Source organism: Drosophila nasuta, chromosome X (assembly GCF_023558535.2).
Source record: "Drosophila nasuta strain 15112-1781.00 chromosome X, ASM2355853v1, whole genome shotgun sequence".
Lineage (NCBI taxonomy): Eukaryota > Metazoa > Arthropoda > Insecta > Diptera > Drosophilidae > Drosophila > Drosophila nasuta.
The window spans coordinates 31978310-32039257 of NC_083459.1; the positions used below are offsets into that span (position 1 = coordinate 31978310).

At 38.2% G+C, this 60948-nt stretch overlaps 8 protein-coding genes across 19 annotated transcripts; 3 read left to right on the top strand and 5 right to left on the bottom strand.

Moving 5' to 3' along the window:
* Window positions 1-15828: 15828 nt before the first annotated feature.
* On the bottom strand, window positions 15829-17570 carry LOC132795996 (N-glycosylase/DNA lyase). Its single transcript, XM_060806993.1, has 4 exons — window positions 17406-17570; window positions 17038-17346; window positions 16493-16979; window positions 15829-16419 (listed from the first exon to the last, which is right to left on the bottom strand). The coding sequence occupies exons 1-4, from the start codon at window positions 17495-17497 to the stop codon at window positions 16306-16308; spliced, it is 1002 nt and encodes a 333-aa protein (XP_060662976.1). The 5' UTR covers window positions 17498-17570; the 3' UTR covers window positions 15829-16305.
* A 303-nt stretch (window positions 17571-17873) lies between these two features.
* On the top strand, window positions 17874-20758 carry LOC132795995 (mitochondrial outer membrane protein SLC25A46). Of its 2 annotated transcripts, none has more exons than XM_060806992.1 (5): window positions 17874-18166; window positions 18236-18349; window positions 18857-19008; window positions 19076-19415; window positions 19470-20758. In XM_060806992.1, the coding sequence occupies exons 1-5, from the start codon at window positions 18132-18134 to the stop codon at window positions 20239-20241; spliced, it is 1413 nt and encodes a 470-aa protein (XP_060662975.1). In that variant the 5' UTR covers window positions 17874-18131; the 3' UTR covers window positions 20242-20758. The 2 variants fall into 2 exon arrangements, with proteins under 2 accessions (XP_060662975.1, XP_060662974.1); XM_060806991.1 differs by having other exon boundaries at window positions 17877-18166; window positions 19073-19415; window positions 19470-20756.
* A 485-nt stretch (window positions 20759-21243) lies between these two features.
* LOC132796579 (large ribosomal subunit protein uL3m) lies at window positions 21244-23112 on the bottom strand. The gene is made up of 4 exons (XM_060807798.1): window positions 22965-23112; window positions 22775-22892; window positions 22163-22713; window positions 21244-21791 (listed from the first exon to the last, which is right to left on the bottom strand). Exons 1-4 carry the CDS (start codon window positions 23000-23002, stop codon window positions 21365-21367), a joined length of 1134 nt encoding a protein of 377 aa, XP_060663781.1. The 5' UTR covers window positions 23003-23112; the 3' UTR covers window positions 21244-21364.
* A 286-nt stretch (window positions 23113-23398) lies between these two features.
* Window positions 23399-26589, top strand: LOC132795645 (pre-rRNA 2'-O-ribose RNA methyltransferase FTSJ3). The gene is made up of 2 exons (XM_060806501.1): window positions 23399-25409; window positions 25688-26589. Exons 1-2 carry the CDS (start codon window positions 23519-23521, stop codon window positions 26329-26331), a joined length of 2535 nt encoding a protein of 844 aa, XP_060662484.1. The 5' UTR covers window positions 23399-23518; the 3' UTR covers window positions 26332-26589.
* Window positions 26590-26760: 171 nt separating this feature from the next.
* LOC132795646 (beta-lactamase-like protein 2 homolog) lies at window positions 26761-28185 on the bottom strand. Of its 2 annotated transcripts, none has more exons than XM_060806503.1 (4): window positions 27976-28185; window positions 27732-27901; window positions 27320-27532; window positions 26761-27250 (listed from the first exon to the last, which is right to left on the bottom strand). In XM_060806503.1, exons 1-4 carry the CDS (start codon window positions 28092-28094, stop codon window positions 26868-26870), a joined length of 885 nt encoding a protein of 294 aa, XP_060662486.1. In that variant the 5' UTR covers window positions 28095-28185; the 3' UTR covers window positions 26761-26867. The 2 variants fall into 2 exon arrangements, with proteins under 2 accessions (XP_060662486.1, XP_060662485.1); XM_060806502.1 differs by having other exon boundaries at window positions 27320-27547.
* A 541-nt stretch (window positions 28186-28726) lies between these two features.
* Window positions 28727-39017, bottom strand: LOC132795378 (ras GTPase-activating protein 1). Of its 7 annotated transcripts, none has more exons than XM_060806056.1 (9): window positions 38606-39017; window positions 36720-36923; window positions 35085-35198; window positions 34908-34980; window positions 34421-34830; window positions 32949-33798; window positions 30682-31588; window positions 30473-30623; window positions 28727-30401 (listed from the first exon to the last, which is right to left on the bottom strand). In XM_060806056.1, the coding sequence occupies exons 2-9, from the start codon at window positions 36916-36918 to the stop codon at window positions 30253-30255; spliced, it is 2853 nt and encodes a 950-aa protein (XP_060662039.1). In that variant the 5' UTR covers window positions 36919-36923; window positions 38606-39017; the 3' UTR covers window positions 28727-30252. The 7 variants fall into 7 exon arrangements, with proteins under 7 accessions (XP_060662039.1, XP_060662037.1, XP_060662040.1 ...); XM_060806054.1 differs by having other exon boundaries at window positions 36720-37280; XM_060806057.1 differs by having other exon boundaries at window positions 38901-39016.
* A 752-nt stretch (window positions 39018-39769) lies between these two features.
* On the top strand, window positions 39770-45800 carry LOC132795784 (zinc finger FYVE domain-containing protein 1-like). 3 transcript variants are annotated; one of them, XM_060806671.1, is made up of 8 exons: window positions 39770-40155; window positions 41336-41764; window positions 41826-42027; window positions 42318-42927; window positions 43000-43198; window positions 43396-43588; window positions 44482-44646; window positions 44707-45800. In XM_060806671.1, the coding sequence occupies exons 1-8, from the start codon at window positions 40090-40092 to the stop codon at window positions 45318-45320; spliced, it is 2478 nt and encodes an 825-aa protein (XP_060662654.1). In that variant the 5' UTR covers window positions 39770-40089; the 3' UTR covers window positions 45321-45800. The 3 variants fall into 3 exon arrangements, with proteins under 3 accessions (XP_060662654.1, XP_060662656.1, XP_060662655.1); XM_060806673.1 differs by having other exon boundaries at window positions 39772-40155; window positions 44539-44646; XM_060806672.1 differs by lacking the exon at window positions 39770-40155 and adding an exon at window positions 40757-41247.
* A 989-nt stretch (window positions 45801-46789) lies between these two features.
* On the bottom strand, window positions 46790-57752 carry LOC132797364 (homeobox protein extradenticle). Of its 2 annotated transcripts, XM_060809087.1 has the most exons (6): window positions 57630-57752; window positions 57308-57387; window positions 55112-55432; window positions 48874-49192; window positions 48554-48812; window positions 46790-48471 (listed from the first exon to the last, which is right to left on the bottom strand). In XM_060809087.1, the coding sequence occupies exons 3-6, from the start codon at window positions 55368-55370 to the stop codon at window positions 48184-48186; spliced, it is 1125 nt and encodes a 374-aa protein (XP_060665070.1). In that variant the 5' UTR covers window positions 55371-55432; window positions 57308-57387; window positions 57630-57752; the 3' UTR covers window positions 46790-48183. The 2 variants fall into 2 exon arrangements, with proteins under 2 accessions (XP_060665070.1, XP_060665069.1); XM_060809086.1 differs by lacking the exon at window positions 57630-57752 and having other exon boundaries at window positions 57308-57461.
* Window positions 57753-60948: the final 3196 nt, after the last annotated feature.

Below are 60948 nucleotides of genomic sequence, written 5' to 3' on the forward strand. Positions count from 1 at the left end.
GACAAATGTTAGCCTATGGGCCCCATAAATATGCCCGATTAATTACCATAGTAGCACACTATATACACACTATATACATATATATTCCCCATTCAAGGTGCAACCCCCACACACACACACACGACTTTATTTATGGCTTATGTTTAGGCTTAAGTTGGCGCCATTTTAATCAATAATTGCGACATTATTGGCTACATTAAACTACAATTATAGTATTTGTATTCATTTCCACAGGCTTTCGCTTTACTTCTTCTTCTTCTCCTTAATTTTACCTTGGCAGTCTTTCATTCAATGATTTTCATTTCATGCATTTAAAAGCAAAAACATAAATCATATGATCAATTGTCTAAATTTGAAATCTAAATGTTATGTTCAAACAATTTAGAAAGCTACAATTGAGTGACCTCGACTGTGCGATAACACATTTAAAAATATATACCAAATATACCGCATAAATACTGAAAATATACAGGTGACTCTATAAAGTACTACCAGTTACACATTTTCATGAAACCATGTTCTAATATACCCATTAAATGTTAAAATATACTCATTTTCGATTAAATTATATTTCTATAATATACTAAATTAATATACTGCATATATACTAAAAATAAACCAAAGACTAAATATATATATAGTATATAGTATGATACTATCAGTTACACATTTTCATGAAACCATTTTCGAATAATATACTCATAAAATACTAAAATATACTCAATTGCGATTAAACTATATTCCTATAATATACTAAATTAATATGCTGCATATATACTAAAAATAAACCAAAGACTATATATATATATATAGTATATATATATATATAATACTATCAGCTACACATTTTCATAAAACCATAAATATTAAAATATACACATTTTCTATTAAACTATATGCTTATAATATACCAAATTAATATACTAAGAGTAGGATATATGTATTTTATATAGTACTATATTCAAAATATACCATAGAGTGCAAAATATACCAAATTGTGAACCAAATGCTAAGGATTCAGCTCAAATATTTGATGTTTGAATCATATTTTACACAAAGTGATTCGCTATTCCCCCAACTGTAACTAATAAAGGGAAAATGTAAGACATATCTAATCTAATTCAATCTAGTTTGTTGTAAAAATGAGTCAAGAACTTTGTCAGGCGGGCGACATAAAAGCCCAATAATAGCTGATAAAAGCGAGTGTGTTGTGTGTGGAGTGTGTGTGCGAGAGTATCTGAAAATGTTGCCGTGTGTCGTAAAGAACTTGCTAAACATTATGAGCACATATTTAGTATGTTTAGACTTGTGTGTTACCCCCTCTTGGGGGAGGGGGAAGGGGGGATGAGGAGCAGGCCCTCGGGGGTATAAAAGAAAAGTATAATTAAACGGATTAAGTGAGCGTCAAGCGGGTGGCAACGAGTAGCACTTTTGACGCCAGCGGCCATTTGATGGCTGAGTAGCAACGTTTTTTGCACTGATTACGCAACAGAGTTCCTTACACACACACACACACACACACACACACACACACACACACACAATCACACATTCATAAACGCACCCCTGGGGATAGGCGCCCCTTTGTTTTTATGGGCGAGCGGCTTTCGCCTCAGCTGCTGTCGCTACACAGATAAAAAATACAACAACAACAAATAAAGCAGAATACAAAAAAAAAATGTAATTCTAATTCAACATATTTGAATTTCTCAACTTTTTTCAAAATTATCAATACAAATTTTGAATTGAATTTGTATTTTGCGACATGTACTTTAATAAAGGAAGTTGTAAGGAAATGCACGAAATAGTATAGTATATTTATATATAGTATATTTTGGATATACCAAATATATCAGTCAGTATATTATTACATGTTTTCTACTAATTTTGAATTGAATTTGTGTTTTATGATATTTATTTTGATAAACATGGTAAAGGAATGTACTCTATGGTATATTTTGAATGTAATAGTATATCGATATACCAAATACATTAGTTGGTATATTTTTATATGTTTTCTACTAATTTTGAATAGAATTTGTGTTTTATGATATTTACTTTGATAAACATGGTAAAGGAATGTACTCTATGGTATATTTTTAAAGTAATAGTATATCGATATACCAAATAGAGTAGTTGGTATATTTTTATATGTTTTCTACTAATTTTCAATAGAATTTGTGTTTTATGATATTTATTTTGGTAAACATGGTAAAGGAATGTACTATATATATCGATATGAATGTAATAGTATATCGATATACCAAATACATTAGTTGGTATATTTTTATATGTTTTCTATATATTTATTTGACATGTTTTAAAAATAATACCGCACTGTTTTGCTTTCATTGAAGCGAAAGGTAGCAAATACCAAATATAACCGTTGGTATATTGTTAAATGTTTTCTTTCTATTAATTTGGCATATTTTTAGAAAAAATACCACACGGTTTTGCTTTGATTAAAGCGAAGACTAGCAAATATCTCACAATCGATCATACTCGTCTGTAACTCTTATACTTGTTTTGGTTAAAGATACTAAAAACAATATACAAAATGTTGTTGTTATATATATATATATATATATATATATATATATATATATATAATAATTTTAAGAATTTTGTGGGATTTGCTTGAATATTGTGAAAGAATACTTTTAAGTTTAAATTTTTGAGTATGTATTTTACAAATGAATAATTTTGGATAAGTTTCCTTTGATGATTTGTGTATTCTAAAGTAATAAAAGTTTTATATTTTCATACGCATTTAATGAATTTGTTTTGCTTTGTTGTTACTTTTAGCATTAACTATAGTATTTCTAGCAGTGTATGTAAAGTCGTCTGAAGAGTCGGGTCGAGCTGTTAATTACGTTAGAGCGTGCACACAAAAACTGCGAGAGAGAGAGAGCGACAGAGAGTTAAAGGGAGACACACACATGGAGAACCGCAGGAGCACACACACACACACACACACACACACACATACACTCGCACACACACACACATATGACCGCACAACGCCCGTGGCAAGTGGCGTCTAACAACCGCCTTGTGTCAAAACATTAAAGTGCAAAATGAACTGACATGCGGCGTCCATTTCGTGCCAACGTGCCACCGAAAACACCTCATCATCCGCCTCTTTAGGGGCACCTACTCTCTGCTCGCTCCTCCCCCTTCCCCTCTGCTCCCCTCCGTTGCCATTCAACTGCATTGTGAGTGTATATTTTTTGCTTAATAGTTGTCGCTGCCACTTGTTCCGGTCGAGCCTCGAAATATGTATCTGGCGAATACGAATACGAATATTTTCATACCCGGCCAACGAAACGAGTTAATAGGGTATAACAGACACATGGCAACTGAGAATTTCCCAACACAAGTCACACTTGCTCAAAGGCAACTCTTTTTTTTTTGATTAGAATAATAACGAAATGATAGCAAAGATAGGATGATAGCTGTTACCTAACTGGGCAATTTAAACAATACAGAAATAATAAACAGAAAATTAATTATTTCAGCAGCACATAATAAATATAAAGTAAATAAAGATTGTATAAATTGAACCTAAGGATATACGAGAAATTTATATATAGTATTGCTGGTAAATATTAGGACAAGACTCGAGCCAGCAGGTCTTGAGGATGATAGCGTTTTAATCTTCTCCTGACTGTAGTGCGGAAAGGCAATTCTAACCCGAAATAATTAAGTGAAAGTCAATTTGATTTTCACAGTTTGATTTTCACACTTTTTTCATACAAGTATTTTCAAGTCGAAACTAATTTTGCTTTTGCGTTTTGTGCGTTTCGTGCGTTGCGCCACTTAACGATCATAAATTGTTGGCATTTTAGATATGCGACAAGTGCCAGACGGACCAACCAACCAACCAACCAACCAACCCAAAAATAACCAAATCGACTACATATGGCCCACGTTGCGTATACGTAATGCGAACTGAATCTCTATAATGCCAGTGTTATGACAACAATGCGAACAGCGTTTCAATAAATCCAACGAGTGTCGTGTGTCGACTGTAGAGCTTTACACTCAACGCGTAAAATGCAAATATTGAAATGTATCCAGCGACTTTCAATGGTCACATTTTTTTTCTATACTGAACAATGATATCTTCATAATGTTTTTGTATCACATTTAAATAAACACTTAAATATATACTTACATAGATTCTTAAATACTATATCTTGCATTATTCCAATTACTATTTACAACCAGCTAAACACAATATGAACACATTTGCTCTCGAAAAAAATTAACTTTTTATAGTTATATTTCTTCTGGTTTTAAAAGTTAGATAAACAAAAATATTTAATCACCAACTTTTTGTTACATCTTTATTAGTTTATTTATCAATTTCTTACTATTAATTTTTCTGTATAGTTCAGTTATATCTTCATGTAATACAAGTTAAATTGAAATGTTCATTTTGAGTCGCTTTTTTGTAACATCTTTTGCATAAGTACTCTATGTACTTTTATGGTATATTTTGAATGTAGTGGTATATAGAAATACGATACAGCCTTTGGTATATTTTTGCTATGTCCATTTGGTATATTTTACTTAGTCAAAAAAAAAAGGGATGAACTTTTAAAACATAATCTTACATCCAAAAGTTTAATAAACAAAATTACAATGTTTCTGGTATATTTATTTGGTATATTTTACTTAGTCAATATAATTACTTAGTCCATAAAAATGTGAGTAGTGATTAATCTGATTAATCTACAAAATTACTATATATCCTTTGGTATAATTTCATATTTTTTTTGGTATATTTTTGGTATATTTTACTTATTTAATATAATTACTTAGTCCAAAAGAAATCAACTAACGTGTGAGTAGTGGTTAATCTGATTAATCTACAAAATTACTATATATTCTTTGGTATAATTTCATATTTTTTTTGGTATATTTTTGGTATATTTTACTTATTCAATATAATTACTTAGTCCAAAAAAATCAACTAACGTGTGAGTAGTGATTAATCTGATTAATCTACAAAATTACTATATATTCTTTGGTATAATTTCATATTTTTTTGGTATATTTTTGGTATATTTTACTTATTCAATATAATTACTTAGTCCAAAAAAATTAACTAACGTGTGAGAAGTGATTCATCTGACAATCGCATATTTAATCTACAAAATTACTATATATCCTTTGGTATAATTTCATATTGTTTGGTATATTTTTGGGAAGTTAATTTGGTATATTTTACTTAGTCAATATAATTGAAATTGACTAACTTTGAAATAATCTTATATCGCATTTGAATAATCTCACCTTCAACTTATCGAATGCCAATTTTCACTTTCACTAACTTTAATTGGACTTTGCTTAACTAAAATTATAACTTGGCCTATGCCACTTAAACTTTTGTTAACTTTTATTAAATCCCTCAGCAAAAACACACAGTTTACCACCTTCTGCATATGCCATGTGACGTTGCATTGCGTTTAATCAAATTGTGGCAAGCCAACCAAAAATGAGCCGCAATAAATTTTGAACGCATGCAACATAATCGACACTTAGCAAGTGCAACATAACTAAACTCATAACGCAGCAAAACAAAAACGTAGCTCAATATCGGGGATATTATGCAGAGTACAGTATTAACACGACGATAACAAACTCGATGTAAATTAAAAAAAAAAGGAGAAGGGAGAATGGCTTAACTTTGTGAGCGTAAACAAACGTTGTGGTTGAATAGTTACTTAATTGGATACACGTTAGTTTGCTAGTACGATAAATATATAAAATTTTATCACTCATACGTCATGTGGTGCAGAACGAGAGGGAGAGGGAGTGGGGGAAGGGGGGGAGGCGAAGCACATGAATTTTAATGCCAGCTGAAGCTCAATCGAGCGAAATATTGAAAATTACAAACGGGCTCATGTGCATAAAATTAAATGGCACCACAAACATCGAGTGCGAGTGTGTGTGTGTGTGGCATGCAACATCAGCATGCCACAGCACACCGAGACCACCGCACATTGACAAGCCACGAAGAGCAGCCACTTTTGGGGCAAATTGAGCGCACCACCGCAGTCCGGAGTTGTCTTCGTTTGCTTCTCTTTCTCTTCTCTTTTTACTTTTTTTTTCTTTGCGTTTTTAAACACTCTCAAGTTTACCACTAAGCATGTGTGTATGTGTGTGCGTGCGTGCGTGTATGTGTGTGTGTGTGTGTGTGTGTATGTGTGTTAATATTGACTTGCTACTTTAGCGGAAATTGGGTTAAATGGAGCAAAGCGGAGATTGTCTCCTTGGTGAAATTGCATTTGAATTAAATCAGCAGGCAATCTGCAGTCCATATTGCCTAACACCGCCTCTCCTGCCCCCCTCTCCACCTCCACACCCTCTTAATCCTCAACGAACTCTGCTCAGGGCACAAGTTGCTTTTTTGCAGCCCAATGCTCACTGGGCTACCAATTATGGGTATTAGTGGTTAATAAGTCACAGTGCCCTCAATTTGGATGCAAACTTACTAATTGAACAGCCGTTGGCTCAGAGAGCGAGCGAAAGAGCGAGAGAGTAGTATGAAAAGGATAGAGACAGATGGCGAACAAAGTCTAGTGGGGAAATTGCTGACGACAGCAGACATCACTTCAATTAAATTGAGCCAAATCAAAGAGCAGCTTAAAGCCAAAAGAACAAGACAATGCTTTTTATTGCTCCAACTGACATAGATAAATGAATAGAGAATAAAAAAATAAAACTGCTCCTGCTGCAGTTGTCCAGTTAAATCGCTAAATAGAGCGACAGATAATTTAATAGTTAATTGTTGCAAAGGGTTAAGTGAACAACTATTACAAAATAACCAAGTGATAAAGAATGTAACAGCCTGATGGCCAACTATAAAAATGTAATTGAAACTAAGTTAGAGAGAGAGAAATGACGAGCCAAGAACATCGATAAATACCACATGACTCGATTACTAAAAGTTTAATATTCAGCTGCCAAACATGAAGCATAAAAATGTTATTGTAATGCATAGAAATGGAAAGCATACAAAACGCAAAAATCGAATTATGCCATTTATAACTAATAACAATAAAAAGAGACTACAAATATAAAGATACAAAAATGGGAATAAAAATACGTTAGTAAATATCAAAATGTGTCACAATAAACTCAAAGTTTAGATAAGAAGAAAACTTAAGACAGCAAAAATACTAAAAATATACCGATGAATATATTTGGCATATCGGCATAGTACTACACTAGATACACATTTTCAATAAAACCATATTCTAATAATATAACAAATTAATATACCGATAAAATACTAAAATATACACTTTTCAAACTAAACTTAAACTATATTGATATAATATACCAAATTATATACAATAATATACCAAAATAATAAGGCTGAAATATACCAAAGGTTATATTTGGTATGTTAATATAATACTGCATTCAAAATATACCAAACTTCAAGTATATTGATATAATATACCGAATTATATACAATAATTTACCCGTTTTTATATAATAATATACCGAAATAATAACGCTTAAATATACCAAAGGTTCTATTTGGTATGTTAATATAATACTGCATTCAAAATATACCGATAAAATACTAAAATATACCCATTTTCAAACTAAACTTAAACTATATTGATATAATATACCAAATTATATACAATAATATACCGAAATAATAATGCTGAAATATACCAAAGGTTATATGTTATTTGGTATGTTAATATAATACTGCATTCAAAATATTCCATAGAGTGCAACATTTTTATCTAATTGCAACAAAATTTTCAGGAATAAGGAATCTAGCTTCAAAATTTGCAGGGGCGAAAGTCAACGTGAAACAAACTTGATCTACGTAAAAATATAATATCTTTATCTCTAATAATCACTGACATCTGAGTGTTGATACGGACGGACGGACAGACGGACAGACAGATGGACAGATGGACATAGCGACAACATCTCGGCTGTTGACTTTATGGAGTCCTTCTGCCTTTTAGATACATTTCGTGGAGGCACAAAGTTAATATTTTAAACATTCTATACATATTATTATTATTTAAAACAAATTCCAACAAAAAAGTAAAATAAACTAAGCAAGTTCAAAGAGAACTAAGTAAACACTTATGTTATTATGTTACACTATATCAACACTTAGTTTGAAGCTGACGAGCAACATTGGAAATCAATTAATTGTCAAACTACGTCACACAATGATATGCCAAGATGCATCCTTAAATATATCCTTGGACTTGGCATTTAATTGGCATTTCCATTAGCCGACTCATCCAAAGCTCCCCTTGAAAGCTGCGTCCAATTCCCATCTTTCTCTCTCTCTCTCTCTCTCTGTCTCACTCTCTTGCTCTGTCTTGCTCGCCTTCTGCGTGCCATTAATTGCTTTTTTGCGTTTTATGCTTAAGATTATTCTCATTTTCACTTTTCACCTGCACCGAGGTCCTCTACCTGGGTCCTCAGCTCGCATTTGGCCCCGACTTTAGCTGCCCATTTAATAAACCCGACGCTTTACAGCACTCGGCCAACTTTTTGGAGCAACAGCGGCAGCAGCAGCAACTTTTTGGCAAGTTAACAACAATTTTTGGTTATGCAAACTTGCAACTTTTTCCCACCAACCTTGCACAGTGGATCACAATGCACAATCAGTGGAAAATAAGGGCCTGTATCACAATTAAATGTTAACTAAGAAGTATACTTTTGTGGGCGACAAACTAAGATAGCTAATTTTCCATTTTTGTAATAATTGTAATATAAAATTTACAAAATATATATACATAATAAAACAAATGAAATAAAAATACTGTAAAATGAAAAAAAAATAAAATAAAAACTAAATAAATAACACAACATAGCAAGGAAAAATAAAATTGTAATAAAATTTAAAATAAAATCAAAATGAGATGAAATGAAATGAAATAATATAAAATTAATAGAAAGGAAGTGAAATGAAATAGAACGGAATGGAACGACGTGAAATGTAAGGAATGGAATGGAATGAAATGAAATGTAAGGAATGGAATGGAATAGAGCATAACAAAATTGAGTGAAACGAAATGAAATGGAATAGAATGAAATCAAATCAAATACTATTAATAGCTAATTTTTCATTTTTGTAATAATTGTAATAGAAAATTTAAAAAATATATATAAATAATAAAACATGAAATGAAATGATTTTAAATATAATGAAATAAAAGAAAATACTGTAAAATGAAAAAATAATATACAACAAACTAAATAAATAAGACAATATAATAAGGAAAAATAGAATAATAAAACAGTAGTAAAATATAAAATAAAATCAAAATAAGATGAAATGAAATGAAATAATATAAAATGAATGGAAAGAAATGAAATGAAAGGAAGTGAAATGAAATTAAAATAAATGAAATTATGTGCAATAACATGAAATAGAACGGAATGGAACGAAGTGAAATGTAAGAAATGGAATGGAATGGAACGCATTGAAAGGTAAGGAATGGAATGGAATAGAATAATAAAATAGAGTGAAACGAATGAAATGGAATAAAATGAAATCAAATCAAATACTATTAAGATAAATGAAAATAATAAAACCGAAATAAAATAAAATAAATAAATAATACTATACTATGTAAAATAAAATGCTAAAAAGAGTTAGCAAGCTTTTATCGTTAATTCATTAGCAAACAAAAAAGAGCACCAATTTTTATTTCTACCTTTTTTGTAGAATATCTAATTTTTGATATATAATTTAGTTATTTTTTAATAGGAAAAAAGTTAAATTGAAATGCTATGTTAAGCAGTTTCTTTTTGTGAATTTTTGTTGGCGAAAGACTTTTTGAAAGTAATGCTTTGTTAATAATGTGAATAATGTCAAAAAACATGAATCAAAACAATGAAATTATTAAAATTGTGTTTAAAATGAATTACAAGAAAACGTTGTAAAATTTTCGAATAAAATCGCTTTTGTGTCACTGTGCGTGCCCACTTGCAACACAGAAAAGTTTTGGCGTTTTACGCGGTTAATGCTGAGAAGCTGAAAACTCGTTGCATGTGACGTAGTAATTTATGTGTAACCTGCACCACCACCAACAACAACAGCAGCAACAACAACAGCAACACCGTCAACAACACCTTGGAAAGAATCGCGTCTGCCTCGAACCTGCAGCTCAATCCGTATCGCAATCGCAATCGAAATCTCAATACCAAATCCCCAACGCAAACGTTCTCAGCTCATACTATTTATGGCCATTATTTGCGTGCCTGTCGAAAAAAGAAAAAAACTTTGCACCCGAAGCAAAGGTCATGCTATTGAATGACTTTCTCTCTCTCTCTCTCTTCTCTGTCTTTCTCTTTCCGTTAATTGGTCGAACAGTCTGTAGAAAGGGTTCAGTTCGATGCATTTGGAAATCTTCTGTTTGCGACATCTTTACGAAAAGAACTCGTCACCTGATTTTGAGTTGCTTTTGATACTTCCCACACATTGTGTCAATCTTATTGACAAGGGTCTCTCTCTTAATTACTCACAGTTACGTTTCATTGGCAGCAACAACTAGCATAGCTTTTATAAATTTAAACAACATTTGCCCTAAGCAACAATTCATTTCAATGTTTTCAAATATTCTAATCGTTGTGGTAAATTGCTTTAACTTTGTTAATAATTAAGTAAATTGTAAGTGCAATTTGCTAATTATGAATTCAATGTTCAGAGTTATTTTAATAATTATAATGTAATTTCAGCCTAATTTGCTAAAAATTTTATCTAAACTTCTTTCTGTATGGCAACTTTTAGAAGATGATTCAATTTTTGTTACTAAAAAACTAACAAGATGATCAAATTTTTGGTACTATACTAAAAAACTAACAATTATGAGTTTGTAATAACATAGAAAATCAGTAAATCAGTAAATAAAACAAGTAAGAAAGCTACAGTCGAGTGTACTCGATTGTGAGATACACGCTACCCATTTTGAATAAAAGAAATATATTTTGTGGTATTTTTCTCAAAAACTCGCAACTCTAGCTTTAAAATTACGCTTGTTATTCGATTTTTTTGATTTGCGGGGGCGGAAGTGGGCGTGGCAAAAATTTGAAACAATCTTGATCTGCGTGCAAACATAACAAATGCTGTCGAAAAAAAATTATAGCTCTATCTCTTATAGTCTTTGCGATCCAGTGTTTCATACGGACGGACGGACAGACGGACAGACACACAGACGGACAGACGGACATGGCTAGATCATTTCCTGCCGGCACAAAGTTATAATACCCTTCTACCCTATGGGTAGCGGGTATAAAAACTGTGCAGAAAATATATTTGCCAACTTTCAGCAAGCTTGCTAGTGAAAAAATGTAATTAACTTACATTTACATTTACTTTTCATTTTTAATTGAATTTGATTCATTTATTTTACAATATGTTAAAACTAATAATTGTCAATTTATTTGACATTATTTATTAATTTGAATATTACCTTACTATATTTATTTCATTTTAAAAATTACAAGCCACAAAAAGTAAATTCAACCTTAATTAGAAAAACATTTTTAAACATGAATTTTCGTTATTTAAAATAAACTTTTCTAGGTTAAACCTTAAATGGAAAATTGAATTCTAAATTTGAATAACTAAGCTCTTTACTAAACCAATATATCATCGAATTCAAGGCTCAAACTACTTTCTTATTGATTTATCGACAAGGACTAAAGAAAAATAAAGATTTCATATCAAAATGCATTGCGAAGTTAACCTATTATTATGGCCAGCACGCTTGCCAAAAGCATAAATTATACAGGACATGAAGTAAGCGCTTAACTATCGCTTCCTCGTTTATGCACACACACAGACACACACACACACATACACACACATGGACACATGGACACTCAAGTCGTATATCTATTAGGTGGAAATTTGATTTGCTGAGCAACGCATTTTGCAAATTTTTGAATTGAAAATTAAACTGTCTAATAAATAATTTAGGTGGAAAAGTCGCCGTTACAGTGACGCCCATTCATAACGAACGCCAACGTCCAAGTCACTCACTCGCCAAGCGTGTGTGTGTGTGTGTGTGTGTGTGTGTGTTTGGGTCTGTCTGCTTCCGGTGTCGAAAGTTTTCCAGTATGTGGGTTGGTTGGCTGCGGTTGGCTGTTGTCTAAATTAAATTATAGCTGACACCACGCGGACCCCGAAAGACCTCCGACTTAGTACAGCAGGAAGTAAACTGGTGTTAGCCAGGATTCCCTCCCTTCCCTTCCCTTCCCTCTCCCTTTCACACTCCCCCTCAGGTGAGTGCGCGGCTTGCATTTGTCTGCCAGAGTTTACTTCTCGTGTGTTTTTTTTTTTTGCTTCTCGTGAAAACCGTAAAATTGTTGTGCAAAATTTATAAGTAAATTGCTTTTTATTTTGTGCCAAAGTAAACCACTGAAAAGCTGTTTAGTCTCGCGAAGTGTTAGCAAAATACTTTCGGCGGCTTGTAGTTGGCTTCGCTTTTTGGGGTTCTCTCTGGCTCTCGTTTTGGGTTTTAGTTGGGTTAGTTACACACAGCTTGCAACGCGGATGTTAAACCCCAAACAACCAACCAGTCAGCCAGTCATCCAGTCAGCCAACAAGGCAAGGATTCCGACAAGGATTCAGTCTTTAGTAGTGATGGTCACCTTATAATCTAACACATCACGAAATAACAATCCAAGTTCTTCTAACTGCTCAGAGAAGCTGGGTCCAGTGATTTGAGATATTCAAAAAAAAATTGGTGCCCATTGCTTTAAATCGCTTAGTTTCAAAATTATAAAAAAAAAACACTTTTTTTACGGAAATCGCTTTAAAATCGTTTGCCCATGTTTGCCCATTTTTTAGTTTTTCGAAAAAATTTTTCGTTTTCGAAATTTTGAATTTTGAAAAATTTTGACATTTTTTCGGCACGAATGACTCAAAATCAATCGCCCACACCACGAAATTATGAAAACTAAAGCTCTACAACGGTAGTCTCAAGTTTTTTCAAGTCTGCCCATATCTCAGAATTTCAAAATTTTGAAAAATATGAAGGTTTTCAACTTTTTTGATTGCCCATACAAATTCATCGTTTGCCCAAGTTTCAAAGTCTCAAATTTTTGCCAAATTTCAAAATTTTTCAAATTTTTTTGACTTTTTTCAGACTGCTCATTCGCTTTTTTTGTTTGCCCACCCTTTAGAATTTCAAAAATTTGCTTTATTTAAAAAATTGTCGTACTTTTTTGATTTCAGCCTATTGCCCATACAAATTCATCGTTTGCCCAAGTTTCAAAGTCTCCAAATTTTGCCAAATTTCAAAATATTTCAAATTTTTTTGACTGCCTATTCATTGTTTTCCATTGCCCACCCTTTAGAATTTCAAAATTTTGGGTTCTATGCGTCACTTGGCTTTATGAGTGTTGCTTGTGCACATTGATTGATCGAATTTATTAGAAATATGACGTGAATCTAAAAAAAAAAATGTGTTATTTTTTTTTTTATAATTACTTAAAAATTCAAAATAATCAAAATATTGGTTTGAAATATGAAAAATTCATTCGAGAGCATGATGATTATCAGAGCGCCTTTATTATTAATAAAACATATCGAGTAGATGATGTCGCTTTTGAATCATCCCCGATGTTTAAATTCAGTACCAAAGATGGAGAAATATCTTATGTGGAATATTATAAGAAACGCTACTATAATATTTCACATAGATATATACCTCTACTAAAGCATCAATCGTGAGAATTAAATCAGTCGTCAAAGGTAGAATAGCAGAAGTTGTAGGGAAGTCAGTCGTTAGCAGTATTATTTAAGTTCAATCAAACTGTTTTACAAATACTATCAAATATCCCACATATTAAATAATCAAAGGTTATATCTATAACCAACATTAAACAAATAAATAAGATAAAGAAAACTTATACAGTACAAAATTATTCCCTCACTTTGCAATTCATTTCAAGTAATGTTCAAACAACTCCTTCATATTTTTATGCATAAATTAATCATGCAACTAATTCACAGCAATAAACTGTTATATGTTTCATTATCGGACAATCAAAACAAAGGCTACTCAAACTTCAAAGAACATGCATTTAAAGGAATTCTCTTAAACATTATTAAACTGTTAATGGTATTCTCAAAATTGTATCATCTAAATAATGTCCAATTCTTGTTTACATTCTTTTAAACATAACTAAACTCTTAATCTTATTCTCCAAACTTCAATATCTAAATAATTTCCATTTCTTTTTTAACATTATTAAACTCTTAAACCAAACTTCGACATCTAAATAATTTCCATTTTTTTTTTTCACACATCTCAAAAATTTTATATTGAACCGAACGAAGATTCAATAAATAAAAATAATTTAATTGAAGACCTTAAAAATAAATACCTAAATTCATTTTCATTCTATAATAAATATATAATATATATTAAACCTTTAAGTTTGTTTGTTTGTTTCTTTCTAATAATAATTTAACTAATGACGTTAATAAAGAATACCTTAACTCATTTCCACTCTATAGCTAATCTTAAACAAAACAAAAATGCTTCAACAGTTTCTCCCACAAGCGATTCATAAACGCGAGCATTATGTTTTGGTTAAATTACGTATTCAGAAAATTGCATAATTATTGCATAACTATTAAATACAATAGTCATGGCAAGTCAAAGTTTAGCGCAGTTTTCGAGTCACGCACTCATCTCTAATGCTTACACCTAACTAACTTTTAAGCTGGAGTTGCAACTGAGATGGAGAGAGAGGGAAGGGAAGTGTTGAGGGTCAGAAGGTGAGTGGAACAGGTGATAGGAAGAACCGCGTAAATGCTCTCTCTCTCTCTCTGTTTGTGTTTTGTGTGCGCGTAAGCAAAAGTGACGTTAAAAGGTTTATCCCATTGAAGTTTCAGTTACATTTTTGGCGTACAACATTTTAAGTCAACGGATTAAGTGTTGCACTTGACTAAGCAGCAGCTAGGGAACTAGGCAACAACTTTCACTTGAACTCTCAAGTGTTTGGCAAAGTTAAAGATCATATACATGTATGTATAACACTATAGTATAGAATGTGCATTAATTGCAAACTTACCACTTGCGTAATACACAGCTACTGAAATTCCAATTTGCAGCCACAGCAAGTCTGTGTGCTTGTTAGTTTGATGCATATCAAACAGTTTACAAGTTAATATATCACATATATAGATAGCGACTGCAACTGACACGACTGCAACACACACACACACACACAACTTGATGATAGACGGTGGAACAATTAGTTCCCAGCATACTTAATGCGTTGCCAAGACTTGTGGCAAGTACGAACATGATTCAAGATTGCAGAATATAGTTGTTTATGAAAGTTCAAGGCAGCATAAGCTTAATCGCTTTGTTTCAATTTCATTATTGAGCCAGCTTTCAAGTCTCTCTCTAATATGAATGTGTTTTAGTAGAAAGAGAGGCGTCTTCTAGGTCTTCCAAAAAACGGATCATATTGAAGTTAAGTTTGAAGTTACATATGTATGCTTGGTGACAGATAGTTAAAGTTGAAGTTATGCTTGATGACAGATAGTTAAAGTTAAAGTTGAGGTTGGGTTTGGTGACAGAAGATGTAACGCGACTGTTTAAAGAAATTAGTTGTTGATGTGTGTGGAACGTAGTTAGTTGAAAATTCCAATTAAAATTTGTCCAAAATTACAAGTTGATAGTTAAGAGTTAATTGATGAAAGATGAAGTGTGATTAATATTCCATTATCATGCAGAAGAATACTTTATAAAAGTAGTTTAGATGATGATTTTGTTGTGTGTGGTCGAAATTAGTTTAAAATTCCAATGACAACTTATGATTGAATGGCTCTTTCACTATTGGTTTATTGCAGATGAACAAAGGTATTAGAAGATGATAATTTAGAGTTGGATGATGGAAGATATAGTGTGATTAATAATCCATTATCATGCAGAATACATTTTAGAGGTAGTTTAGATGATGATGCTGTTGTGTGTGCGTCGCAAACTTATGACTCAATGACTCTTTCACACTTTCTTTTTAGAAGATGGTAGAGTTAGGTATTGATGAAAGATGTTTCATTAATAAGTGTTTAAAGATGACCATGATTAGAGGATGTTGTATGATTGAAGATGATAATCAATATCATAGTTTGCAATTCCAACACATATTTTATGTTGCTTCAAATGACTTTTGCAAAACGTTTATTCAACTTCATCTATTATGTTAGGTAGTTACTACCAAAAGTTTCCAGAGTTTCAAGTTCAATTTGAAGTATAAATTTTGAAATACGTCGATCTACTTTTTGCATTTCTTTGGCTTGGAGACAGCAGCTTTCTTTTCTTTCTTTTCCGTTGTTGATTCCTTTTCCGACTTGTCCTGAAACTGCGGCAAATCGGCGCAGAATAAAACCTGCAGTCGAAACAAATCAAACAAAAAGTAACTGCGTAATTCTTTTAACTCTATATTAACTAGAAAAACTTACCGCCTGTGCCCATCCAGCGTATTTGCCATGCAGCTGCTGGAAATGTTGCGCCACCTCGGCATAGATCTTGTTGGTGACGCTCTTTTGCCCCACCAAATGTGGCATATAATAACGCTGGGCAATCTTATAGATATGTGTATCAATTGGCACCGACTCCAAATGTCCCAAAGACATTAGGCAAATGCAATCGGCCACCTTGTAGCCAATGCCTGGCAGTTGCACCAAAGCTTCGCGTGCCTCCACATACGGCAGCTGACGCAGTTCCTCAAACCAAGCCAAACCGCCGCGTTCCACAATTTGTTGCAATGTGCGCGCTATAAACTTGGCGCGATAACCAAATTTAGCTGCACGCAGCTCCACATCGAACTCTTCACAGCTTCGCGAACTGAGGGCGTCAAGTGTGGGAAACGTATACTCATCCTGGCCATGGAAATGACCAATTTTCCGCCCATATGCGCTGCAGAACCATTGAATCATGGACGAGATGCTACAAATTGAGAGCGAACGTTATTAACATTTAAAGTGAGAGGGAATTTATAGCCTACCGCTTGATGTTGTTATTCTGGCTGCACATAAAGCACACAATGTTCTCCAGTGGCTGTTGGCACAACATGCGCACCGGTTTGCCCACAAATTTGGCAAACTGCTCGTCCGCTTGCATCCAAACCGCCTGTTGCTGCTGCAAATCGAAATCGGCCCGCAAATAGTCGGCTAATTGGACATCAAAGTCCTGATCCGGCACAACCGTATGCGCCTCATAGTCAATGTGCTCGCTATCGGGCGTTAGCACCCAATAGGTGTCCAAGGCGACGCCACAAAATTTTGGCTTTGGCGCCTCGCATAATTTGCGCCAACTGTAAATGCGCCAAACGTTTATCGATTTGGACTTTCCGCAAGTGGTTTTTGCGCTCACCGAAAACTTTGGCCGCCAAGCAGTGTGCGCTCCAGATCACACACATTCGTTGCCAAACGTATTTTACCGCATTGTTTAACAACTTCCGTCATTTGTCGTTTTAAATTGCAAATCAAAAGAACACAAATTGCGCGTGCAGCGACTGCATTACCGATAACTGATTGTTGTTTTTTAGCCGATAGGCTATCGGCAAGACTACATTCGATAGGTATCTTGTTCAGCGCAGGCATCAATATACTCAAAAATACCAAAATAAAATACACAGCTACATGCACCGATAACCATAATAAAAAGTTCGATAGATTCTTATGCTTGGGCGCGTGACAAAATTGCAAAAGTATTTACCAAAATAAGCGTATCAGTGAAATTTGTAAGCAAATAATGGTTTTATTGAACATTTAATTTATTAACACCTTGCATTTGTGATTTTGATATGTTGTGGAGTTGTGTAAATAGTGGCGCTCACATCGTGCTGTGAGTGCTTGTATCACGCGCTCATCTCTAGTTTAAATTCATAGAGCTCTATGGGAAATAACTTTGATTTAGTATTTTAAACAAAACGATTGTGAAGCAGCATTCGCAGCAGGCTCACACATCAACAACAATAACAAGAACAGCAGCAAGAACAAACGGGGGCCTCATAAGGAATACTACACCATAGAAGGGGCAACTGAAAGCGCACGCAGCACACACACACACAAACAACTACACATACCACAACATATTATGTCAGGCAGCATCAACAATTACTCAACTCTAATGTAAGTATTATATGTTTAGCACAAGTATGTGAATATTAACAATACCAATCATAATACCACACTCCCAAGGCATGCAACGAATCGGGGCTACGGCGAGGAGACGCAGTCACAAGCCGAGGCACTCAGAACAATGCAAAAGCTGCCGCACATCGTCAGTGATCCCGGCATGCAGCTGACGCACAGGTAAAGCATTTTAATATATCCAGCACTGCAGAGAGGAGCGATGGGCATATGCATGGACAGCTGCTCCGAAATTCCATACACTTCCGATTCTCTGTCTGTCCGTCCATATAAACACCCAAATCTCTGAGACTATGCAAGCTATAGCCTTCAAATTCATTTACAATACAAACAACAGAAAGGAGCGATGGGCACATGCATGGACAGCTGCTTCTTTAACCCGAAATTCCATACACTTCCGATTCTCTGTCTGTCCGTCCAAATAAACACCCAAATCCCTGAGACTATGCAAGTCATAGCCTTCAAATTTATGTACAATATAAACAACTATATATCAAGAGTCTATTGGCCTCTCTAAATTACAATACTGTCATCGACTATACGCAGACCAGATCCGTCTGTCCATCTACAAAAACACCTTGAAATTTGCGACAGTCTCATTGCAATCCTTCGATATTATTATTTTGAACTATAAATAACATAACATTCTGCACTCGTTTCCGTCTTTAGCATTGACGATCGCGAAAAGGCAATTGTGGACAATATAAATGCGGATCAGAATGCCGTCACACATCTCAAGTACATCAACTCGGAGCGGGACAAGATGCCGTTGGATAAGCTGAACAAAGCGCTGGACAAATACCTGGATAGCCAGGAGGAAGGTTAGTAGAAGGCAATAAAAGATGATCAATGAAAATAATATTGACTCATCATCTGCTTATTTAGCAGATGTGTCGCTGCGCAAGTATCTGGTCTTTGGCGTCCAATGGGTGTCGCTGGTCACGGAGAATCTGCTGAGCCATCCGTTCATTGTGCTGCGCCGGCAGTGTCAGGTTTACAATGCCTCACATCGCTATCACTTGCATCCATTTCAATTGCTGCCCAGCATTGTTCATCTGCATCGACGCCAGGGCGTGACAACGCTGTGGAAAGGTCTGGGCAGTTGTCTCCTGGTGCGCGGCATGACGCTGGCCATTGACGATGTCATCTGCAAGGTGACCAGTTGGCCCAAGGAAGTCGACAGTCGCACCACACTCAAGCGCTTCGGTCAGCACATACTGCTCAAATGGTAAGTGCTCCCAAGATGTCCAAGATCGTATCCACTCACTCCATCCCTTTGCAGCATTAGCATTGGCTTGGTTGTGCCTTTTTATGCCGCCTCGCTGGTGGAGACGGTCCAGAGTGACATTGCCAGCGAGAAGCCCGGCTTGCTGGACGTGTTTCGCGAGGGCAGCCTGCGACTGTTCTACTGGAGTTCACCGCAAAAGGGACGCATGCTGCCCGCTTGGGCGTTAATCGGTCCCAGCGTCTCGATGGGCATCACGAAGTATCTGTTCAGTTTGGTTATACGCGGCGTCTCGTCGCGCATCATGCGACGTCGTCTCACACAGAAGCAGGAGCAACGCGGCGCCAAATACAGAGACGATACGCTGGAGCATCAGAATGCCGAGATCTATGCCAGCCTCATTGCCATGCTGACCACCGAGGTGTTGTTCTTTCCCTTCGAGACCATATTGCATCGCCTGCAGTTGCAGGGAACACGCACGATCATCGATAATCTGGACAATGGTTATGCTGTCGTCCCCATACTAACGAATTATCAGGGCGCCATCGACTGTTATCGCACCACATTGGTCACGGAGGGATTTAGTGGACTGTATAAGGGATTCGGTGCGATGATTTTGCAGTTTGCCGCCCATGTTGCTGTCATTAAGCTAACCAAATGGATTGTTGGCCAAATCACGGAATGTGTCTCGAATCGACCGCCAGCGCGTATTGTGCAATATTATAATCTGGATCGTGGTGCTGGCCATTCAGATTCAACGACCATCTCGCCAAGCATTTCCAGCACCGAACTCGACGTTCACAGCGTGGGACAGAATTCGCTTGACTAGTTTTTCCTTCTCCTTCCCCCGATCTTTTCCAAAATTCAATGTACCACCTTTTTTTTTTTTTTGAGGGGGTTTCTACTCTATATATATTCTGTTTTCATTTTGCTGTGATAACTTCCGTGCTCGTCCAAAGCAAGCGAGACGATTTGTTTGATTTGCATTCAATTATCATTGATATTGAAGTGCATTATATATCGTAATATATCTTTTTTTTTCTCCCCAACCCCCTGCACTATAAAAGAAGACTAGCCAAGAATGTTATTTATTGAGTACCGAATAAGAGCCAAATTTCAATTCGAAAAAAGAAAACACAAAACATAATAAATTACAAAAGTCTTAACAAAAAATAATAGAAAATTTTCGAAAAACCCAACAAAAGTTAAATTAAAAAAATGTTTTGCTTTAAAATTGAAACGAAAATTCTTGGATTTTTATGGAATGGGATTTATAGATATAGAAGACTTCCATCTATAGACAATTTGGGCTATGAAAGTGAGATTCACCTCCAAATTATTAAGCTTATAAAATTCCCCAGGCTTTTCTAAAAGTAATAGTTAAATAAAGAATAAAAAACTACATAAAACAAGTCGAAACAGTTTAGTTTTGGATTAATGAGTGAGATTATACTCTAAATTATATAGTTTATAAAATACCACAGGATATTCTAAAAGTAGTTTAGTTAAATAAAAAGTAAGAAACTACAAAAAAAAACTGAACTTTACTTCAAAATATATTGCACAAAGTAAATAATTTAGTTCTCAAAATGAGCTTTAGTTAACTTCCTGAAAAATTCCGTATAATATTTTAATATATCCGAAAGTTATGCATAAAATAGTTCTCAAAATAAGTTGTAGTTGTCTTTCTGAAATATTTCGTATGTTATTATAATCTATCCAAAGTTTCGCTTGCCAAAAAGGAAAGAATCTTTAACATGACGTAATTTCAGTTTGCCGAAATCTTTTTTCTAAAGTATTCCGAATATCTTTATAAACACGTATTAAAACAAATGATATAGATTTTTTTCTCGACATTACGTTTATCTAGTTAGATTTCTATCAAATTATACAACAAATGTGGGTTTTTGGTTTTTGTTTTAAAGAAATTGGGCAGAGGAACATGAAATGCTTTACTCTGGCTTATAGGTGATGGACTCCTCGTTGAAATTGTGCACCTGCTCATGCCAAATATCCTCGGGCAACTGCTCCTTCGCATCATTGTCGTAGAGTGTGGGAAATGGAGGCGCAAGCTGAGGTCTGCGCAACGGCAATATCGTATCGTAGATGTAGACGAGGCCATTGGTGGAGCCGGGCACCGAGCTGCCCTGCACCCACATCACATTGTATTTGGTATTGACGCGCCAGATGCGCAGTCCCTTGATGATCCGCCAGCGATTGCCCATGTGTCCGGGCATCTTGGTGCCGGGCCAGACGCGACCCTTCTCACCGCCGCCGCCAATGTTGCCGGGGCGACGATGTGTCTTCGTCACACCGTGGGAGGCGGGCATGCCCTTGAAGCCGTGACGCTTAACCACACCCTGGAAGCCATGATCGACACTGTGAAGAAGCAAAATACAAGTTAGAGAGTGAGCTGAGAAAGTTGAAAGCATTTCAAATTGTATCTAACAGAATTTGTAACATTTGCATTACAGTTTGTTTGCTTAACAGCTACGTTGCATGTTAAATTTAACACTGTGTCTATCCTACATTGTTTCCTTAATAACTCACAAGTTTAAAATGCGATTGCAATGAAATTTTCAGAAATTATTTATGCTTTCATTAGTAATGTGTGTGCGTAAATTAAGCACTTTAACTTTAAGCTTGTAACTATATCTTAGAATCTCTTGAGATCAACACAGACGGACAGACGTAGACAGACTGCTGTCCATAACATATATTCTCTACCTTCAACCAATTGATCAACTCACGTCTTGCCGCGCACATCGACAAAGTCGCCGACGCGAAAGTGTCCCACGTTGAGGGGCGTGCCAGGCGCCAGGGCCGCCTGTGGCGAGACAATGAAGCGTGCCAGATTCTTGGTGGGCATGACACCCGAGTCCTTAAACAGACCGCAATACTCCTTGGTCAATAGGGCGGGATTTGTGCTCTCGGCACCAACGACAAGGCAACCATAGCGATGCAGATGCTTCACATCGGGCTGCTGGGCGGGACGATACTCCTCTGGCGGTATGTACTTCACCACATGATTGTCCACCACCTGCAGCAGTGTGGTGCGCACACGTTCGCCATTCTTCAGCCACAACGGATATTGGCCAATTTTGCGTGCAATTAAACCACAACGACGCACATTTGGTGTCCAGGGCTGAGCATCCTCGGTGGCGGATGCTTGTGGTGTCTTAATCAGCTGTCGCTGTTCGTAGGTCTGCACGCCTTTGATGAGTGCCGGAACGCCGTAGGTATCATGGATGACCTCCTTGATGAAGCTGCGATTCTCGCCCGTCACCAGATCATCCGTTTGCTGGGCAGCGATATATCACTAAATAAGTATATGATATTGTCAGTATGGTATTATCACTTACTGAGCGCTGTGGGCGTATAAACCAATACGGATTCCGTAAACGAGGCCGGCTCAAATGGCCCTTCTCACGGACTTGTGTAACCACAACAGCGGCCGAACTTGCGGTGCTGCCACTTAGCCTGCCGAAAATGCGAGCGCAAAAATGGGGTTATATTAGGAGGATTAAGGTGTTTAAGTTGTGTGTTACGTACCGTAGGCGAGCCAGATCGCATATGACAGTGCGCAGCATATTAATTATATAATTGTTTAATACAATAAATCAACTAAAATACATAAATAATAATAACAACATGCAGCGCACTCGAGTTTGGGAATTTAGTTATGCGTGAATGGAGCTGGTTCAGTTGAACGAATCAGCGGCTGAAAGTTATCGATAGCTCATTAGCAGCAGAGGCAGCTCACTTAATATATTTTTATTGTCAATAAATAAACAACTGCAATAAGCAATTATAATATTTTATATTATTTTATTTAATTTAATTTCAAATTTAGTTTATACTTGTAATTTATAAAATGCATTCAAATTAATTGAATCGCGCAGCGGCTATCGCTTATCGATAGCACATAAACAAAGTGGCAGCGCTCGCTCACAGCAGCTGTTCGATCTATGTGGCATCGCTCGACAACCGAGAATTTACAAACACGTGCGCGCCTGGTGTCGGCGTGTTTCTTATTTCGCTGTGAATTAAGTGAATTTTAAATACATTTTGATTGCATTTGCAAAGACGACACCAGCCACAGCACAATGGGCAAGAAGAGTAAAGTTGGAAAGACGCGCAAGGATAAGTTCTATCAGTTAGCCAAGGAGACTGGCTTTCGATCGCGTGCCGCCTTCAAATTGATCCAATTGAATCGCAAATTTGGCTTCCTTCAACAGTCGCAAGTATGCATCGATTTGTGTGCCGCACCCGGCGGCTGGATGCAGGTGGCCAAACAGAATATGCCCGTCTCCAGCATTGTGGTGGGCGTTGATCTGTTCCCCATTCGTCCCATTGCCGGTTGCATTGGCCTCGTCGAGGACATCACAACGGAAAAGTGTCGCCAATCGCTGACCAAAGAACTGCAATCGTGGAAAGCCGATGTGGTGCTTCACGACGGTGCACCCAATGTGGGTCGCAATTGGCTGTACGATGCCTATCAACAGATTTGCCTCACGCTCAACGCTCTCAAGTTGGGCACACAATTCTTGCGCAGCGGCGGTTGGTTCATCACCAAAGTGTTTCGCTCCAAGGACTACAATGCATTGCTCTGGGTGCTGAAGCAGCTGTTCAAGAAGGTGCATGCCACCAAGCCAAGTGCATCGCGTAAGGAATCCGCCGAGATATTCGTTGTTTGCCAAGGCTATTTGGCTCCCGATCGCATCGATCCTCGTCTGCTCGATGCCAAATATGTGTTCGAGGAACTCGATCTGGATGGTGGCAAACAAAAGAACAGTTTGCTGCATCCCGAGAAGCAGAAACGCATCAAGGCCGAAGGTTACACCGAACAGGATATTGCGCTGCGCAATGATTTGTCCGCCTCCGAGTTTATGCAGGCGGAGAATGCTTTGGCTGCCCTGCAGGGCATCGGCTCCATAACCATCGATGATCCGCGCATTGCTCAGCATAAGCGCACCACCACCGAGATACTCGAGTGCTGCAAAGATCTGAAGGTGCTCGGTCGCAAGGATATCAAGGGTTTGCTGCTGTGGTGGAAGCACATCAAGCAGGATCTGTACAAAACAGACAAGGAAGGCGTCATTGAGGATGCCGACAATGAGGCGGAGTCCGCCCCGCAGCCGTTGACGCAGGAGCAGCTCGAGGACATGGAGGATGAGGAGTTGCAGCAACAGATCGAAACGTTGGCGGATGAGGAGCAAAAGGAGTTGAAGCGTAAGCGTAAAAAGACGCTTAAATCGAAAGCGAAACTGCACGAGAAGATGAACCTCAACATGGTGATCAAAGGCGACGATGGTCCCAAGGAGGAGACAGAGCATGAGATCTTTGATCTCAAGGATATCAATAGCAATGCCGAGCTCGATGATATGCTGGATGTGGAGCCCGATTTCGATGTCGAGGGCGAACAGCAAGAGTTACCCAAGCTACCCAAGTACAAGAAGTACGATAAGGATGACAAACGTCTGGACGACGATGCCAACTATGAGAACGACGATGAGCCCGAGGTGAGCCAGGACGAGGACAGTGAAAGCGACTATGACCAGCAGGGTCTTGGCCTCAGTGACAACGAGGATGAGGAGCCACAGAAATCCGGCAAAGCGGGCAAGGGCAAGAAGAAGCGCGGCGATCATCCGCTGATCAAGTCGGGCGATTTTCGCGACAAGGACACAAAGCGTCAGCAGCGTGTGCAGCTTTGGTACGAGAAGGATGCACTGCAGCAGCTCGACGATGACATGGACAATGACGACGAGGAGAACTACGATCTGGACAATTTGGCCAAGGCGTACAAAGCCAAGGGCGTGGCTGTGCTAGGCGAGAATCGTCCGGCGCCTGTAGAGACTGGAACATTGGCGCTGGGAAAGAAGGCGAAACGTCGTGCCCGCCATGATGTGGCCAAGGATGAGAGCAGCAGTGAATCGTCCGATTCGGAGGAGGAAGTCGATGAGCAGGATGAAAACGTTGCTGGCGACATGTCCAAAGGTGAGAGCAGCACAACAACACACACATATTAGAGCGAGAGGGAAATAGAGAAATACATTTTAATACTGATGTCTGTCCGTCCGACTGTTTGAGGGTCTATAACTATGAGAATACAGAAGCTAGCGTCTAGATTTTCTACACTCATCAATGTGAACATCTTCTAAATAGTTTATGAAAGTTTCATTTCATTCGAGAGTTATTTAAGCTATAATTTAATAGCTCAAAGATTAATTGTTAGTCATTACTTGAACTAATCCTTCAACTCTCTCTTTTCGCAGCACCCAAAGCGAAGAAGATACGTCTCAGCGAGGAGGAATTGGCGCTGGGTGCGCTGCTTGTGCGAGGCAAGAAAACGCGTCGCGATCTCATCGATGCCGCCTGGAATCGCTATGCCTTCAACGATGATCATCTGCCCGCCTGGTTTGTGCAGGACGAACAGGAGCACATGACGAAACCACAGCCGGTGCCCAAGGAACTCACCGAGGAATATCAGCGCAAGGTCCAGGAGCTGAATGTGCGCCCCATCAAGAAGGTGATGGAGGCGAAGGCGCGCAAGAAGCGTCGTGCCACCAAGCGTATGGCCAAGGCCAAGAAGATGGCCGAAAAGATCATGGAGAACGCAGACGCAACGTCCCAGGAGAAGGCCAAGCAGCTGAAGAAGATCTACAAGAAGGCCCAGGAGAAGAAGAAGGAGATCACCTATGTGGTGGCCAAGAAGCACACAGCATCCCGACGTGCTCGTCGTCCGGCCGGTGTCAAGGGACGCTATCGTGTCGTTGATCCACGTGAGAAGAAGGACAAACGCTCCATTGTGGCCAAGAAGCGGCGTGAGAAGGGCAGCAAGGGTGGTGCCAAGGGGGGGCAAGGGACGAGGCAAGCGTTAAATCGTCGACCACACACTTCCACACTTCTCCATATGTAAATGATAATGTGTAGCATAAATATAAATCTAGTGCATAATCCTTTAAAACTGCTTAACGCTTATTTCGTGGGTAGGGAACAATCGATTGTCCAAGATAGTAAAGCCGAGAGTGCCCTAAAAATTGAATTTATATAAAGATTTCCATGTTTCAATCTTTTCAATATAAAAAAACTATCGATAAACGGCGATAGTATGCCCGATATAAGTGATAGTATATTAAAATTATCCTCAAATTACAATCAAAAATGTCCATTTATGAAATTTATATTAATATTATATCTTCAATATAAGCAAACTTTGCTTTAGAGTTTTATGTTTGCCTATAGTTTTTTTTTGTAAATCATATATATTTAAAAATTTATTGCAATTACAATATACAATTATTTTAATTAAAGTTTTGTTTTAAAAAGAATAAGTTTGCATTTTTTACATTGCAGAAATTCATTTTAAATAACAATTTATAACTTTACAAAACGTCTACAATCGATAGAGTATCAAATCATCGATAGTTTCAGCTACAGTTCTCCAGCACGACTCTAGAGGGCGCTGCTTGCTTGGTAGCTGTAGGATTTGGCGTCATCGTCACTGCTGTTCAGCTGCAGTTTCCCCTCTTTGTGCAGCTTGCTAAGATGATGGTCCACATTGTAGGCAGCCGCTGGCCACAGATGCTCGGGCGTCTCCTTGTACACCACTTTGACCACATCCATGGCTTGCCATGGTGCACAGGGTCGCTCCACAAAGAACTGAAGTATCTGCTGTTCGCGCTGATTGCGATGCTGGATGTAATACTCGATTTTACCCAGCGGCTCCTCAATCACATTGCCATGGCCGGGGAAGATGCGTTTCGGTTCGATCTTGAGGATTTTATCCAGACTGCGCATGTAATCGAACAGATCCTCGAACACAGCGGTGCCTTCGCCTAAAGATCGAAAGTTGTAAATAGAGGACTAGTTGTCTCTCTCTCTCTCTCTCTGTCACGCTTACTCACCCAGTATACAATCGCCGCTGAACAAAGTGCCGTCATCTGTGGTGAGCACAACATGATCTGTGGTGTGGCCAGGAGTATGCACAATGCGCACCTTGGCGCCATCTACCGCAAATTCTTGGCTGTCGGCAAGCGGTTGTACTTGGATGTGACTTGGTATCTCGGGGCAGAGGTCGGGAGTTTGATCGCTGCGCTTGAATTTGAACACCTGGCAATCTGCATTGAGGCGAACTTTAATGGGCAAGATAAAGAAACGTACACAGAGATAGTATGTTCATATGCATGTAATGCGGATGGCGGACGTAAGCACAGTTTTAAGCGTTTGTCAATGTCCCTTCCTTTTTTGTACACACATGTAAGTTGGCAACACTGCTCCACTCTGCTTAGTCTACATGTATTCTAAGTGTATACACACCCTTGTCGGCCAACGTGCTGCCCACAATGTCCTTCACACCCCCCACATGATCGTGATGCCAATGCGTCAATATGATGGTGCCAATGGTTGCCTTCTCCTGCTGCAACACTCCATTCAGCTGCTCTATGTACTCCGGCACATTCTCATCGCCCGTGTCAATTAATATGCGCCTGAGAAGAACAAACACCAATTTGATTATAATTCAAGTGAACTTTGGATTCCCCAAAATAAATTGGCGGCTCACTTTTTACCGTTGCCCAGCAGATAGGTGTTGGTGCCTTGCAATGTCATGGGACTGGGATTGCAGCCCAAAATCCGTATGATGGAGGAGGTGAGACGTGTTACCGGCGGTATTAGTGCCATGATTCTGCCACTTTTAATCGCTTCTTAAAAGTTGCCCACACAAAACAAGCAGCAGCTTATCACGTAAATAAAAAACAAAAACAATGCAAACACTGCTCAGCCGCTCCGCAACAGTTGTGCTTCTAACGAACTGGTGTGTACACACTGCTCTAGCCGTTATCGGTGTGTGCGCGCAGTTTGCACAAATATTTAAATAATTCATTTTATTATGTAACTGTCAATTAGTTGTCCAGCATTGTGGAGTTAAAAGTTGCCCACACAAAACAAGCAGCAGCTTATCACGTAATTAAAAAACAAAAACAATGCAAACACTGCTCAGCTGCTCCGCAACAGTTGTGCTTCTAACGAACTGGTGTGTACACACTGTTCTAGCCGTTATCGGTGTGTGCGCGCAATTTGCACAAATATTTAAATAATTCATTTTATTATGTAACTGTCAATTAGTTGTCCAGCATTGTGGAGTTTGAAATTTATATAATAAAATTTTTAACTTACCCCTACTAAAAACTTTAACCTACGCAGTTCAATGCTCGATTTACCTGTTATCGATATTGCTATCGATACACAATAAGCTTTCTTATCGAATTGAAAAATTTGAATTGCATTTTTGAAGTAATTGAAACAGCTTTTAATTTTCGTTTATTATTTCTCGTAAGTTTTGTTTATTTTTGTTTTGTTTGCTTTTCTTTTGACTAGGATGCAGATGCTGTATACATACATATATATATAAGTTTATATATATGTATACTTGTATATATAGATAACTATTTGTTTTATCTTCTTAATCATTTTGATGCGTTACAAATTACAATTATGAACTTAAATTTTTCTCAAAAAGTTCAGCTACGTCATTATTTGTGTTTCATTTTCATACATACATACGAATTGCAATTGGTAATATAAAGAGACGAGACGCATTTTATTTAATGCATTTAGAGATGATGATCATGAATAGAGAAAGTTGTATGAATGCTTCCAAGCAAAAGTATTGTACACACATACAAAATAAAATACAAAAAATAAATACAAGTCAAATGTTGCCTGCATACAAGGTAAAACAAATACAAATCATTATCAAACAAAAAAAAAACTCGTTAGTTAAAAGTATTGAAAATGCAACTGAGTACGCGATGAGTCTCTGCATAATATACATAATAATAGTAGTAATACATAATAGAGAGATAATAGTTCGTGAATATAGTATAATTAACTTGTGTATGTATGCTTTTAAAATATGTATATATGTGTGTGTATATATATATTTATATGTATTAATATGTATATTCCATATCAAGCTTAAATCAATTAATAAGACGAAAAGTATTTTCATAATATTGCATTATTTTCATTCATTATTAAATGTACTTATTTTTTGTTATTTTTTTTTTTTTAGTTTTCTTGTATTCTTTTTTTGTTTTGCTTTGTTGAATTTAATGGCCACGCGTGTTTCTTATGTCTTTTTATTTGTATTTTAAAGACACAATTGCAAAAAAATGTATAAATACTTTTTGTTGTTGTTCGTTTCGTTTACCTCTCATCATTTCCCTTTTTAATCAGATTTTCAGTTAGTTGTTGCTGTTGTTGTTGTTGCTGAACACATTTTTCGACCTGGCTAATTACTAAATTACTTTATTTGCTTTTTTTCGTTTTAGCTGCTTGCTGCATTTTCATAATGTATAATTTCGATTTGTATAAAAATAAAAAAAAGACACACACTATACGCTATACATATAATATAATATATAATATACATACATATATTATATTTGGACTCTTTCTGTACTTTCACCCTAGATAGAGAAAGAGCGAGAGAGAGAGAGAGAATGTGAAAGTACAGAAAGAAACCAAAACGAAAAAATGCCGCGAGAAAAGCTTGACTAATCCTACTGGAACTATTCTCACAATATGCACTAAGTAATTTCTTGATTTCTGATTCTGTTCTGTGTGTGTGTTTCGGGCGATCAACTGTCTATATACTATATATGTATATGTGTGTGTGTGTGTGTTGTATATGTAAATATCTATATAAAAATGTAATATCTATATATAAACTGACTGTTGCGTTGTGGCTCTTCTGCTTTCTGTTTTCTGCTTTCGGCCTGTCTCTATTCCCCTTCTGTTCCTTCTGTTCCTGCTGCTCCTATTCCTCTCCTCTCCCTTAGCTGATCATCTCGCGATACTTCAATTTGTGCTTGGTCAGCATATCGGTGACCGTGACGAGCTTCTTGATCGACAGGATATTCGATAGCTCTTGCAGTTCCGGCAAATAGGAGACACAAATGTGATGCAATGTCGCCAACTCACGTCCTGCGAAATCGAAACGGAATTTGCATCAATCGAAGAATCGAAGAAATAATAAGGAAATGAATGCTACTTACCTGTGTCCTGTGCATTGTGATTCGAGTTCTGTTCGACAAACATGCCCAGCGGCGGATTGGGATCGGTGACCAGCGACAATTGATCCAAGAACACAATCATGCGCTCCTTGTTCTTCAATATAAACGGATTGACCACCTCCATGTATTGCTCCTGCAAAGATTGATTCGATTTTAAAATGATTATTCTTAGTTTTCAATCAAAATATTACCTTGCCACCGAACTCAATGAGATTGGCGAGATTCTGCAGACATTTGGCCACCATGATGAGGGAACGCGTTGCCGCCGTTGGCGGTGTCTCGCTGACAAGACCAAACTGGCGCGGATTAAGCAGCGCCGGGCAGAGCAGACGCAGGAATATAAAACCGGAGACGACACGAGTGCGCACCAAGCGCTCCGTTGGCCATTTGGCCACCACCGCCTTCTGCAGGCAATTGCAAATGTATCGCACATTCCGTGGACACGCATCCGGTGATGTGAATATCGATTGGGTCACCAGATCGAGTATCTGCAGCAGAAATTCCGCATTTGTGCACGCATCATCGTTGACATCCATTTTAGTGGGATTCAATTCGGCTGACTGTTTGCTCTCCAGTATGCGTTGCACCGTCTCGCTGACCGCCGATTGCAGGAATCCGCTGCACTCGGTGCGCATATACAAATCCATCAGCGTGGTGGCCAACGAAGCGCCCCGAAAGAGTGTGGTTGTCTCATTCTCACGCGCCACTTCCGCCTGACACAGGATGCGTATCAATTCCGTTTCGCGTTTCTCGTGCCGAAACACGCGCAGCAGCGCCGTCGCCAACGGAACACGATCGTTGTGACAGAGCTCAGCGAGGGCTTTGACCGCATACAGCTCGGGCTCGAGGAGCAGCTGCTGCAGTGGACTGTACTCCTCGCAGGGCATGATCAGATCGTCCAGATAGCGCATGCGCAGACGCAGCGATCCCCATTCGCCCATCGGTGTCATGCCCGTTAGCTGGTACCATCCCTCGGTCTCCTGGCCATTCTTCAAGCTGGCCAAATCGATGGTCAGCTCGGCCACCTCCGAGTCCTTGCCGCGTTTGCCGCGCGAGACTAGCGTGATGGTCAGGGAGACGACATCGGGTGGCACGTCGCTACAAGAGAGAGAGAGAGATATAGAGAGCGGAAAAGTGAAAATTTAATATGGAACGAGATGGAATGAAACATTGGATATAGTGAAATTAAAGTAAAGTCAAATGACATCAAATATAATAAAGAAAAGTGAACATTTGCTTTGGAACTGTGGAATGGAACAAGAAAGTATAAAGAAATGCGAATTTGGAACAGAGTAAAGTGAAAATTTAATATGGAACGCGATGGAATGAAACATTGGATATAGTGAAATTAAAGTAAAGTCAAATGACATGAAATAGAATAAAGAAAAGTGCATTTTGATTTTGAAACAGTGGAATGGAACAAGAAAGTATAAAGAAATGCGAAAATGGAACAGAGTAAAGTGAAAATTTAATATGGAACGCGATGGAATGAAACATTGGATATAGTGAAATTTAAGTAAAGCCAAATGACATCAAATATAATAAAGAAAAGTGCATTTTGATTTTGGAACAGTGGAATGGAACAAGAAAGTATAAAGAAATGCGAAAGTGGAACAGAGTAAAGTGAAAATTTAATATGAAATGCAATGGAATGAAACATTGGATATAGTGAAATTCAAGTAAAGTGAAAAGATATGAAATAGAATAAAGAAAAGTGTGTTTTGATTTTGGAACAGTGGAATGGAACAAGAAAGTATGAGGGAATGGGAAAATGGAACATAGTAAATTGAATAGTAGTGAAGTTAAACATATTATGGGAGATCGAAATGCATTAATAGAAACATTGAACTGGAACAGCAATAAGAATAACTTAATGAAACAGTTGAATGGAGCAAGAAAGTATAAAAAGTATAAAGGAATTGGGAAATAGAACAGAGTAAATTGAAATGTAGTGAAATGGAACATGGAACACACAATCAGAACAGTAATAAGAATAACTTTGTGAAACAGTGGAATCTCATTCCAGTATAAAGTATAAAAAATAAATTAATTGGGAAATGAAAAAGAGTAAATTGAAATAAAATATGTTGTGAGAGATTACAATGTATAAGTAAAAACAAAGAAATAGAACACAATTAGGGCAAACTCTATGGAACAGTGGAATGGTACAAAGGAATGGGAATATGGAACTGTGCAAATGGAAATGTAGTAGTCCAATTAAAGATTAAAATGCATATGTACATAGGAACTTAGAATAGAGATAGAAATAAGCATAACTCTATGGAGCAGGGGAATGAGACAGAAAGTATAAATAAATTGAAATGTAGTGAAATGGAACATGTTATGGGGAAATTACAATGCATTAATAATGACAACATAGAATGCAGTACACTCGAAAGCAAATAAATAATAAGCATAAATAAAAGCTTAATAAGCTATAAGTAGAATTCCAACTCACTCGAGCACAAACTCCTCTTCCCAGACGGGCTCGGGTGCAATCTTGACGCGTGTCTTGCCCACCTTGACCTGGTTGAGCGAAATACTGCAGTAGGGATGTGGCACCAGTTTAAATGGCAATCGATGCGCCTCAAGCACATGCAAATTGAGGCAACGCAACTCGCGCAGTCGCGACACCTTCTTCTGCGCCCGACTCAACTGCGAATCGCATTGGGCCTTCAATGCATTTATCCACTCCACATAGCTCTCCTGGCTGGGCGCACACAGATACGTGACGGTGGCCAAACAGGGCAACGCACGCTCCACAATTTGGAAGCAATAGGGTCGCTCCCAGAGCGAATCATGGCACTGATACAAATACGCACACGACAGATCAATTAGACCCTTGGGCTTAGTCTTTTTGGGATTGTCATAGAAGCACAATTGGGTCTCGGTGCCATCGTTGATGAGGGCAAAATACAATTGCTTCCATTTGGTTGTCTTGTCAGACTTTTTATTCAAATGCCCATGATGCTTGATGCCCTTGATCTTCTTGAGGCCAATCTGATCGCGACACTCGCGCAGCGTGGCGTAAATCTTCTCGGCGGCCTTCTCAACCACATACTGTTGATTGAACTCCGGCTGTGAGCCATTGACCACGGGATGATTGAGTGAATGTCCCTCGACAATTTGCTCTTTGCGATAGCGATTGATCACAGCGTCGAGGCATTCGAATGTCCGACCGCCCATCAGATAGCGAACGCCCTTCTTCTCGATGCGAAATCGTTGGATCTGATTGTTAATGTGGAAGAAGAGCGAATAGTCCCCGGGAGAATTGTCACTGGGGCGCACCAGAAAGCTACCAGGACCAGCTGCAAGCAAGAAAGTGATTTAGTATTCACGATTTTACGATATTCAATTGAAGAGAGTATTAATATTGATACCGAAATTTGAAATAGCATACTAAATCAAAATTCAAATACTATATTACAATATTTGTTCGTAATTTTTAGTTACGATATTCGAAAGCAAAGAAAAATATTGTATTTACGATATTCATATTAAATATCGTAACATCGTTGGTAAATTTTCCATATTGAATTGATGCCGACTCTTAATTTATATATTAAATTTCATAGAAAATTGATATTTTTGTTTAACTTTGTAATTAGTTTTCACTAAAATTAAATTGCGAATAAAAATAGATATGACACTATTTTAATTAACAATATTCCATTGATTCATGGCTGACGTTATTTAGTGACATTTGGCATTAATCAATGATTGGAATCAACAATGTTGTCACGACATTAAATAGCAATTAAACAGATGTACAATTAGTAATCACGATTTATATTAGCAATTTACGGCATTACGATATTCATGTCTACATGAATTCCAATCTAAATTTATGCACATATACTTATTATTTGCGATATTCAATTCAAATGTTATCGTAACATCCAGTATTAATGTTTAATACTTGGTACTCACCCTTGACTAGCATGTCGACGGCCTCGTTTTTGGTGCAATTGGGATGGAACCAGGGAAACACGGTATTCGGATCGATGGAGACATCCAAATCATCGACAAGCTCACGGAAAATCATTCCCTGTTCGCCAGTACGATGAGCAGTCACCCAAAGCCAACCGTCGCCCATGTCGTTGTGCACAAAGAAGATGTCGCCCTTCTGGAAGCTCAACTCATCCGTTTCCGGCATTTTCGTGTACGGCAAAATGGCCACCACACGTTTCTTATCGTTAACCGGCTCCGGCGGTGCAACGGGAAACACAAGGCGTTCACGCTTCAACAGATCACTGCATGAGGTGTAATAGCCAACGAGATCGCTCAATGAGATAAACTGACGACCGCCAATGTAAAAGTCACCGCATACGGCCGTAATTCTACGGAGAAGAGAGAATGCGAAAAAAACAATAATAGTTAAAAACACAAAAGACGACAATCTGATTAAAAAACAAACCGGAAATGATTGATGCCCGTGCGTCCATAATAGCTGAGCACATAAGAGCCGGGTTTCCGATCACTTTCGCGCACTGCAAAACCAACCGATCGATATACATGTTATGTTGTAATTATGTTGAATGAGAATTGTGTGTGATCGATAAGTATTGATTATCACACAATGAGAGTTACGCACCTAGATAACTGCCCAATTTGCCGCTGCCGCGAAGACGCGCCTCTGCCGAATAGCGATCGAGTCGTCCATGGTACCATTCACTTTCCGGCGGCGCAATTATCGCCGGCCTTTCGCCTGCAAACAAATAATGTTGAAAAATGTGCCAAATTAACAACATTGCACAACACACAGCACACACGCGACACGAAACTGTGCAGAAAGCACAAACACATTTCGATGCTTGCATCAAGAAAAAAAACAAAGAAAAACGAAGCCAATACCCTGCACTAATACTTTAAGGGGTAGATAAGTTTGACGAAACAAAAAACGTACAAATTCAAATATACTGTTATCAATAAGTTCAGAGTTATCGTTCGCCGATAGCAAGACATGTTATCTAAAGTATAGGGCATCGGCTAGTCGATCATGCATCAACATGAATTTAGTTCTGCATATCAAATTATAGACAATAAAAACAAAAACAAAAAATGCCGATTCTATTGGACACCTGCAATGTGTAGCAGGTGAAGACATCGATAAATATCGATAAATGTCGACAAGTTAACAACAAGTTGGCAGAAGTTTCAACTTACAACTACTGGGCGACATTCGTGAGTACGTCCGTGTGTGTGTGTGTGTGTATGCTTGCAATTGTTATAATTAACAAATGCAAAAAACAAAAACAAAAATACGCAAAAACGAAAACAAAGCGCGCACACACACACACACACACTCAGCGACACACACACACACGAAGAAAGCAAAAAACAAAGCGATTAAACGCGACCGCAACAGCGCAGCCTTTTGTCATAAATAGAAACGTGACGGCGTCAAGAAACGTTCTGAAAATACTGAGTTTACTGAAAAGCTAGCGTCGTTTTCTAATCATTTGACGACAACGCTGCTGGCCATTAAACATTAATAAAAATGAAAATATATAATATACATTTACATTGATATGCATGTGCATATGCGTGTGCTTGTTTATGTGAATGGCGATAAAAACTAATGGCTAGACATACATACGTATATGTATGTATGTATGTGTGTGCGTCATTCAAACAAAACGACAGACAATTGATAAACGATAGCAATTTGGAGACGAAATGCATGTGGACCACCATTTTGCTAGCCAACAGCTGCGATCAATTGTCAACAGTTGAGAAAATGTCGTTATCGATTACCAATGCATATACAAACAATGTACATGCGATAAGCGCAATGTACACATAGCTAAAGGTCACGGCACGCACACTAATGCAGCCAATGAGAGCAAGCGTCAAGAGACTGAGCGAAGAGAGCGAGAGTGTTGGCGCATGCGCATGACTCACACAGCTACGCAGACGCAATAATTGCCAAGCTGTTGTTTGTTGTTGTTGTTGTTATTGTCGTGGTCGTTTTTGTTGCTGTTCTTTTATGACGCACGGCTGACACAGTAGCAGTGCATTGCACCTTGAAAGCATGAAAGGTAGCAGCAAATCTAGAAGCTGGAGGCTAAGCCAACACAGCTGATGAATCACCTGCTGTGTTTACTCATACACACACAATGCTACTACTTACGATTGCTTGTGTGCGTACTATGTTTGTGGTTTTGTAAAATAACCGCAAATTTATATGTAATTTGCTGGTAATCGATAGTTGTGTGTGGTTACTCACCATTTAGCATGTGCGGCCCATCGAATTCATCCTGATCCAATTCCTGTGCCAGATCGGCCAAATCAATGCCGCCAGCTGCCATCATGGCGCCGAGACCCGTTATACCGCCCAATGCCGCTAGGTTGCCGTCATCGGAGCCGCCCGTTGGCGAGCCAAGTTTATCTTTCTGAATGACAACGTCCACATTACCCAAACGCATTAAATCTGCCATTGATTGGTATTTTGTTGTTTGTTTATGTGTGCGTGTGTGTGTGTGTTTTGGTATTTTTTGGTTAGTTTTCTAATGCAAATGCGCGTATATGTATGTATGTATTGAATGTTTATGTATGTATGTATGTATGTATGTGCGTAAGCAGCTGTGCAGTTGTTTATGCGTACGTTTATGCGTGTCTAAAAAATGTTCTTGTTCTTCTTGCTTGTTGTTTGCGGTTTTTTTTTCTTTGGCGGCAGCAGCAGCGCGCACGCTGCGCCTCACAATAATAAATGTCGTATGAGTTTTGTTTTGGCTGTTCTTGATGTAGTTGTTGTTATTATTGTTGTGATGCCGGGTGATGCGGCGCGCTGTAATAATAATGCAAAATAGATGCAGGCAAAGAAGCCACAAAGTGAGAGAAAGAGAGCGAGAGAGAAAGCATGAGTGAGTGACAGCTGGTATATGAATGCAGGTGTGTTGGTGAGTCTATGCAAAGCGACTCTTGACCAGTGCTGCCAACTTTTCGGATAATTAAGAAAAACAGCTGTTTTTAAAGGCAATCAAAAATGAAATAAAGAGTATATAAATACGCATTTCTAATGTATTCAAAGTGTTATACAGAAAATAGCAAATGTTTACAAAAATAAACAAATGAGAGATGAGAATATAGGTTGGATGGTTTGCAAATTGGATCCACAAATCGATTATCAACAAAAAAGCTAGATTTGACAAAGGCAAAAACTAGCAAAATTGGCAACACTGCTCTTGACTGTGCATGCGTGTGAGAGAGACAGCAATGGGACTTTGCATTTATGTATGTGTGTGTCTGTAGTTGTATTTGTGTGGGTGGCGAGTGAATTTTTACAAGCAATTTGTTATAAACAACAAAGTGCACTATGCTTGACTGCCGCCAGCACACGTGTGTGTGTGTGTGTGTGTCTGCCGGCAAAAAAGCATGCAACTGTAAATTGCAAGCTCGCTAAGCGGCGCAACAGCGCAGCGCAGACAAGCAGACGTCGCGCCGCCGTCTCGTCATTGTCGCGCACTCTTGCGAGTATGTGTGTCTGAGTGTATGTACATACATACATACATACCATACATACAAGGAGCAATGGCACAATAAAAATCAAATAGAACCAAGAAAAAACGTTGAATGAAAATTTCTCGTTTCCGTTTCGTTTGTTGCTGCATCTCGCTCGCACCCCCATGACATCCCCCATCCCCCATAGCACCATCATACACACTCAGCAAGAACGACGAGTGAAGTTTAGTTTTTATGAGGGCAAAACACTTCAGAGTGGAGCCAACAATGATGATGGCGATGCTTATGATGATGATGATGATGAGTATGTTTATTTCACATGTTTGTGTTACTCTCGTGCCAACAACTAATTGCTAAACAATTGTGTCTATTTAACGGATAAATAAATACACAAAAAAAAAACAGGGTAAAAAGCAAAAAACTAACGGATAGAAAAGAAGAAATATACTGAGACTCCACCCTCTTGGGGTTTGGGCGGCCACCCCTTTTAAATACATACAGATACACGGACAATATGCGACACGCACACAACGAAGCGACGACGTCAGATCCACACACACACACACACACATACACTAACAAAAGATTCGAGGGGGGCAATGCAAACGAATAAGGCAACAAAAGAAAGCAGCAGAAATTTTCTACACTTACAATGTATACGTTTCGATATATGTATGTGTTTGTTTGTTTGTATTTGTGTGAGTGTGTGTGTGAGTGTATGCGTGTGTGTTGTGTGTGTAGGTGGGTTTGTGTAAATTTTAGCACCATACACGAGACGACGACACACACACTAAGAAAAACACACGAAACGCACTCTCACTGCACACACACGCTCTTTTCGCTTAACAACAACAAAGGCTTTTGTTGGTGGCAAACACTTTCAGGACATTTCCAATACGTTTGATTTTGTTTTGCATTTATTTGATAAAAACAGTAAAAAATTCACCGTCAATGATTTGGTTGCTCACAATTCACAATTCACACAAAATATACAACACTTCGTAAATTGCCTTTCGCTGTGTGCGCCCGCACCGTGCCCGACAGACAATACGCGTTTTGTTTTTGCGGCGCACACACACACACATTGGGTAGAGCTGGAACCGATTCGATTATTAATCGATTCTAGTCGATTGCTTTTGTATTCGGCAAAATATCGATTGCCTTTGGTTTTGGGTAAATTCATCTTTATTAATTTTTAAAAACTATTTCAAAACAATTAACTAACTGTCACTTTATAAAACAAACAAATATTTGGCTCATTGAAAAAAAAAGTCTGCTTGTAATTTTCTGATTGGAATAATTAAGGCCTGTATTGATAGTGCATTTGCAAGCTGACAATATGCGTCCAATTAAAAATAAAGACAGATATAACAAATAAAACGAATTGAAAGTGAAATTGTCGGTCAAGTTCCCCCAAAAGTATAAACAAACGGTTGCAATATTGTTGTCGTTGCATATCGATAAGCTTCATAATGCATGGTTCAGTGTGTTTGAACTTGTATCGGAATTTGTGTTACATGAAAAAGCCGTTACTTCTTATATTCCTATTTGCCACATTGCGGATATAATACAAGTTTGGTAATAATCCGATCAGTGCGAAAAAAAAAAACATTATATTGCTCTAAAAAATGAGTAATCTGTTTTTTTTGTTATTTATTAAAAAAACTAATTCAACGAAACAAACTGCAGTTTTCAAAAACTACTGCATGTCTAATAATGTGACCAGTTGACGATGGTGCGAAAGATGCATGTAGTATATTTTTGGCTTTAAAAAGTACATTTCAAAATACTACTTACGGTAACTTGCTGCTGACTAAAATAAATGATAATATTTTTGACAATGCGTGCGCGTTTTTAGTTTTTTTTTTTTGTACTATTGCGATGAGTGCTGAAACGTGCGCGTAAATTTAGTTAAATGTAAGCCAAAGTGGATAAATGCAATAAACAAGTAGAACAACGAACGACAGCAGAGAGTGAGATATAGAGAGGAGAGCAGAGCAGCTACATACATATTTATTTGGTGCACTGTGGTGGGTAGCCAGCGACCATCGACCAACAAAAAAGTCCATAATTGGCTGCAGGTTGCTGCAGCTGCTGTAGAAAAACGTAACAACGGCGACGTAACGATTGTCAATATGATTAATTTGGATACGACAAACAAAATTCAATCGCCAATAATGCAGCCGCTACCCTATTTCCAGGTAAGATGAGAGACCGAGGTCATGCAGCGGCAACAACAAAAAATCATATGTTCAAAAGTTGTTTGGTCAAAAAGCACCAACAAAACCTATTGCGCATTGTTATTTCATGATTGTTCCATGACAATCGCACGTTGATAAAAACAAACACACACTCATACACACACACATACACTCATACACACACATACACGCACCCACACCCACAAACATACACAAGTGTATGTATTACAACAAGGCTTCTGGCGTATCAAGATTAACTACTAGCTTAAAGCCCAGCCCCAAAAACAGCTGCGACGCACTTTACATACGAAAAGGGGCACGGCAAGCAATGAAAATGTAAACAAGTAAACACTAGTTTCAAATTGTAGCAAAACAAAAGCAATTCCAATTCCAATTCCACTTGAACAGCAACAACAATAACAACAGTGACAGAGAAGCTACGCTTGAATTTGACTTTGCCTTTGATCCATTTGCCATCTCGCTCACTCACATGTTGTTGTCTTATGGCGAAATTGAATTAAAAACAAATAAATGTACTGCAGCTCTTGTGTGAGTTTTCAGTGATAAGCATTTGATAAGCAAAACTATTTGCTTATAATATATGATTTTTAATGAAAAACTAAAATATAACATGCTAGCTGTTGTCATAAGCAAAGACAGTAACAAGGCGAAAGCACAAGAATAAGCGTTAAAATGTTATTGATGGCAGAATGCAAACTGTTAATGGGCTGTTAAGTGAATGACGTTTAGAGCAGCGCTGTTACACACACATACACACAACTCATACACATGCACACACACTACATGCAGAGATATTCAGCAAGCAATAACAAAAGAAATACCAGACGTTTTTTTTAAATTGCGTCGTCACTTATTTGAGCAGCAACTCTAGCCAGCAGCAGCAATACGTTGACTCACAACAAAATACAAAATAACAGAAAAAAAACAAATCTGCGTTCAGCCGCCAGCGCAGCTGCTGCTGGTGGGCCAACGGCACCTGTAAATTCAGTTTTTATTGCTGCTGCTATTAATGCGGCCGCTTTCAGTTGTTGTTCTTGTTAAGTGATGGCATTTTTAGTGTCCATAACAGAGGTACGAACACTGCAATTAAACGCCTGTTAATTAACAGTTGACACTTCGTTTCTCTCTCTTTCTTTTCTCTTTTGCTCTCTTCATACAGGACGAGGCACTGCGACCCGATGTGATTAACGATGCCGAATTCAAATCGATACCGTTTATCAACACAAACGAATACGATTCGATAGACAATGCAAATGGCAGCGGCAATCGAGGATTTCTATTCCTCGATGCCGATGAAAATCTACAGATTGCCACACCGGAGCTTTTCTGCAAGAAACTGAAATGCCAGGAAATGGACAAAATCAAAGTGATCTCAATATTTGGCAACACTGGCGATGGCAAATCGCATACAATGAATCAAGTATTTTTCGATGGCGAGCCCGTATTTCGCACCTCCACCGAGCAAAGCTCCTGCACCATTGGCGTCTATGCGGCCATGCAGCGGGAGCAGGGCGTCCTCTGTCTGGACACTGAGGGGCTGCTGGGGACCACGGCCAAAAGCAATAAACGCATGCGTATGCTGCTCAAGGTGAGTGGCGATAAGTTGCAAGTGTAATCGATAAATCGATCTACTCTAAACTTTCTTGCAGATACTCGCGATATCGGACATTGTTATTTATCGCACACGCTCGGAACGCTTGCATAGCGATATGTATGAATTCCTGGGCACCGCATCGAAGGCATTCTGCTTGCATTTCACCCAAGCGCTGCAGTCCATGGGCAATGGCAGCACTCTGGGACCCGCTGTGATCATTTTCCACGAGACGCACTACACCAAACCACTCGAGAGCAGTACGTAGATACTTATTAAAACCGAGCAATCGTTGGGTAGAAGGGTATTTGAGCTTAGGGTCAATCGTTCTTCCTAATCTACAAGATATTAATGAAATACTATGAATCCGTCTGTCTGTCTGCCCGTTGACATTATCTTATATGAATCCGTCTGTCTGTCTGTCTGACCGTTCACATTATCATCTATATCTCAGAAACTAGAGGAGCTAGGGATATGAAATTTGCTAGCAACATTCTTTACACTGAAACGCAGCTCCAAATTCGAAATTCACTTTAAATTCTTCTTTTAGCTGTGGAGGAGAGCGCCGAGGATAAGTTGCGAAATAGTTTTGCGCGCTTGAATTACGAGACGAATGCATTCAGCTCATTGCGCTATGTGGGCATTCAGACCGATGCGAAAAAGTCGACGAATTTCCAAAAGATCAGCGATGCACTGCGTCTGGAGATTGAGAATACCGCCGTGCGTTCGCCGCGACAACCGTCGGTGGTGTTCAAGGCGATGAAGTTGTTGAATCAGAAATTTGCCGGCGAGATCATTGAGAAGGCAATCAATCCGTTTCCCGAGCAGTATTTCACATGTGGCGCCCACTGCGAATCGTGCAGTCGTCGCTGTCAACGCTCCATGGGCCATGTGAGCGATGGTGAGCCGCATTTCAATACACAGCACTGCAACTATCAGCATCAGTATGAAAACAAGCTGTATCTCTGCAAGGCCTGCTACAACAATGGCAAAGAGATTGTCGTCAGCATACGGGCGCAATCGCAAACGGACACCGCGTGGTCCGGTTGGGCCAAATACATGTGGAAGGGCGATGTCATCGAGTGTCCCTATTGCGGTGAAATCTATCGTGCTCGCCAGTATTGGTATGGCAACCGATCACCCGAGGTTTCGGTGGTGCAGTAAGTCTGCTATTTCAATTCATTTTCATTCGATGGTTAATTAAATGTTCTCTCTCTCTCTCTCTTTGACAGCGTGCAAGTGGTGCATGTGTGGAAGGGCGGCAATGCGGCGCAGCGTGCAAACGCACATTCGGCTCAGATGGTGCTCGATAGCGTCAACAGTCTCAGCGAGGCATTCACAAACATTTCAGGGCCCTGGGCGAAGGCCTTCAGCGATCTGCTCGCCGACAAAGTGGCGCCCAGCTATTGGCGGCCCAATCAGGAGATCATTGTGAGTAGTTCTTAGACTACGCGGAGTTCTCATTCAGCTCGACTTTGGCAACATTTTGACTGTATTTTTATACTATTCCTATTTCATATTTCTATCTCCACTTGTATTTAAACTTTGATCTTTCTCCTATCACTATTCCCATAATTATTATTATGCTTTATTTACTGTCAATTTAATCGTATTCCTCATTCTTACAGCTGTGCCACGCTTGCAAGCGCAACTTTGAAAAGACTGGCATGCCGAAGCACCATTGTCGTGGCTGTGGCGAGGGATTCTGTCATACGTGCAGCCAACACAAGTTGCCTGTCCCAGCTCGTGGCTGGCTTCAGCCAGTGCGTGTCTGCAACGATTGCCACCAACAGTTGCAGCGCAAATCGGATGCAACGCCGGGTAAGAAACAGCGCACATCCTTCATCACTTCTTGCTTGTGTCAATTGTAGTTCAATTGAAGTTCTCGTTTATAAAAACCCTTTTTCAGTTTCACCAAAAGTTAAGGGTCTTCAACTTTACTATCGTTTTCTTGAATTCCTTCTGTACATATGTACATTGACTTTTTATAGTTTATTTATTGTAATTGCAACTACTTATTACAAACTTTATAGACCTTTTTCAATTGTTTATGAAAAAGGTCTAAAAATTCGTATTCTTCTAAATAATTTTTAATTTCAATTTTCACGTTTGCTTTTTCTGTATTGTATTTACTTGAAAGTAATTGCTTTTTTAAATTTCGATAAACTTAATAGACCCTTTTTCACTTTTACCAAAACTATCTACAACATTATCTACAACTATATTTTACATAAATTTCACTAATTTCAACTGTATAGACTTTCATAGACCCTTTTTCATCTCTTTAAGATGTAAAGGGTCTACAAATTCGTATTTTTCATTCTTCTAATTAATTCTTATTTACTGTTGAGTTTAATTTCCATTTTCACCTTTTGCTACTTCTATATTTACTTTGCTCTTTTAAATTTTGACAAACTTGGTAGACTCTTTTTCACATTTGTAACAAGTTAAGGGTCTACAAATGGAATTTCCGAATGATTCATAATTTTAGAATTTGTTAATAAAAGTATATTCTTGTTTAGCTTAGACATTAGTTGGATTCAATATCTCTTTCATCATCACACTTCAGTCTATCTATCTCGCTCTGCTTGCACAGGCTTTGTTCCTCTCTCTTTCTTTGTCTGCCTTCACATGTCTCTTTCTGTTTCTATTGCTGTTGTCTGTCTGCCTTTGGTGTTGTTGTTTGTCACAACGTTTCTTCGTTTGTTACACAGCAGCTGAAGCTGACTTTACTTATTGCAATTCCCATCTGTCTGTTGTCGCATGCACAGGATCGAAGCCAAGCAACGATGAGGGCGATATCCTGGTGCGCAAATACGGCGAGACCATCTACAACACGATCAGCAGCGTGGCCGCCGTTGCCATCGACTATCCCAAAGGTAAGTCACACTTTATCCGATTTCAATTCACACAAACTTACATCTTTCTTCCATACACAGAGATGATCAAGGACAGCGCACGTCCATCGTATTGGGTGCCAGATGCCGAGTCGCCCAGCTGCTTCATTTGCAAATCGATCTTTGGCAGCGCCGAGGAACTGGAACTGGGTCAGCATACCAAGCCCAGCGCAGCACAGTCAGCGCTCAAAAGCCAAAAGGAACGCAATGCGCCTTTGGCTGTGAATGGAGGAGGAGGAGGAGGTCCGTATGTGCCGGGTGAATGCCGGCGTCATCATTGCCGCCGTTGCGGTCAGGCTGTGTGCAGCGACTGCTCCAAGAACCGGATGCCGGTGCCGGAACGTGGCTGGCAAACGGAGGTGCGTGTCTGTGATTCTTGTGCCTGTGTGCCGCACTCATCGTCGAGCAACGGCAGTCGCAACAGCATCTCTAGCGCCATCTCGGATGCCATCAATGGCGATGATTCCATAACAGAGAGAGATCAACAACAACAGCAGCAGCAGCATCAACTGCAGCAGCATCAGCGACGTCGCAGCAGCAGCAGCAATGCGAGCTGTCAGCAAGATTATCGCAATGGCAATGGGAATGCTGTTGGCAATGGAAATGGCAATGGCAATTGCAATGCCAGCGATGATGCCAAGGCCAAGACCGAATGAGACGCGGCCCAATGGGGCAGCAACGATGTCACAACAATCTGGAGCAAATGCCCAGGCAGGCATTAGCAAACAGCAAACAGCAAACGACAACAACGATTGCCGCCGGCTTTCTCCTAAGCTTAAGCTGCTGCTCAACAAATCGAAGAATCGTACAATGTGATACTATATGTTCTGATACATCAGTTGTCTATATGCACGAGATCACAGTACTAAAATCTACAACCAAGGCATATAGCTCTGATTATCACCTTTGCCTGTACATACATTTAAAAACACTAGTTATATCTCTATGTATATCTTTATTCTATACTCTGTATTCAAATATTACCTGCATCTCTTAATCCTCAACATTTCTTACTTGATCTTTTGTTTTCTTTTTTTTTGTACCTATACATATACTTATATTTTTGCCTGATCTTGAAAGTCACTTAGTGTAATTGTTTGAATTGAACAAGTCCAATAAATTGAAACCAAAAAACCTCGAATAATCAACTTTTTTTCTAAAAGGAAAGGGTATCTTAATAGTAATATATTATTATATTAAAGAAGAAGATCTAAATATATTAAAAAACCCATACCTATTTTTAATGCAAAGTAGAGGGGTATTAATTTTTAAATATACCGAATTTATATACCACAAAAATAGTGAAAGACTATGTTTGGTATATTGACATAACACGACATTTGAATTATACCATAAAGTGAAAAATATACCAGATAACCAACCAAATTAGTCTAAAATATACCAAAATACTGAAAGGCTATATTTGGTATATTGACATAACACTACATTTGATTTATACCATAAAGTGAAAAATATACCAGATGGCCAACCAAATTAGTCAAAAATACACCAAATTAACATACCGTTAGGATATGCCAAAAGTTATATTTGGTATATTGATATAGTCCAACATTTAAAATATACCATACAGTGCAAAATATACCAGATTGTCAGCCAAAGATAAGAATATTTCCACATATGCAAATTCTGAAACAAATAATTCATCATACATATATTTAAAAAAAAAGAAAATACGCAATTTTATTTGCCACAATTTTGTTGTTGTTTATTTAATTATAATATAGCATTGTTTTGTTTTCGTATTACTTTAAAATAATTATAGTTTATACCCATATATAGATTTATGTATATATGTACGTGTATATACATATATATTCATGTATATATATACTATATATATTCAGATCTGTTGTGGTTTAACAGTTGGCTGACAATTATGCGTTAGTACAATACTTTTTCCATCGAATACTAGGAGGAAGGAAGTTAATTATATTTTGTTTTTCATTTCTTTTCGTTTTTCTTTTGCGATTCTAATTATTTTTTATGTTGTAAATTATATTGCATTTATAAATCATTATTTTAGTATTTATATATACCAAAACAAAGTGAACAAATATATATAAGAGAAAAAAAATATATATATGAAAAACAGAGAAACAAACAATTGTTAAATTGGATTTACATCGTATACATGCTTTTGTTTTTGTTAAATTGTTTTTTCATTTTTTTGTGTGTTTGTTTTAAGTTTAATTTGCCATAAATATTTAATAAAAAGTTGTTCGTTTCCGTGTTTTCGTTAATGTTATTCGTAATACTTTGTTGTTTTTGCTCTTTTACGTTAACGTATCGACTGTTATACGGCAGCGTATAACAGTTTTGTTTGCTGGTATACAATTGGTATGGTATTTTCTTTTCTTTTTTTGTTTTTGTATATATATATATATTTATGATAAATGGGAGTTTCGTACTAGTATACATTTGTTCTTGTTCTTCTTAAGCGAAGGTATACAAATTTTCTTGAATCGCAAATCGTGTGAAGTATACGTATTTGTTTTTGTATATATATATATATTTATATATAGAGTTGCTCTTCTTCGTATTTAATTTTTAGTATACATTGTGTTGTTGTTGTTTGTAAATTTAATTTTAGTATACAATTGTTTACGTTCTGCTCCAACGTCTAGTTAGTTTTTAGCGGCTTAAAGACTACGAAAAAAATATATAAACTATTTAAACTAATGCCTAAGTCGAAAGTTTTCGTTTTCATTATTTTTTTTATAATAGTTTTCATTAGTTGTGATTTGTTACGTATTTGAGGTTCACAATTAACGTTAGAGCGCAAAAAGCTAAAAAAATTGATTCGTTTTATATATTTTTTTTGTGGTTTTTCCTTTTTTTTTCTTGTTTGTAATCATATTTCTCATTAATTTTCTTTTTATATTATTATTTTCATGGCCTTCGTGGGGGCGGCAAACGAGGAAGGAAAAAGGGGAGGCTTAGAAATAATACAAAAACTTTAGTTACTTAATCTTAGCACACACAAAAAGCTAAATGAATAATAATTATTGTTAAAAAAAAAAATAAACACCAAAAATTACACAATTTGTTTAGCAAAAAAAAAAATACAAATTTGTTTTTATTATGTATTTTATTATGTATGTATATTATATGTATATGTTACGTATGTATGTGTGTGTGTGTGGGAACTGAATTTACAAAGCTCTGGCACTATGTGTATGTGTGTGTGTGTGTGTGAGTTTCGTTAAGTTGATTTTCAGTACATAATACTAATTAAGACATAATCGTATACATAATTGATTGTATGTTACATACATGCACACACACACACACACTCGACATACACACACACACACACACACAGACAGTCGATCGACTGTTATACATAATGTAATATGTATGTTTGAAGAGTTTTTTGGGGGGGAAAACATAAAAAAAAAAATGATTTCTATTAATGATTACGCACACACACACACATACACACACAGACACACAAACAGAAAGTTATGCAAATGTTTGTTAGCTTTGGCAAGCCTATCCTCAAGGGCTAAGATCCTGATGCAAATTGGGATCATAGCCGCCCATGCTATTGTCATACGGCTGCTGTTGATCATAGCCACCGGAGCCCATGGGATAACCCATTGAATCCTGTGGCGGTGCGGGCGACATCATTGGCGTTGTGGTGCCACTTGGCGGACCGGCCATCGAATATGGCGAGGCGCCGGCTGCCTTCTTGGCCGCATACAGATTGGCCTCCTCCTGGGCCTTGCCGATGTTCTTCTTGTAGCGAATGCGCTTGTTGCCAAACCAATTCGATACTTGCGAAACCTAATAATGATGATGCAAGGAAGGAAGGAAAATGAAATGAAATGCAAATTGCGTTACAATGCAAAAATGCAATTTTGCTCACTGTTATGCCGCATTTGCGCGCCAACTCCTCCTTGGCCTCTTCGGATGGATACGGATTGCTCAGATGACTATAGAAATACTCGTTAAGGATTTCGGATGCCTGCTTGCTGAAATTGCGACGCTTGCGACGGGCGTCAAGGAAACGTGAGCGAAGGATCATAACCGCCTCGCAGGTCGATTGCTTCAGTTGCATTTGAATCGAACTGAATTTCTTGTGTATGATCTGCACCATGCGCTCAATCTCTTTGGGTGTAATGGGTCTGCAAAAGCAAGAAGAAAAATTACCGATTTGAATGAATTTATTGTTATCGATTTATTTACCTGGTGCGACTCTGCTCGCGCAGCAAGTTCATGACGTGTGTGGTGAACTCGTTGCAAGCCTGCTCATATTTCTCCAGCTCCTGGTGATAGATCTGACGGATCTGTGCCAATTTGGCGCGATAATCCGAATGCTCGATTGCGTTATCGGCACCATCGATAGACAGTGAACCGCCCTGGCTGGCTGCCGCTGCTGAGGCGGCTGCAGCGCCACCGCCGCCCTTTTCGGGACCGGCCACGCCCTCGGCAATCAGCATGTTATCCAGGCGCATCAATTGCGGATCTGGGGGCTCCTCCTCTTGCGTGTTGCGAATCGACAGCACTGCAAGCAAAACAAAACAAAACACATTTTAAAATTTCAAGCTTGAAGAAAATTGCAAATGGCATCCAGGAGGCGGACAGTGTTGCCACCCCCCTTGTGCAAAATAAAACTACTTGCACGTAGCTAAGAAAACAGTGTTGTCCCCCCACACGCACACACACACTCACAAAAGCTTATTGCATTGTCTCTACTAAGGATGTCTGTGTGTGTGTAAGAGAGAACGCATAAAATTTTATTATGCGTCGCTGTCGAACAAGTAGAAGATGAAGAAGAAGAAGAAGCAGCAGCACCAACATCACCACAAACACATGGACAAAGCTGCCTTATTGTCTAGGGAAATGCGTGTACGTGTGTGTGTGTGTGTGTTCTTGTTTGTTTTGTTTTTGGCTTCTTCTATTATTTGCAAGTCATGGCTATGCATGAATTAGATTTTGCGCCAGTTGCCAGTTGCTGTTGCTGCTGCTCTTCCTGAATCTTAATCACGTTGCCAAGGAGTTAGTCGAAGAAGTAGCAAACATTTCGCGAATGCCAACAATTGACTCCCCTCCCTCCCCCTCACCCACCACACATCTTCCACTTTTTCGCACGCAAAAGCTCATCAGCATTTCGACAGCGTTCCAACAACAATGGTCCCGTTGTCTTCCATCTATTATGTATGTGTGTGCGTCGCTCTCTCTGTGTGTGTGTGTGTGTGTGTGTGTGTGTGTGTGTTTGGTGCAACCAGCAAGAGTCTAACTCGAGTAATGAAATCTAAAGCCAAACTTCCTTGTGCTCTTCTTTTCCTTCTCGTTCTCACGCCCCTCGACAACTACAGTTAAGCTCAACTGCAAGGCTGCCTTTGAATAATACATGACTCTGTCTCTCTCACACGCTACTTGGCTTGTTTTAATGCTGTCGGACTGCAAACTGATAAAACTCATAGCCAAAGTTGGCTATGAAAGCGACAATGGAATATTAGATTAGCCTAATGAAACTACATTAAATGCCATTAGTTAGAGCGAGAGGCATATAATGTGCATAGTGTGTAACGCTTGCAAAGAGCTTTTCAGCTTTAATGTGCTTTTAAAACTCTTACAGCAAATTCGAGTAATTTATTAATGACATTACTATTATTGCGGACTATTTTGTTGGTATATTCATATTTTTCTAGTTTAATTATCTTAAATATGAAAATACTTAAGTCTAAAGCCTATTTTTATCACATTTTAATATTTATTTTGTATATCTATTTCTTCTTTTCAAAAGTTTAGCTCATAAATTTATTTGTTATTTCTTTTCATTACTTGTTTATCTCATTCCATATTAAATGCTTAATGTGAACTAATATTTTGTGTAAAAATAAGAATTAATTCCTTTACTTGGATGCTAACAGCTCATTTACAGCGAACTAAAGGTGTTCAGACATAAATTAACATTAACAGTGTCACATTAACATTTCTGTCGTCTGCAATTAAAGTCTGTATTAAACTTTGCTGCTCTTGAGCTTGAGCTTGAGCTTAACTGGAACACGTTGCGCCAATGGCGACAGTTGGGAAGAGGGGGAATGGAGGATGGATGCTAGAAGGATACACAGTGTGGAGATAGAGAGAGAGAGAGAGAGAGAGAGAGAGAGAGGGAAATTGTGTGACTGCTGCGTCGTGACATCGGTGGTTGCTTTATTTGGTTAAGGTTAGCCAGAATATTGCCAAAGTTTTGCAAACACATTTAAGGGGGAGAGAGAGTGGAAGGAGTGTGGGAAGGGGGTGGGAGTGAGACATAGGCGTGGCTGGTCACAAGAGTTGGGTCTTCAAAGTAGTTGCTATCTATCGAGAAATCAATCCATAAACATTTTAAAGCAAGCTCAAGTTGATGATACCTTAGGCTAAGCACAGAATAGTCAAGTAGGGAATAGCTTAAAATACCCTATAATGAATAGGGTATAAATAGGGATAACCATTTTAAAGTTAGAAAGGGAAATATAAATATTTCTTCTAATACTTCACTAATAATAGAAAAGATTGCCTATTTAACTTGTCTTTAATCCTAAATAGTTTCTTTTATTTCTAAATTAATTGTTAAGGAAAACTAAATTTGAAATGGAACTTCCAGCTATTTATTCCTTATAGTTTTATTTAAATCTCGAAGTTTAAGAAATTGTGAATTATATTTATATTTCTTCATTCATTGTCTCCACTTTACAGGATTTCATTGTCTTTTATCCTAAATGGATTCTTTAATTCCTTAATTAATTTTTAAGATAATCTATTTTAAATGGAACATCCATTTCCTGTACTTTCGCTTAAAACACTCTTAAATTATATTTATTTTTATTTTTTCATTGTCTCCACTTTACAGTCTTTTATTGCTTTTAATCCTAAATAGTTTCTTTAATTCCTAATGTAAATTTTAAGAGGAAAACTCAAATTTTAAATGATTAGTTTGCCTATTTATTCCCTGTACTTTTCTTAATATTTCTTCCTTTATTGCCTCCACTTTACAGGGTATTGCAGTAAACAAATATGGGTAGCAAGATCTGTCGAATGTGAATTACAAACAGTTGCAATTTGAAGAAGACACCAAGCCCAAGTCTACAACCCTTTTGTTTAGAGCAAATTGTAGAGAGGAAGGCGGCGGCAGTCAGGGGAATCAGGGATATTGGTAGGGAGCTCAGGCTCAGGCTGAGGCTAAAGCATCATTTGCGTATCTAATGAAGCATTTAAAAGCGGTAACAGCAGCCGGAGCAGCAGCAACAATGATAGTAGATACATAGGACAATGCTTAGTCTGAGACTGATACTGAAGCGGGGATGGGGATGAGGATGAGGACAAGGACTTTGCCTTAAATGGCATTTCCAGCTCGTAAATTTGAATGGGGCATACGGAAAATGGTGAAGAAGAGACACGCAGACGAAAAAGGAGGCAACGGCAAATGGAAGGAGGATTATGAGAGGAGGGGCGAGGAGCTTTTGTATTTTTGGTCGGGTCGGATCGGGAAGGCGGCGCGTTTTGTGTAATAAACATGTCGCGAACTGTTGCCGGTTGAGTCAGATACAATATTATACATACTATATACACACACTTACACACAAACTGAAGCACAACCATTTGCATGCCTGTCGAACAGGTTTGCGCATTTCAGAAACTAATTTCAAGACGCGGCAAACACACACACACACACACACACACACACACACAGAGTCAAACAACAGTCGCTGATAAAATATGTTAAAGAGTGGAGAGACATAAAACTGTAGCAAACAATTTCTCTAATACCCTTTTACAACTGTTTATTTGTAAATTTGTATCGTATATTTCATCCTGCGTTCTGTCTGTCCACGAATTGCAGTTAAAGATTTCTTGAAACTGAAGGGGATAAGGCCAAAATTTCACAAATAATTCTTTTCTAAGAAGTATTTAGTATTTAAATAGATAAAGATCTTATGAAAATTTGAACGGATAATATCAAAATTTTCTAAGGAATATTAACTACAATTATTAAACAAAATCTTTATTATATTAAAAGCTGAATTCCTTATGAAAATTTGAAAATATTTTAAGGATTACTTTGTATATTCAAATTCCTTTTCAACTTCTATTGTAAGTAGCTAAATTTCTGATGAAAATTTCAAAGAAATAATGCAAAAATTTGACATTGACATGATTCTTTTTTAAGGAATATTTTGGATGTTGAAAGTCCCTTCAAATTTCTTTGGTATTTCGTATATATGTTATTATAGGTAATGTTGTGAAATAAATATCAAGTTATACTTTAATCTATGTAATAAGAATTGATGTTTGAAATAAAGTGTATTGCAACTACGTTTATTGGAGAGAAGTTGTTATACACCAAGTACATCCTGCTGCCCGTCTGACCGTTTGTTACTAACTTAATAAATCAAAAAGTCCGCATGCTAGTTCCATAAAACTCGCCTTTTTAACAAAGGAAATTAAAACATTTTTGACTACATCAAGTGACATAAAGAAACACATATCAAATGAAATACTAATAAAATGAATCGTAGGGTATTTAATAGTCGGTTTGCTAGTGTTGTCGCATTTCTCGCTTGTTCATTTCATTCTCAATTCATTTCACATGTTGTGTATTTTTAAAATACTCGTTTCGCTCATCAGCAGTTCCTCTTCAGCCCAACATCAACTCCGCCCCCCCCTCCCGCATAACCCCTTCAACTCAACACGCTACTTTCAAGCACTTTAACTTGGGTCAAGTGCTCTTCTTGTTTACTTTGTCGGCGCCCCAAAACATCGATATCTTGCCCCAAAGCGTTATCGCCTTGTACACACGCATACGCATAGATAAAAAAAACCCCACAATATACATATTTATATAGATACCTATGTGTGTGTGAGACATCATATTTTTTGTATACGCTGTGCGGCTTCTCGAGCAATTATAGCAGGGATCTAGGTCGCATTACAGACAGCAGACAGCAGTTGCAAAAGCTCCACGTGGGTCAGCTGATTGTCAAAAGGCTTATCAAAATCAAAGGTCTATCAGCAGTCCCTTAACATGCAGTTATGCAATGTTCTGATACTGTCCCATAGTTAAAAGACACGATCGAGTCATCAGAAGTGTCTATTGACTCATCATTCACGCTCATCTCTAGGTAATGATGGAACAAACAATAGTGAGGAGACAACAAAAGATCGAGTGTCTATCGACTCATCACTCAACGGATCTTCTACGCTCATCTCTAGCTAGAGATGGGACAAATAATAGTGAGGGGACAACACAAGCTCTCACTAGTTAAAAGAAAGATCGAGTGTCTATCTAGCTAGAGATGGGACAAATAATAGTGAGGAAACAACACAAGCTCTCACTATCTATTTCACATAAATGCCAGAAGATTTTTTGCTTTCAATAGAAATTTGTCAATGCAATATCAGTCATCTCAGAGTTTTAGACAATGCCTAGCTAAGTGTTTAGTGTATGCCATTGATACTGAAAAGCAGCTTCAAGATAAACGGATAAATTCAAGAGCCCGCGAAACACAACAAAAAAAAAAACCCAAACCCAAAAAAGCGTAAATGAAACCCAAACTTGAAAACTGAAATTGTAACTAGAGCCCAGATCCCCGTTCCCAGGACCAAGGAGCAAGGACCAAGGACCAAGAACTGAGGAGCAATACTAAGACAAGACGTTGAGAGCATGGAAAAGAAGCTGGGCCCAAAGCAATTTCGCAACGGTGCGCATTGGGGGTTTCTTTAGGTGGGCAGCGGGCAAAAGGACGACAGGAGCAACAGAGGAAAGGAAGGGAAGGGAATGGAATGGAAGGAGCAGGGTGGGTTCTACGTGGTACGTTGATTCGCATTTGTTTCTGGGTTTGAGGTGGACTTGGGGTTGGGGTTTGGGAAGGAGAGAGATGTGTTGGGGTTGCTGGCGCGTGTACTTTAGGGTTAGGCCAATGCCAATGGCAAAGGCAATGGCAATGGCAATAGCAGAGAAGAAGCGTTGGAGCCATTCAAAACATCTGGCCCACAATCAAAACGCGCTGTTATTGCCCATTTTGCGTCTCTGCGTGGTTGTAATATAAAGGAAAACAGAAAAAAAAACAACACAACACGACTAAGAAAAAGGAAAATAAAAATATAATATAAAGGGAAAATAAAGGCAGCAGGCAAAACTCGATTTCAAAAAATCGCTAGAGGAACGGGGCAAACCCGAAATAAAGGAATTTCAGAGGAGAGAAGTTGAATGCTGATTTCTGTTATTAAATGTTAAACAAGTTTCGGTTTCGGTTTCAGTTTCAATTTAGTATAGGTTAGTTAAATTATACAGCAACAATCGGCGGGGTTCTAAATGCAAATTCTTGATGAACAAGTTTCGATTTCAGTTTCTTAAAATTGTGTTGTAAGTGTAGAACTATTCTATCTAAAGACTCGAAACACTTTTTATAGTTAGTATAGTTTTTTATGGACTTACCGGTCTTCTCTTTAATCTCGCAGAGCACGGAGAACAGAGCTGGCTTCATGCGATGACAGTTGAGTGTGTGCTTCCTGGCCTGCGCCTCGTCCAGCGATTGCTCCGAGATGCTCATGATCTGTTGCAATATTTCTCCAATGTCCTTCTGCTTGCGCACCTCGTTCTCATTGCCGGCATTTTGGCCATCGTCCTGGCCAGGCAGACCGTAGCCCTGGGGTGCCATCATGCCACCGGTGTGGGCCATCATGCGATCCTCCATGATGATGATGATTGCAGCAGTAACAACACTTGCACCGACAACAACAACAACAACGCTTCACACTGCAATCAATTCAAACAATAAAAAAAAAACACGTTTCAACTTGTTTCGATTTGTTTTCAACGCCCAACACACTCACGCACAAACACACAGGCACAATAACAAAAATGAAGTGTGAACAACAATAATATAACGATATTTCTTCTATCAACTGCAATTCAAAATATTTCGTTTAGTATGTTTCGTTTGTTTGGTATTTTATGCGCACACTAAACGTCCGCACGCATCGGCAACGCGTTACCAACTAACTGATTGAACAAACAGTCGGCAACGCGATGCGTTCGTTGCGTTCGTGTTCGTTCGTTTGTTGTTCGCTGTTGCTTCGGCTTTTGTTGCCTTTGCACTGTGTTTTCTTTTACTATTTTATCTCTCACTCGGCTAGCGACGAAACGAACAAAAGATAATCCCCGACTCTGCATATGTGTGAGTGCGAGTGTGTGTGTGTGTGTACTGTGTACTTGTGACTTCTTCGTCTGCGCCATTTGCCATCGATGTTGTCTTTCGTTGCACACTGTGCAAAGAATGCTGATAATAGAAGAGATATTCACTTGCCCAACAGGGGGGCGGAGGCAGGGTCGCTTGAGGTAAAACAAACTTCGGTTTATTTTGCTCACTTTTTGTTTTTGCGTGGCCGTCGGCTGCTGCAGCCTGTTAAAAGGGGCGTGACGCTTGAATAATTGAATTTGTCAAAAAGGATTTTAAAATCGTTATATCAATAGCACATCTTTTTTAATATCTGTGCAGAAATGCAACGTACTCAAGATCAGCGATTTAGTTGAACTTGATAAAAACATTAAGCTTATCATTGCAAAGCAACTGCAATAAAGACGAAAACAAATTTACACTGTAAGCTAAGCTATGACTAAAATATCTTACAACGTTGTGTAGACTATAATGAAGACCAAATGCATCTACTCAGATTATCTGTACATTTTATCAGTACGCTCTAGAGAATTAAAGCTATAGAAAAGATGTCCACTTAAGTTGCATTATTATCAAAGATACATGCATAGATAAATAGAGCTATCGATAGCAATGGCAACAAACACAAGTGTCGATAGCTTTGGGGGCCGATGAAAGTGTCATCAATGCGACGCCTGTTAGGGCTGCGCACCTTGCTCCTGTGCTTGGCGTTGCTGCAGCCCTGCAGCCATCGTATGCAAAACTACAACTATGCGTGTTTGCGTTAAGTATATTTATCTCGGTGTGCGTGTTGTGCATTGTGTGTGGGTGGTTGAAATAGCGGGCAGCTGACACACGCCACAACTACAACTGCAAGACACACACTCATTGACTGCTTCCCGCTGTGTGTGTGTGCGTGTGTGTGGAGTGCATTCACATTTGCGCAAAATGAGAATGAAGAACCGAAAATGTTAATGTTAATTACTTTTTTCAAGTGGCCATAAAAAGTAAAAGAAAACCCTAATTATGTTTGCACAGCAGCCCAAAATAACTGGAGAAAGCATCGTTGACCTTCAATGCGGCGGCCGCACATACACACACACACGCGCGCAATATGCCCAATGCATTGCACGACACACACACACACATATGCATACATTGCATAGGTACAAAGCGCATCAAAGGCTGCGCAAAAATAAAAACAGCAACAACATTGCACACGCAAATAAAAGCGAATGAAAACCTGTTTAATACACATACATACACACGCACACACACACTCGCACACTTTGGAACAAAAAATTCTTGGAAATCACAACCGCTTTTTATAATTCTTTGCTACAGTTGTTCCTCTTGTTGTTGTGTAGCACAGTCGTATAACAGTGCTACATTGTTATATGGCCTGCTACAGTTTTTCTTTTTTTCGTTTCTGTGTATGTATATTTGTGTTTTGACAATAAATAATCCAAACTTACATGTTGTTCACGTCACGAACGTTTTTATAAAGATATTGCGCAGTTGATATTTAGTTATTAAATTGTTATTTTTCGCCGAGCTGCAATTAGATTGAAGCAAAACAAATACAATGCACTTGCTGTATGAAAATATGGGAGTGTATAGTTGGGAGCACTGAATTTTCGTTTTTCGTGTAAATTTTTCAATGCGCTGCTGCTCTTCTTCTTCCACCCATAAGCAGCACACAACGTCGCCACTTTTTTTTCGTGATACACAATTTTCTATTTCAAATCAAGTTAACTGGCTTGTTGGCTTGCATTGTTGTTAATTGCATTGACTCACACTTTTAGCAGGCACAACACCTGTAATTACGTTTAGTTTGTTGTTGACATTAATATTGCACCATAAATAAATCAACGAAAATTATTTACCACCAAAAAAAATCTGCTGCTGACAAAAATGTATCTTATATTAGAGATGGAGAATCATCGCTGGCGCTATCGATGTATCGATGCTTTTATTGTTGAAATGTTTAGTATCGATTTCTTTAAGAAATATCGGAGTTAAAATATCTATGTTATGAATCATATAAAATATTTAATTAAAGAGAGAACTATTAATTGGAAGAAGAGCCTGTATTTAATAACATATACATTTATATGACATAGCCAGCGTAATATCAAAATTACTTCAAATACGGTTCCGATTATTTTAACTTGGAAACAATTGCAATGATAAAATTATATTCGTCTAACATGCGCTTACAAATCGAGTTATTTTAAAAAATCTAGATATTCCTAGTAAAAACTATTATATTTTTTTATTAAATATAGACGCTATGTAGAAAATTTTCATTGCTCGCTTTTATCGATGTTCTTGAATTTAGCGGTCACACTGGTGTTTGTGTCAGGGTTGTTATTTGCCATTACGTACGCGTATTGTATTACGTTACGGGCTTGCACTTACGCTGCTCGTTGAGCATTGTATGTCGGTGGAGAAGCGCATATTTCAAAAATATTATTAACATCAATATTTTTTTAACAAATTTGTTAAATACAATAGAAAATACAGAAAACGATCAATACATGCAAACATATTGTCAATTGGACGATGTAATTTTAACCGGCTTACGTATTCACACACGTTACGTGTGGAGCAAAAATGTTAATTTTAAATTTTCCTATTGCGCATCCACTTGAGCGCGTATAATTTAACATGTCCACTTAACAGCGCGATGTTAGTTGAGAAGATTGCGCTTCGATGGGCCGCAACAGCTGTTATGCGAATGTTACTTCAAATTGACAACTCGTTGAATGCGGTCGTGTATCGCGTAAAACGAGTTCCCTCCGAAGAACAGTTTTCGTTTTGTTTCGAATGCGAATTTGCGCGGGTTTCAACAATATGCAATGAAGAAAGCTTTAACTACGGCAGTTAATAATATAAACTAAATGCGTTTTGCATAAGTGAATTAATAAAATAGTGTACGCGTGTGTATTTGTCCTGCAAAAAATTATACTTTTGCATGCGCTAGTGTTGTGTTTTTTTTTTGTCAAATTTTTTTTTGTGTTGTGTGTTTGTTGTTGGAAAGAAGGGTGTGTACTGCAGCTGTAAACAGGAGAGAGGAGACATAGCCAAAAAGCAGGAACGAAGAGAGCAACAGCAGCTGCCGAAAGTGTTTGTGTGAAAGCGAGAAGGCGCTATCAAGGAGTGCAGACGGTAAGTGCATGCTTAGTGTGTGGGGGAAGGATGGGGTGAAGTAATCGTAACAGTAAAAGTAACAGTAACAATAGCAAATGCAAGAAGTTGTTGTAGTTTTTGCTCTTCAATGTTTTGCTTATCTAGCTGCTCCTTGCTGTTGTTGTCGCTGTGTGTGTGTGTGAAAAATCAATAAAATGCCACTGACTCCATGTGTGTGAGTGTGTGCGTGTGCGTTTGTTTGTGTTTGTGCAGCAGCCGGCTGCTGCTCCTGGGCGCTGCTATTCTTCCTCTTTCTCTTGCTCGGCGTGGGCGTTGCATGAGCAAAGAAAGCCGAACAACTAACAACAATTGAAATACAGTAACGAATACATTCTACAACGAAAATGTTGTTAATAATTTTCAAAGTCAGATAAGTCGGCTGTGTATTTTGATTTGATTAGCGTGTTTAATTAGTTTAAAGCATGTTAATTTACCTAATGTTGTTGTTTTTGCAACCACCAAAAACACGACAAAAAAAAACAAAAAAAAAACTGGAAAAGCAGAGGAAGCAGTTGCAGAGCAACAACAACAAACGATAACAAAGCGTCCGGTGGAAAAACGTCGACTGCGCTGCTTCTAACGGTGCCCCGGCACCAAAGCAGCAGCTTAATGTAAGCGCAGTGAGCGAATAAAGAGCACAGCGCACTGTGAGAGCAAAAGCGCCGGGAGAGAACGGCAGACACAGTGTGTGCGAGAGAGAGGGAGATTGAGAGGGAGAGAGTTTGCAAAAGAGAGTGTCTGATAAGAAAAGAGCGCAATATGCAAAGCATGCTTAGGGCATTAAATCATGCAGTTGTTGTTTTTGCAAACATTTTTATCAAATTTGCTAACATTGTACGTGACAACAGTTCAAAAGATGCCCAAGCTCTGCTTGTGCATGTGCGTGTGTGTGTGTGTGTCGTAATTTTTGTGTTTCTTTCTGTTGCGCTTGACTAGCTTCCTTATGCGCCCTATTTTCGTATCAAACAATTTTTGGCACTCGCGATGACTCATTTCATAAGCGTGACTCACACACATACACACACATAGGTCAGGCCTGCATGTGTGTGTGTGTCCTTGACTGTGAGATTATCATCTTGAATTGCCACTTAACACACACACACACACGCACAAACACACGCATAAAACTCCTTCAAGCTTTCGGCGCCTATGGCGTCACTTTTGGGGCGTGGCTCAGTACAAGAATTTAACTGAAAGTTTCAATGATGAGCTCACAAGCACAACAATGTTAAGAACTTCTTCTTATACACGAACTTGACATTGAACTCATTCCTCCTCCCGCTTTACTCGTAAGCGAGACACATTTGAGGTTTCCTCGGAAGCTTCTGTTGAACTCAATTAATGCAATCGCAAGCAGCATTCCAAAACGGATTCCAATATCAACATCAATTCAGCAAACATGTGTTGCATCAACAGCAGCAATAAAAAGGGGCGTTAGGGCGGGGCAGCTTCCAAATTTCATCGAACTATGTTTCAGTTGAAATCTCAAGTTTTAAAGATGATTCTCAGAATATATTCTTAAATGCCATGCAATTTTCAATAATAACGGAAAATTGTAAAAAGTTCATTAGCATTATTGTTCATTTTTAATTAATAATTTTGAAGAATTTGTATCTAGGAAGATTCTATTTGAAAATACAAAAAATTATACTCAAAATCATATTAAAACCTTTCTTATATTAAAGTTGTGTTTAAAATGGGACTTTAATGGGATCTTTCAGAAACGCTTTACTTGATTTTTCACAAAGGTTTTAATTGAAATTGAAATTGAATTTGCCGAATTTATTGTTGTTAATGTGTTTTGAGCTTAAATTTAATTTAGTGTAAAACACTAAAACTAAGTTTGAAAACTTAGAACTTTTAATACCATAAAGAGTTTTAAGTTTTTGGGTTTTCGTTTCCGCCTTTCATTTAAGAGCTGAAA

Bases quoted from the DNA above. Each gene is read 5' to 3' on its own strand.
- LOC132795996 (XM_060806993.1), bottom strand. From the start codon at position 17,497: ATGACGGAAGTTGTTAAACAATGCGGTAAAATACGTTTGGCAACGAAT. The intron at 17,347-17,405 runs GTGAGCGCAAAA...GCGCATTTACAG, and splicing joins CTTGGCGGCCAAAGTTTTCG to TTGGCGCAAATTATGCGAGG. The intron at 16,420-16,492 runs GTAAGTTTTTCT...TTTCGACTGCAG, and splicing joins ACGCTGGATGGGCACAGGCG to GTTTTATTCTGCGCCGATTT.
- LOC132795995 (XM_060806991.1), top strand. From the start codon at position 18,132: ATGTCAGGCAGCATCAACAATTACTCAACTCTAAT. The intron at 18,350-18,856 runs GTAAAGCATTTT...TTCCGTCTTTAG, and splicing joins GGCATGCAGCTGACGCACAG to CATTGACGATCGCGAAAAGG. The intron at 19,416-19,469 runs GTAAGTGCTCCC...ATCCCTTTGCAG, and splicing joins CAGCACATACTGCTCAAATG to CATTAGCATTGGCTTGGTTG.
- LOC132796579 (XM_060807798.1), bottom strand. From the start codon at position 23,002: ATGCTGCGCACTGTCATATGCGATCTGGCTCGCCTACG. The intron at 22,893-22,964 runs GTACGTAACACA...CATTTTCGGCAG, and splicing joins TGCGATCTGGCTCGCCTACG to GCTAAGTGGCAGCACCGCAA. The intron at 22,714-22,774 runs GTAAGTGATAAT...ATCGCTGCCCAG, and splicing joins TTATACGCCCACAGCGCTCA to CAAACGGATGATCTGGTGAC.
- LOC132795645 (XM_060806501.1), top strand. From the start codon at position 23,519: ATGGGCAAGAAGAGTAAAGTTGGAAAGACGCGCAAGGATAAGTTCTAT. The intron at 25,410-25,687 runs GTGAGAGCAGCA...CTCTTTTCGCAG, and splicing joins TGCTGGCGACATGTCCAAAG to CACCCAAAGCGAAGAAGATA.
- LOC132795646 (XM_060806502.1), bottom strand. From the start codon at position 28,094: ATGGCACTAATACCGCCGGTAACACGTCTCACCTCCTCCATCATACGG. The intron at 27,902-27,975 runs GTGAGCCGCCAA...TGTTCTTCTCAG, and splicing joins CTGCTGGGCAACGGTAAAAA to GCGCATATTAATTGACACGG. The intron at 27,251-27,319 runs GTGAGTAAGCGT...TTCGATCTTTAG, and splicing joins CAGCGGCGATTGTATACTGG to GCGAAGGCACCGCTGTGTTC.
- LOC132795378 (XM_060806053.1), bottom strand. From the start codon at position 38,722: ATGGTGCTAAAATTTACACAAACCCACCTACACACACAACACACACGC. The intron at 35,199-36,719 runs GTGAGTAACCAC...ATTTGTTTGCAG, and splicing joins TGGGCCGCACATGCTAAATG to GCGAAAGGCCGGCGATAATT. The intron at 33,799-34,420 runs GTGAGTACCAAG...TCTTGCTTGCAG, and splicing joins CGTCGACATGCTAGTCAAGG to CTGGTCCTGGTAGCTTTCTG.
- LOC132795784 (XM_060806671.1), top strand. From the start codon at position 40,090: ATGATTAATTTGGATACGACAAACAAAATTCAATCGCCAATAATGCAG. The intron at 41,765-41,825 runs GTGAGTGGCGAT...ACTTTCTTGCAG, and splicing joins GCATGCGTATGCTGCTCAAG to ATACTCGCGATATCGGACAT. The intron at 42,028-42,317 runs GTACGTAGATAC...TTCTTCTTTTAG, and splicing joins CACCAAACCACTCGAGAGCA to CTGTGGAGGAGAGCGCCGAG.
- LOC132797364 (XM_060809087.1), bottom strand. From the start codon at position 55,370: ATGGAGGATCGCATGATGGCCCACACCGGTGGCATGATGGCACCCCAG. The intron at 49,193-55,111 runs GTAAGTCCATAA...TTTTGCTTGCAG, and splicing joins CGAGATTAAAGAGAAGACCG to TGCTGTCGATTCGCAACACG. The intron at 48,813-48,873 runs GTAAATAAATCG...TTGCTTTTGCAG, and splicing joins CGCGAGCAGAGTCGCACCAG to ACCCATTACACCCAAAGAGA.